The sequence below is a fragment of the Eriocheir sinensis genome, unplaced genomic scaffold (genome assembly GCF_024679095.1).
Source record: "Eriocheir sinensis breed Jianghai 21 unplaced genomic scaffold, ASM2467909v1 Scaffold1118, whole genome shotgun sequence".
Lineage (NCBI taxonomy): Eukaryota > Metazoa > Arthropoda > Malacostraca > Decapoda > Varunidae > Eriocheir > Eriocheir sinensis.
This window is the reverse complement of record NW_026110428.1, coordinates 58,025-119,964: the sequence shown is the minus strand read 5'-3', so window position 1 is coordinate 119,964 and position 61,940 is coordinate 58,025. Positions and strand designations below refer to the sequence as shown.

Here is a 61,940-nt window from a genome sequence, read left to right as displayed (position 1 = left end):
AGCGTCGGAGCGAGAGCGACTGTCGTTGTGTGTCAATCGGACTCTCGTGGAGGAGTCACGAGTTACAGGTTGGAAAATAATTGTTACAATTGGTCACGTACGTCAAGGTGACCTCTGCGCACCATGAAATGCGAAGTATACAAAACTGAGACGGTAAACACTGACGGACGACATTCCTATAAGGTGACGTGATCTATCTGTCGTGGTTTTTTTCCATTGACAATTGTATGCCTAATTCGTGGTGATATTAAATAATAATAATAATACATTGATATCCTACTATAACACTGCTCGGTCACCTACCAGTGATCGCGACTTCGCGATATACAAAAATCTAAATAGCAGTCTAGTTACCATGAACATACATAGTGGGAGTTTGTCAAGCAGACTGCCTATGATACAATTACATTAAAACACTGGCTATGTAAGAACAGATGTGGAGTTATAATATAAATAGTGAGAGGTAAACCACAACGTGTGTGATATGAAACAGAAGAAATCTCTCAAAAGATAAATATAAGGACACGTGTATAAGAAGCTATCAACTGGCATAGTTACAGATAATGAAACGCTCATCTAGCTCCTAAAAAAAAATACAGTAGTGAAACACAGTACAATGTTAAGTATAGGAGCAGCCAGGTTCCTGTCCCCTGACTTGTCTGGGAAAAGGAAAAACTACCTTGCCAGTGGCCTCCCTGAATCCAGTCGCCGTGTCTGCACAACCAAATAATCGTGCAGGACAGAGTTCCTCCTAATAAGGTAGCACATGACGACGAGACTGACGAACATCAGAAACATTGGTACAAAAAATCCAGGGTACAGGTAGGGGAGATGCAAATAATCAGGCAGCGTTTCCTCCAGGGTTTCCGCAAACTCTGTTTTGTTTGCGAAAGACAATGAGTTAAGGGAATTAGTCACATAAGAGATGCTGGAGAAGTGAATGTTATCGAGAGACCGTAGAGGAAACACTCGATGGGAAATATTGGCCGTGAAAACCAGACGGTTCCGGGACGGGTACGTTGTTATGTTATTGGAGCGGATATAACATGCTTCCGCTATGGCATAGTGACCAGTAACCCGCTGATAAGTGGTACCCTCCGGGCAGATGACTGATACATAGAATGACTGAGGGAAATAAAAATAATGCAGACCCTGAAAGTTCTTATGGAAAACAGGTGTTGGTGGTAGCTGCTTGTAAGGGCACAGGGAAGGAGCGTCAGACGCGTTCACGCGGTAGAGGGCGATCTCGCATACCCCTCCCCGAACTGGTAGGAAGGCAAAGAGAGACGCAGAGCAATAGAATTGCCCGAAGACCATCTCCTTGCAATATTGCAAGAGTGAGTAGCTACCCGTTGAATACAGAGCGAAATCCTTCGCGACGTATTTGTCTGGGATGACCAGTTGGTCTATAGGTACCGGTTTGGTTGGCCATGACCTACAAAGGAGCTTGTCCTCTGATAGGAAGAATTGTGAAAAGGGAACTGGCAATTCAGGAAGGTTTGATTCGTCTCCCGACTCGAGGGCATAAATTAACCTCTTCCACATAGGTTGGTCTCGCTGAGCAGTGTGTTGCTCAGGTGAAGTGAAGTTGTGGATGACCTCTGGGGTGGTAATCGCGCCTATCGGAATATTCCGAGATAAAGCATCTGCGACCACATTTGTTTTCCCGGTGATATATTTTATCTCCGGATTGTATGCTTGGATCGTTAAGAACCATCTTGCCAGACGACCGTGTAGGTTTTTACCCTTGAAAATATCAGTTATGGCCGCGTGGTCCGTATACACCACAATTATGTACCCCATCACTATGTCACGAAAATGCTTCAGAGCCCACACAATGGCAAGGGCCTCTAGGTGGGTAACAGAATAGTTATTTTCCGGAGCTGTTAGTACTCGACTGGCGAACGCTATCACATGCTTTTTGCCGGACTTATCTGTTTGCATCAGAGCGGCTCCTAGTCCACTAGCCGAAGCGTCGGTACAAAGCTGAAGGGGGTCCTTGAAATCCGGAAATACAAGGACCGGAGCATGCGTAAGCGCTTTCTTTAAATCCTCAAAGCTCGTTTGTTGAGCTGGGAGCCACTGAAATGGTACGTCTTTCTTTAATAGATGGGTTAGGGGACTCGCGCGTGCTGCGAAGTCCTTTATGAAAGGCCTGTAATAACCTGCGACACCCAAGAAAGACCATACCTTGTCCGCAGACGTTGGCTGAGGGAACTCGGCAATAGCTTTTATTTTGTCGTCCACTGTGTGGATGCCGAATTCGTCCACGACATGCCCCAAGAACTTGATCCGAGGCTTTAAAAATTCACATTTGGTGATTTTGAGCTTTAATCCGACCTCTTGAAGTCTGTGTAGGACTGATTTTAGTGTTTCCATGTGTGCATGCACGTCTTTACTTGCTATGATGATGTCGTCTAAATACACATAGACAGAGTTGCCCAGCAAGTCACCAAAAATACTGTTCATTGTCCTTTGGAAGGTCAAGGGAGCTCCTATGAGCCTGAACGGCATCCTCGTCCACTCATAGTGGCCATGAGGCGTGCTGAAAGCTGTTATTCCACGTGACTCGGGGGCCATGGGCAGTTGCCAGTAGCCACTGACCAGATCAAGACTCGTAAAGACTTTATTTCCTCTACCGAGACACATCAGAAGATCTCCAAGAACGGGAAGCGGAAAATGATCATCCACGGTCGCGGTGTTCACACGCCGGAAATCAATCACAGGACGATAAGAACCGTCTTTCTTAGGAACCAGAAACAAGGGTGAATTCCACGGGGAATTCGATTCTTTGATGACACCTTGTTCTAACATTTCAGGGATAAGTTGTTGCACGACCTCCCTCTGACTGTAGGGGAGCTTGTACGCATTGATATATACAGGATTTGTATTGGGTTTGAACTTAATGTGGTGTTCAGCACACTGCGTAACTCCAAGCGGCTCGCCTGGTAGAGCAAGCGTCCCCCTATAATGTTCCAGTAGCTGGACTAAGGTTGGCTTAATTTCGGAATAGTGTGCAACTTTTAGGAATGCCTCTAAATTAGCTGTGTCTTGTTCGGGAGAAGCCTGACACGCCGAGGTTATGCCTGAGACTTGGGCTGAAGGGTATTCAGCTGGTTCCGGGGCGACATTTCTCCCATACACTAGACACTGGCATAATCTAACACCGTGTTTTAAGGATACAGGGGATCCAGACGTGTTTATTATCAATGCCTCTGCAAAACCTCCCTCCTTGACTGTCGCGAGAGTCACCTCCACCGTCATGCGGTGTATGTGAGGAGCTCCGTCGATACACACATCACTACCCGTTGGAGGGGCGTTAGGCAAACGGATTTTAACAAGTTTTGCAGCACGATCCGGAACTATTTGAGGACCTTCTACGACTGCCGTTACTGTCCGCCACAAGTCTGCAATGTTTTCGTGTGGTTTGACCGTAAGAGGTGACACTTGTGCGGTGGCAGTCCCTGAGTCTGTGGTGGGTTGGTCATTTTCCCCCTCTGAGGGTGGGATTACAGGTGACAGAGGCGATGGATTTACCATCCCCTGTATGCGTCGTCCTTGATACACGATCGCGTTGCTTTCAGGGTTTATGGTTATGTGCAGGTATATCATGGCGTTTAATCCTAAGATCCCATCCACAGGTAAGGCAAACCTGCTAGAGACATAAAAGAAATTTCGAGAGGGACATACTTTTTCATGTAAGCTGACTGTTAGTGGTGCTCGCCCAAGGATTCCCAAACTGGTGCCCGTCACGCCTACCACATTCAGGTCGTTCTCTTGGAGCGGCCAATTTTCCCTACTCGCCTGTCGTGTCAGTGACCTGTAAGCGGAGTCGGAGATGACATTGACTGTCGCACCTGTGTCAACCGCTAAGGTGAGTGAAATTTTGCCCACCTTGCAAGGGAGGGCAATTATGCTTGTCCGTCCCAACTTCCCAAGGCGGCAATGACGGAGTCAAGTTAATCCCAATTAGTATTTTCCTTAAGGGACACTTGGATGTACGCCTCGGGGCTGTCACGAAGTCATGTCTTTTTATTTTGAGAAGAGGAGTGTGGTTTACTGTCCGCCGAGGACTTGTACTTCTGTTCCTCCTTGGCCTTTTGTATTGCAGAACAACTGTCTGAATCATGAAAACAATTCCCATGGACAAGGCAAAAGGCAGCCTTCCGCTGATGGTTTGGCCCAGGGTTCCTGTGTGATGAATGATGCCCGCCCCTGTAACCTGATCTCCTATCAGAGCCCTGTCTTGAATGTGTTGATTCCCTACGTTTCGCGAAGCAAGAATGTTCAGAATGTCCTGATTGTTTGCAAAAACTACAGGTGAGAGATACCTTACTTTGTGCTTGCAATGCTGCGGCTGTTGCGAGGGGTTGATGGTGAGGGTGTCCTTGAACCTTGAGTGGGTTGTAAGTATTCCGACGAACCCGGGGGTGAACGAATTCTGATGCCTGTAATTGATAAATAATGAGTGCCTGAACATAAGATTACCTTAGTAAATTCACCGATTGTGGTATCGTGTTCCGTACCCTCTTCGTCTGTGGTCTGTGTTAAATGCATAAAAGCGTCGCCGAGTTTAGCGAGAGTGTCTTTGTTCATACTATGGTGTAAATCATTTACAAAATAGGAGCATATTTTTATTGCTGTAAATATTATCCAATAAACGGAACGTGTATGAATTAATAATTTGCGCCGAAACCCTAAAAAAGGCAAGAAAGAATGGCTAGCAAGGTGCCGGTTAGACGTAATAGAAGTTAAGGTTATAATGGAATGCCTTAATGTTATGGGTATATGAAAAAAATAACTCTATAAACACTGTGGTATTTTAAGTGAGTATACCATTGAAGCTCACGTTTTCCCTCCAGCGGCGAAGAGAAAACGGAGGCAGGCACACTGAGGGAGATAAACTTGATCAGGGAACTCAATATACTCAATATACCTGTTGTAACCCGTAATCCGGGCACACAGGGTAGACGACACACTGTTTGTATTAGTGACACTTGACTTAAAATTCTGGTACTTTAGGAGTATTTAAAGGAGTTCGTAAATGGGGTGATGAAACGGTGTCGCCTTTCTTATATGTATTTTATTCTACCTTAATACTACTTAATATTACAGAGGGTAAAAATATTGTTTAAACCAGCGACTGGCTTACTAGACTCAATGAGTCTTCAGGTTTTCTTTCACTATTGGTTACTGACGTTAACACTGGTATAATATTGAGTAAAAACTCACACAATAAAGTATCATAGAAATATAATCCTAAGTAAAACTAAGATAATAGAACACAATAGATATGTTAGATACGCTTTCCTCTATGGTACCACATTACTCCATACTCACAGTAGCAAAGATGAATGTTCTACCCATGTTGTCTAGGGAAGGACAACTGAGTGTCCAGCAACGAACAGAGTGCTGGTTGATCTGAGGTCAAGCCTGAATAAATGCTTCTTATATAGGCAGACATACATACAGACATCGCGAGGGTAATACGTCAGGCGTGTGAGTCATACATCAAACTCACACCGAGCTCATACAATAATCTACCTAACCGACATGCTTAATTCACGCGGTGACGCAGCTTTGTTTTCATAACATTTTGTTCCGCGGTTGATCGTGTTTTGGCCGCGGTTGATTGTGTTTTGGCCGCGGTTGATTGTGTTTTGGCTTAGAGAGATAAGCGGGTGCGTTAATGGGCAATTGCAATTGTGTATAGGTTGGTAAATGAACAGTGTGTGTGGGGACAATCATGTCATGGAGTCCGTGTTGTGTTTTAGCGGTCGATACCGCTGTTGTCATCGGAAAATAATGATGATAACACGAGTGGTGTCGCGGCTCGCGGGGCACCACATACCCCCTCCGTTAAAATCACGCCACGTCCTCGTGGCACGAAGCGTTCCGCCCGGCGGACGACCATGGAGGGCCAAGACGGGGATGGCGGGATCGTGGGGGAGGAGTCCAGCGAGAGACGGGACCTGAAGAGACAGAAGAAGGCCACCCCACCGGCGACGAAGACGACGCCGAGGAGGAGCAGCCACCCCCACCAAGGGAGGAAGGGGACGAAGGCGGGGACCGGAGAGACGGATTCCTGGAGCGCGTGAAGTGCTGGAGGGAGGTCCAGCGGGGGGGGCCAGAGACGATCCGGGCGACGGCGGCGGGGAGGGGAAGGGTCCAAGGGGAGTCTTGGCCAGGAGCGATGAGACCACGTCACGTCCGATGTGGAAGGGGGCGCGATGAACCGTCAGCGGGGCGTCACCGTCCATAGTAGCAGAGGCAGGGAGGCTGAAGGCGTCGGAGTGGGCACTACAGCCCATACCGAGGCTGAGGAGACCCGTCCCGTTGATGGTCTGCTTGTATAAGGAGACCGGGCTGTCCGGGCAGACCATGGTGACCACCTGGGGAGTATCGGTAGCGAAGACCCAGCCCGCAGGAGACGGGATGAAGACCGGGGGGAAGACTCTGAGGAGAGACTTAGAACACAGAGAGAGGGCGTCTGGGCGATCGAGAAAGAGAGCGATCTCGCAGCGCTGGACAAAAGTCGAGTAGACAGGGGCGACAGGGGGACATACATAGAGCAGGTGGTGTTTAGTACAGCGGTCCAAGGAGTCCAAGAGCATATAGTGAGTGCGGTCTTCAGAAACCGCAAGGTAAGTGGAAAGCGTGTCGGTGTGCAGAAAATATGGCGTGCCATCAAGATGAAAAGGCAACGCGTCCATTTTAAACACATCGAACACGTCAGAGGGATCCCCTTTCATGGGGATTCGTAAGTAGAAGTGAAGGGTTCCTGAGGAAAGCGTACCTTTAGAAATAACCCTAGAGACATCTCTATACAATGCTAAATATTCATGTGCTGCAGGGAAAAGTAAGCCTGGGTAATGGAGTGACGCATTGCTGAGCACACGAAATAGTACATCATTCGGAAGGAGGAGAGGGGAAACCTGCGTTTGGGACAGCTGCTGAAGATCAAGCTTGAGATTCAGAGTATCATGATTCAGGTCACTAAGTGCCAACTGAATGAGAAGGATAGTCTCCAAAATACGCATTTCCCCTTCAATTTGCAAGGTTTTTAGTGAGAACTGACGGATAATAGCTGAGGCCAAAGCCGAGGCGGACTCTAGACGGGAGATGGCAGAATGAACATGACGGAGGTCCCGAACTGTGGCGTTGAGGACTTCCTGATGGAGGTTAAGTTGACGTCTCTCTTCTGTGGACAGAGTGTAGAGCTGGGAGAGCTTCCCGTGTATCACATCTATTTGGGCCTGAGTGGCCGTACCGAAAAGGAGGTTTGCTACCGAGCCAAGGAAATCCACGGCCCCTCGCTTCTGGCGAGTCCGAAACGGGCTTCCATCTCTACCACTCATAGCCGACAGAAAGCTGTTAAGATCTTTGAATAACTTCTCAAACTCAATGTGAAAAGAGTCTAGAGTGCGCCTGGGTAGACCAACAGTAGGGAACGATTGATTCATATGTTCAATCGACCATGAAACTTCCGCTGTTAGATTTGCCACGTTGATGAGAGGACGTTGGATGTCGTCCGTCTTGATGACGACGGGGACAACATAGTACCGTCCTGTCAACAGCATCTTAAAGACTGGGGAGAAGACGAGGCCGGAAAGAATGGGTTGCTCCCGGGAGGGATCAAGGGAAGACAAGGAGAGGGCAACACCCAGGACCTATAATTATAGGGGGCATCAGTTCGTTGGTCGTTGGCGATACTCAAGAGGGCGGTCCATCACATTGGGGAGAGAAGGGGGTACCGTATTGGAGCGTAATGAGCGACTGACACAGGGCTCTGAAGGAGCTGAGGGAACCAATGAGGGGACCTCTGAAGCATCTGAGGAGACAGGAGCCGGTGAGGAGAGCTCGGAAGGAGCTGGAAGGGACAATGGCAGCGGCTCGGGGGAATAAGTCATGGGAGTGGGTCCACTTCTACTACTTGATCAGGAGAGGGTATGCACGCCTGACATTAGGAGAGTCATGGAAGCCAAGAGAGTCCTCGTGAACGACCTGAACATTATTTGTGTGAACTGTCTTGATCTTACCACCTCTAACATGACGCAGTCGTAAGACTACAGGGCTTATTTTTTCTAGCACCCTAAAAGGTCCATTGAACAAGGGCTGGAGCTTCTTTGGTTCGCCCTTTGTACATACATGCCTTAAGTAGACCCGATCTCCTACTACCACCTGTTTGGGTTTGGATTTCCTAAACATTCTTTCTGACTCCTGCCATCCTATATCTATATTGGTCTGACATAGTTTATAGGTACGCTGCGCGACACTAGAAGTAAATGCTTTATAGCTGTCAACATCATAACAAGGTTGGAGTTTATTCTCAAGCACTTCAAAAGGAACATTTGGGTCCCGAGAGAAAAGCAAGTAAATGGTGAATCTTTCAGAACACGATGGTAGGCAGTGTTGTAGGCGTGTGTTGCAACCGGAAGCATTTGGTCCCAGATACCGCGATTGTCCTCGCACAGTTCTCAAGATATTTATTAAGGTGCCATTAGGCCTTTCTATCACCCCGTTTGCAGACGGGTGATAAGGAGTTGTCCTTAGATGATCAATCTGTAACAACTGAGTCAACTCTCGTAAGAGAGTGTTGACGAACTCCTTTCCTTGATCCGTGACTAGAATCGGCGGGATGCTGTGTACACAGACTACGTTCTTGTAGAACGCAGCTGCCACTTCCTTGGCTGCCTTCGTACGAAGGGGGGTTGCTACCAAGAAGCGTGACAGGACGTCTATCACTGTCAGTACATACCTATAGCCTTCGTCTGAAACAGACAAAGGTCCGACAATATCCATATGGACTCTGTCAAACGGTTGGCCAACCTCTGGATACCTCATAAGTGGAGCTGGCGGGGATCCCTCTTCTTAAACCGACAACAGACAGGACAAGATCTGACATATTGCTCCACGTCCGCCTTCATTCCCGGCCAGTACGCAAACTTGCGACAGCGTGCCAACGTAACCTTAGTGCCTCCATGCCCTGCAGGTAGCATGGAATGCGCCAAAGCTAACGCGTTAGGAATGTAGCTTGGTGGAACGATAACCAGTCTTTTCTGCTTGTTGTATTCATCGCAAACATCGCGGTAGAGAATGCCGTTCTCTACACACTTCACTAAGAGGCAGTTTTTTGAAGTGCCTCTTAGCTGCATTTAACGTTACATTGCTCCTCTCTGCAACCTTTCTCTCATCTCTCTCATGTACGTTACCACTGGTGGTTTGTTCAAAAGCATGCTTCAATTCTCTCAGTTCAGGATCGCGATCCTGGTGCTCCATGAGTCCAGCAAGACTCCAATGGAGAAACTTATCCTGTTTGTCATGTCCCTCCGGAGAGGCAACAGACGTGTCCTGTCCACCCGTAAGGGTGACAGACATAATTCGAGCATCCAATTCGCCTTCTATCACGTCACTCTCCTGATTCCTAATCCTTGACAAAAAATCTGCTACCATGTTGCTGGAGCCTGGGAGATAATCAATACTAAAGTCAAATTCTCCAAGAAGTGTCTGCCAGCGTGCAATCCTGCTGCTAGGTACTGTGCTTTTTAACAGCCAAGTCAGTGGTCTATGGTCCGACAGGATGTGTATCCTATAACCCAAGATAAGGGGTCGATTAGTACTGAGGCCATAGATGACTGCTAAAGCTTCTCTCTCTACCGCTGAGTAGTTACGTTCTGCTCCATTCAGGGTTCTACTAAAATATGCTATGGGACGTAAACTACCATTTTCATCCTTTTGTTGCAACACACCACCTATTGCCTTATCTGACGCATCTGTGGTGAGATTGAAGGGCTTCCGGAAATCCGGAAAGGCTAAAACAATGTCAGTCGTTAGACTGTTCTTTAGTGTGCTAAATGCATGCAATGCCTCTTCATTCCACTCCAGATGTGTCTTATCATTCTTGGTTACTTTCCTCCTTTGAGTAAATTATTAAGTGGGATGCTATCTTGGCAAAGTCTTTAATGAATTTCCTATAAAAGTTAACCAATCCCAGGAAACCTTGAAGTTCTTTGACTGTTTTCGGAGGAGTGAGTTGTTGCACCGCCTGTACCTTTGAGGGTTGAGGCTTCAAGCCAGAAGCACTAACAATGTGACCCAGATAATCTACTTGCTCTTTGAAAAGGAACACTTATCTAGTCTTAAGGACAGGTGAGCCTTCTGCAGTCTGTCCAAGACGGCATGGAGGTTCTTAGGTGATGGTCCATGTCTTTCCTTGTACTATCAAATCATCAAGGTATACATGTACAATTCTTCCTGTCAGACCTATGAGAACTTGATTCATGATCCGTTGATAGGCTGCAGGTGCTGTTTTTAATCCAAAGGGGACTGTAGTGAATTCATAGAGGCCATAAGGTGTCGTGAAGGCTGTCAAGTGTTTAGATTCCTCTGCCAATGGGACTTGGTGGTAGCCCTGGCGCAAATCAAGGGAGGTGAATACTTTACTTTCCCCTAACTGTTGCAAAATGAGGTTAATGTTAGGGAGTGGATGTTTGTCATCAATCAATTCATCGTTCAGAGCGCGGAAGTCGAGACAAAGTCTGACTCCACCATCCTTTGTAGCAACAGGGACTAGAGGTGCGCTGTAGGGTGACGCACTAGGGCGTATAATACCCTGGGCCTCAAGGTCCTTGAGCTGAATCTCTATTTCTTTATGATATTTTACTGGTATTGGGTATGGCTTTTTATATATAGGCTTGTCATTTTTTAGCCTTAAAGTGTGAACATAATAGGGGGTAATAGTGAGTGGCTCGTTTTTTAGAGCAAACACATCAGGATACTTGCGGGTTAAGCCCTTCAGACAGCAATTTTCCCGTTGTGAGGGTCAAAATAGCTCGTCTATCAGCTTATCGTGTTCCATCTGCTTACTTGACTTGGTGAAAGGCGGCTTTGTAGCTGTTTTTGTGTGTGCAGCTACACATTCATTAGTCGATGATTGATAGTATTCTGAGTGACAAGAATAAATGTGTCCCATCACTTCACCTGTTGGCATCTCAATAGTTTCTTCAGTTGGGTTAGCATAGGGAATGATGAATTTGCCTTTGGTTTGTTTGACGTTAGGAGTTAAGGTTACTAACCCGGGAAATAAAAATGAAGAAGGGATATCATTGGACCTTGGGAGAAATAAGGCTTGCTGGGCTCTGCCAATCTCTGCCTCCAGAGTGACATACCCTGCCGTGCCTGGTAGCAAGGACGCCACGTTAATAGCGTATGCTTTCACTGGTACTTCCTCCATCTCGTCTAAAGTAGGTTTAAGGTCGGTTAGTCAATCTTCTGGGTACGGGCTCATATCGTCCGCAGCCAGGGAATGTACTTCCACTGGGTAGGCGCCCACCATTACACTAAACTGCCCAGGTGTGGCCAGCGGTGCAGCTACCACATTTTGTCTCCACATAAATTCTAGGCCCAACAAAACTGCTGTTGGTAACACTATAACTTGTGATATTACTACAAACTTTTCTATAATTTCTCCGTGCCCAAAGTCTACTACTACTTCGGCTATTCCTTTATTAGGGATTGGAGTCCGATCTACCCCTTGTATGGAGAGAGGTTATGTAACTATCATCTTCCCGCCTACCTTCCTAAATAAATCTTCTTCTATTAGGGACGCTCCTGCTCCTGTGTCTAGCATTTCGTAAACCATCTCCTTTTGTGCATTAGCGCCTACGCACAATCTCAACGTGAGGGCGTTGGTAGGGCCGTGGACTGCCGCAGATACTCTGGGGTCGTTTTTTTGTTCTTCTCGTGGTCAGGGTTGACCCAGGAGCTACGGGTGAGGGACCGTGTACTCCGGGCGCCAGGCAGCGCAGGCGAGACAGGCTGACGCCTGTTTCGAGTGGGCTGGTACTGAGGGTACTGAGAGCCCGTTGGTGGTGGTAGGCACCCCTATACTGCCTTCCATATGTGCAATCGCGAGCCATGTGTCCTACATACCCACAAGCATAACATGTGGGTGGCGTGGGCGTTCCCATATGGGCGTGTAGGTGGCGCGGCGTGCCGTCCTCCCTTTGGGTTATCGGGTAACGTGACTGGCCTGGAGGGCGTGGAGGACGGGCTTGTGAGACATGTTTGGGTCCGGATGCCTGGGTGGAACAGACGTTCAGCACTTTTATTTCTTTGGCGATATCGGCATCGGATAGCTTCGACTCTGGATAAGCTTTAATATACTCATACCCTTTCTTTAATACCTTCTGTGGGTCCCCCTTTTCTTCCTCCGTTAGGATGAGTAAGAGGGCCGGAGGGAAAGCCTCTCTGAGCCGTAAAGCGGTTATCTCAGTTAGCAAACTGGCATTGTCAGGCTTGAGAGCGATCAACTCGTCTCTCAATGTCTCCAGGCGGATGAGGAAGGTGCGGATGTTTTCTCCTGTCCGCCGTTTTGCCTCTCCCAATTCTTTCTGGAGGACCGAAAAGGTCCTTACTGTGGGAAACACACGTAGGAAGTCTTCCTTTACTTTTTCCCAATCCTGTCCACATCTAGTGATACAACCGAGGAGATGATCGCGCGCTGCTCCCAGGGCATATTGTTTGGCTAACTCAATCTTTCCGGTAGTGTCCCAATTTGCCTGTGTCCGGCTTTCAATATCCTCTATCCATTTCTTTGCTAGCTTATGGCATGGGAGGTTTGGTGCTTTGCTACTGTTTTCTTCTCCACCACAAAAATATAAGAGTCCCTGCACTCTACTAAAATCATTCAAGGTATGACGGCTAAGTAGCGTGACAAGATCATCATGGGCAAGGGTGATCGATTTTCCATCTCCTTTTTTGGGGGGAGGGTTCTTGCCTTCGTCTGGCATTTTTTAACTCTAAAATCTTATTCCCGTAATTCCAAGAATAACTGTCTTCTCCCTCGCTTTCGGATGTGGACATACACCAGTACAATACCAATATAAACCAATATAAATCGCAAGTTTCACCACAAGTTTTACCACAAGTTTCACCACAAGTTTCACCACAAGTTTCACCACAAGTTTCACCACAAGTTTCACCACCCCACACCTGACACCAATGTTGTAACCCGTAATCCGGGCACACAGGGTAGACGACACACTGTTTGTATTAGTGACACTTGACTTAAAATTCTGGTACTTTAGGAGTATTTAAAGGAGTTCGTAAATGGGGTGATGAAACGGTGTCGCCTTTCTTATATGTATTTTATTCTACCTTAATACTACTTAATATTACAGAGGGTAAAAATATTGTTTAAACCAGCGACTGGCTTACTAGACTCAATGAGTCTTCAGGTTTTCTTTCACTATTGGTTACTGACGTTAACACTGGTATAATATTGAGTAAAAACTCACACAATAAAGTATCATAGAAATATAATCCTAAGTAAAACTAAGATAATAGAACACAATAGATATGTTAGATACGCTTTCCTCTATGGTACCACATTACTCCATACTCACAGTAGCAAAGATGAATGTTCTACCCATGTTGTCTAGGGAAGGACAACTGAGTGTCCAGCAACGAACAGAGTGCTGGTTGATCTGAGGTCAAGCCTGAATAAATGCTTCTTATATAGGCAGACATACATACAGACATCGCGAGGGTAATACGTCAGGCGTGTGAGTCATACATCAAACTCACACCGAGCTCATACAATAATCTACCTAACCGACATGCTTAATTCACGCGGTGACGCAGCTTTGTTTTCATAACATTTTGTTCCGCGGTTGATCGTGTTTTGGCCGCGGTTGATTGTGTTTTGGCCGCGGTTGATTGTGTTTTGGCTTAGAGAGATAAGCGGGTGCGTTAATGGGCAATTGCAATTGTGTATAGGTTGGTAAATGAACAGTGTGTGTGGGGACAATCATGTCTTGGAGTCCGTGTTGTGTTTTAGCGGTCGATACCGCTGTTGTCATCGGAAAATAATGATGATGACACGAGTGGTGTCGCGGCTCGCGGGGCACCACATACCCGCTAGCAAACAATAAGAAGGATCAATATCGTATGCGAATGAACGTTACTCTCACAATTATGACTGATTAACAGTGTTAGGAACACAGAAATAAAAAGGTCGTGCCTCTGCACGGAACAAAACTGAAATAAGCCGAGCCGGCATATTTTGACAAGAAGGGAATATCCACAAAGACCAAGATTAATCAGCTGATGTAGTGGAGAGGGCGAAGGTTTGTGACGCCCTGGGGTACGTGCAGTCGGAGTCGCGACGGGAAACCTCGGCCTCGGCAGCAGCGGCGGTGAGAGATGAGGGAAGGGCGGACATCGGAGGACTCGTAATGGCTGCTAATACATTGATATCCTACTATAACAGGCAAAAGAAGCAGCAAAGATGACAAGTTTCATTTTATCAGTCTCGTCCTCTTAACCCCCTCTCTCTCTCTCTCTCTCTCTCTCTCTCTCTCTCTCTCTCTCTCTCTCTCTCTCTCTCTCTCTCTCTCTCTCTCTCTCTCTCGTGAGAGTGACTACGTCACAGATATGTTACGCTGGCCTCTCATCGCGACCCACTGCATTCCGCTGAATTAACTATTTCGTCACTCTTATAAATACGTTTATTATCTGCATCTCGTTAATGTAACATGTTGAATAAATAAGAGCAAGGCATGGACCATACTGTACCAGATATAACGCGGCCTCTGAAACCCATATTAATGTCTACCAATCATAGTTACTCTCTTCTCAAGTAAGTTTCGTCTATTGTCTTTTGCCTTCAGTAATATGTGTTTTGTTCACATTCATTAGTTTCTTTTGTTACTGCATTTTTATTTTTACGTTTTTTAGCACACTTACATTACATGCAGCAAATGAGATTTAGTAGTGCCCAAAAGTATTCAGTGTCTTTGATCACCCAAAGCGCAATTTATGCCAGCAAGTAAGAACAATATTCTGGGTGGAATCGTCTATAAGGCAGGTCCCTCAAAGTACAGGTCGTGGGCCAGTACTCGGCTGGGTATTGCAGGGTCGTTGTCTCCAACAGACAGATAAATAAATACTGGATGAGATGCCTCACACTACGCATAGCCATCACGAGGCTTGCATCGGGTCGTGAGGGATTGCATAAACCCAACTTGATCCCATCAAAGAAAGTCTGAAGACCTTTGGTCCAAAGCAAGCTCCGTCGCGTCGATGAGAAAGGCAGTTGCATGCGTTTTTCTTTAAACATACACACATGTAAATAATAAATGAGGCACACAGCCGGGGAGTGATGGTCACCTCAGGCACGCCCATAAATCAGAGTAGGAATTGTACAAAACCATACCCGGTGAAAACATCGAGTGCGTCGCTATGTGCTTGTGCTCTCATAATACAGGGAATGAATATCATAACTTACTGTTGCTGCTGCTACTTCTACTACTACTACTACTACTACTACTACTACTAATACTAATACTAATACTAATACTAATACTAATAACAATAATTATAATCCTCTTCGGTCGCGTGCCCCCTCTCTCATTCCTGTTACATCTCCTCATTCCCCTTCCACTATCCATTCCTAACTCCTTATCGCCTTGGCTGTCCCAGCTATTCCAACAACGTACCTATCACCTAATCAACGTTCTCTTCATTTCTCCTTCTCTGCCAGTAACTTCCGTGTTACCCTTCCTTCTGCCGCTCCAGCTGTCCCATTATCCTGTTTATGTTCACCGGCACTGCGTGTCCTGCACTTCTATCCCTCGTATATGTTAGTCAGTGTTCCAAGCCATGAATCGGCAGACCTCAGTTCAAATGTAGTGAGGTCAAGACACAGGCCACCGTGTTGTTCATCTCCCCTTTGGCGGATTAGCGGGATATATTAGCAACGAGGGAGTCATTTCAAAGCTTAATTGTGGTGCGTATAGCTACGATAACACACATCTGGGAAGGGAAGTTTAACGCACTGGCCACCGCGCGTTAATTCACTCTGTTGTGTCCATTAAAAAAAGGTGGGGAGATAGCAGGGGAAGAATTTGAAGCTAAACTGGGGTTTATAGCCATGAATCCGCAGACTGCGGTTCGAGTCCTAGCTTGTATGGAAGCTAGTGCACGTCACCCTGTTTCCAGTCAATTCCGTGGCGGCTTGGGAGGCGAGACGAGCGAAGGAAATTTTGGGAAGCTAAATCATTGTGGGTTATATGTCCTCTTAGTTTGTCCTCAGTGTCCGCGGTGAGGAATTCGTTATCATCACAGACTCGGAGACCGAAATGACAGAATGAAGCACTGACGCATCACAGAGTCGACGGCGCACTTCGCAGAATACATTGTCCCTTCTTTTCCTCCCTTCCTTCCTTGCTTCTTTTCTACCTTTCTTCCTTCCTTTACTCTTTGTGTGTTGACATTCCTGCCCAATCCCGTTCCTTCATCATCCTTACTAAATACCAGAATGACAAAAAAAAAAATAGGCACTGAAGCAACACCGATCTTTGCGTGGACTTCAAAGACTACGCTTGTCCTCTCTTCCCTTCCTGCCCTTCTCTGTTTCAATATTTTGTTCATGTTCTCATCCCTCTCTGTCCACCTCTCAGACCATTCTCTCACAATAATAGTGTTTCCCATCTCCATTCCCCCCACCACCCTCCTCTTCCTCCTCTCCCGTTCTCGTTCTTCCTTCTCCTGAAATGCCAGAATTTTCTCTCTTCTCCACTCCCACACGACCACCGCGTGTAACGCACTACACTACACGGCTCCCCATTCCTATGTAGATTAATTTGTGTGTGTTGATATTTCCCATTTTCTATGAACTTCGGAGAGCATGGGCTATCACTCAACCTGCTACCCACTCGGGGTGACACAACAGAATCACAGAAGAGGATCCCACCTGTACCACAAGTGAAATGCCAGAATTTTCTCTTTTCTCCACTCCCACACGACCACCACGTGTAACGAAACACACGTTAAATTAATCTAAACAAGGAAAGGTTTGCCGGTGCCGGGGAGCGAACCCGCGACCAGCGAGACGGAAGAGCCACTCCTTAACCAGTCGGCCAAAGAGGTACCCCCCTGGTAGAGGGAGTTACGGGAGGCTCACCCATCAGGCTTAGTCGCCGCACTACACTCCTCCTTGTCATCCTGTTCCCATATGATCCTGCAGTTATGGCGCCAAGAATTGAACGCCACAATATATTCTATTCCTCCTCCTCCTCCTCTCCCCACTCCTCTCCCACTTAACCCTGTGTGATAAAGGGTTGCGTGAACGACCCCGGATCTGTAATCTTCATAAACGTGATGAAGCAGTGAATCCCGCATGAGGCTAAACCAAACCGCGCGGACGTAATTCCTAAACAGTACATTAGAGGGCTATTTTTGTTATGGCTTCCCTTGCCAAGATTGGCCTAATTGAATAAAGAAGGGCAATAGTAGAAGAGGGGTAAAAAAGAGCAGGAGGAAGAGGAGGAAGAGAAGGAGGAGAAGAAATAGACTGTGAGGAGTCATACAGCAATGATCTATGGTAAAAAGATGACCTGGTCACGGCTTCCTTTGGTAAAACTTTGTTACATTGGTGCCAATCGGTGGCTTTCTCGCTAGATCTGCAGGTTTCTTTCTTCTCACGGGGAATGAAGTCATCTAGCGACCTGCGTGAAATACCAGCGAATGGTGAGTTTGTCTGTCGGTTTTCTAGCTGTACGGATATTGAATCCGAACATTGTTGCTCGTTAACATTGACACCAATAAGTATAAAACAATTCTAAAATACCCTGATGAAAAATTACTTGGTGTATGAAAGATATATATATATATATATATATATATATATATATATATATATATATATATATATATATATATATATATATATATATATATATATATATATATATATATATATATATATATATATATATATATATATATATATATATATATATATATATATATATATATATATATATATATATATATATATATATATATATATATATCTATATATACGTATATATATATATATATATATATATATATATATATATATATATATATATATATATATATATCTTTTTTTTTTTACAGCTAAGGAACTACTTAGGAAGTAGTTACATAATTCTGATCATTGAAATGGGATGAAAAACGGCCAAAGTGGAAATGTTCCCTTTTGCATATTTTGTCAGAGCCTCATGTCTCAAGTTATGCGACCTTAAATCTCATGCCAGAATTTAAATAACAACAACTGTTGAACCGTTTTCTGTTGCGAGACAGGTTAACCTGTTCTGCCTTTGCTGTCTGTGAGAAAAAATTTAAAAACTGAAAAACTGAGGATTCAGGGTATAAACTTTCACATCTGGTGAAGAGGTTAGTAAAAATATTTCCATCATTTTTGCTTTTATCTCTAGTGGAGTCAGCTACTCTAATATACGTATTATCGCCAGCAGCTTCGGTCTTCTGCGTCCTTCTCCACCAGGCTCAGCTGCCTCGCGTCTCTCTCACTCCATCTCTTCACCTAAGTCTCTTGCCTTCACTTCGCTGATATCCCCTTTACCAGCCTCTACCCTGGTCACATGCCTCCCATCAGTCATCTTAGCCTCCTCATCTCTGTCCTCCCCTGCTGTTTCTCCTCATTCTTCATCTGTGTCCAGGCTTCTGCACCATCACTGCACACCACTGCACCACTACCGTTGTGTAGATTTTTGTTCGGGTATTTATTTTCAATATTTTTAGTCAGTATAAAAGTTAAAATAAATACCAATATAATTCATTATGCATTTACATCTACAGACGGTGGTCATATTTCTTTGCCACTTTTTTGTTCAGTGACGCTTCATGATATACTTTTATCTTGGTGGTGGTTATGGTTGTTTATGATGCTGGTGGTGACGGGGGTGTTAAGTTTAATTAAGAAGGGCATCGGTATTGTTTTTTGTTTTTTTTCGGGTGGGAGCTGATGTTGTTGTTTTACATTTTAGTTGTTGTTTGGGATGCTGGTAATAGTGATGAGAACAGTACGCAGATGACGATGGTGGTGCTGTTTGGTGGTGGTACTGGTTGTTGTTGTTGTTGTTGTTGTTGTTGTTTTTGATTGTGATATTAGGGTTGTTGTTGTTATTGCTGTTGGTGGTGGATGCATACTATATAGTCATAATTACCGGGGCAGGTGTGGGGCCACATGGTCACCTCTGCTGCCACGCTGTAATGAAATTATACATTCATGCCATGATACACTGTCCTCTCCCTCAACCCTTACTCCCACCCCCGGACACCTCCACCTTCACCGCAAGTATATCCACCACCACCACCTCCACCCTTACATCTTTCCCGTGCACCTCCAACACCTCCAGTACCACCCACTAACCCGCCACCCACGCACGCACCACCACTAACCACCATTACCTAACCAACACTTTTCACCATATCCTTAAACACCCTTCCACTAAAACCTTAACTTCCCAACGTAACCTTTCTGTTCCTTCGTCCACCACTAGCACCCTGACAGCGCTCTCATACACCTCAACCCACCACCTTCAGAACCACCAACCCACCACCACTACTACCACCCTACAGCGCCCTGTTAAGTAACTGCAACTTTCTCCTATGTCCTTTAGGACCTCTCCACTAAACCCGTCACTTCACCCCCAGGTCTTTTTGTTCCTTCGCCCTTCCTCTTTCCTAGCCATATTGTCCACCAGCCACCAGCTCGTTCTCCCTCTCTTCATATAACTCCCGACCTCTCCCCATACAAAGCAGGTTTTATTGTGTATCTTCCTTCTCTTTACCATCTCCTTTCAATGTTCCTCCCCTACGTAGTCTCCTCCCCGTCACCCCCGGCTAACACCTTCCCACGTCTTCTCAAAGATTTCCACTTACCCGGTTTTGTGTCGACTTTACTCCGCCGTATGCCAGTCATTTTTTTCCTTAGTGCCAGTGTCCTGTTGCATTACCCTTACTCCCTCTCGTCCCTCGTGATTTCTATACCATTTTCCATCCTTCCGTCTTTTTTCCTTACTCCCGACACCCAGTCTCCATCTTTACCCCCAATAACACTACAACACCCAACTTCTACTCCTTGTCAAGCCTTTATCTGCTGTTATACCAAGTTTCTACTTATGTTTTTTTTTATTTCTTTTACAGTTGTATTTCCTCCTTCTAGGCCTAATGTGTGGATACGATGAAGAGAGAGAGAGAGAGAGAGAGAGAGAGAGAGAGAGAGAGAGAGAGAGAGAGAGAGAGAGAGAGAGAGAGAGAGAGAGAGAGAGAGAGAGAGAGAGAGAGAGAGAATGGAAGGAGTGTGTAGGGTAGTTATGGAGGAGGGAATGGGGGCTAAGAGCTAAGAGGAAATGGATGGAGAGGAGGAGGAGGAAGAGGCATCGTAAGGAGGTGTGGAGAGCTGAAAATAGCTCGGAGACGAGGGACGGAAGGAAGAAGGGAGTAAGGGGAAGAGGAAAAAAAAGGAGGATGGGAAATAGAGAGGCTGAGGGGAATGGAAAGGATGCTCTGTGTCCTTACGGGGGCAACATGGCCGGGTTATGAGGGCAGAGGATGTATTTTAGAGGCCGTGTGTCTGTTTATTTATTTATTTATTTATTTATATATTTTTTGTGTGTGTGTGTGTGTGTGTGTGTGTGTGTGTGTGTGTGTGTGTGTGTGTGTGTGTGTGTGTGTGTGTGTGTGTGTGTGTGTGTGTGAATGTGTGTGTGTGTGTGTGTGTGTGTGTGTGTGTGTGTGTGTGTGTGTGTGTGTGTGTGTGTGTTTGTTAAAAATCACACACACACACACACACACACACACACACACACACACACACACACACACACACACACACACACACACACACACACACACACACACACGCACTCAGTTTACTTCTTATTCATCAAAGCTGTTTCTCCGGAACAACTGTCGAAAAAACGACACACGAAAAAGGTCAATCAAAGCCTAGTTCAGCGCCACAAGTCATCGCTCGCCTCCCGAACTTCATATTATTGGAATTTAAAGGCCAATTACAGGTATTACAGAACGAACAACCGCGTTTCCAGCTGACTTTCTTTTTGGAACAAGGGCGAGTCTCCTTATTGTTATGCCACTAGTAAAATGTTTGATGGATGTTCCTCCTCTCGTGTGTGTGTGTGTGTGTGTGTGTGTGTGTGAGAGAGAGAGAGAGAGAGAGAGAGAGAGAGAGAGAGAGAGAGAGAGAGAGAGATAATGCAATATTTCACCTAACCTCTTTTGAGACGAGAGAGAGAGAGAGAGAGAGAGAGAGAGAGAGAGAGAGAGAGAGAGAGAGAGAGAGAGAGAGAGAGAGAGAGAGAGAGATTTACATAGATAGATTTACATAGAAAATCAGACCACACAGACCCCATGGTCCAGACTAGGTGGTCTGTCCTTAAACCTAAGCGAATCTACACTAATCAGATGGCTCCAAAACATTGCTTTTCTACTCTAGTTAATATTAAGTTGAAGGAAGTGACGGTCGAGCTTGTTTTTGAAGGAGTCAGTCGTGTTACATTGGACCACTGATGGTGGGAGCTTATTCCATTCTCACACTACAACGTTGGTGAAGAAAATTTGGTGCAGTCTGAATTTATTTGTCTACATTTGAGTTTTATGCCATTGTTCCTCGTTCGCAAAGTGTCATCGACGCTGAACATCTTCTAATTTAGCAATGTCCTTTGCATGGTGAGGAGACCAAAACTGTACTGCATATTCCAAGTGGGGTCTGACTCAACTATTGTAGATCGGATGTATTACATCTTTATTCTTGAATAAAAAGGTTCTTTTAATGAATCCCATCATTCTGTTCGCTTTATTTGCTGCAACGATGCATTGATGTGAGAATTTGAGGTTTGACGCGATTTTGACCCCAGTCCTTGACGCATTGAGCGCTTGTGAGTTTAACGCCGCGCATTTCGTAACTGAACTTCTTATTCCTCGTTTCAACTTGAAGGACCTGGCACTTGTCTACGTTAAAGGGCATGTCCCATCAATCCGACCAAGCTGAAATTTTGTGGAAATCCTCTTGGAGGCTTTGCCTGTCTTCGTCAGTGAGAACCGAGTTACCAATCTTTGTGTCGTCTGCAAATTTACTAATGCGGTTATTGAGTCCAACATCTACGTCGTTGATGTAAATAATGAAGAGCACTGGGCCAAGAACCGATCCCTGAGGACGCCACTAGTGACCGGCGCCCACTCTGAGTTAAATCCGTCAATCACTAATCTAAGTTTTCTGTTGCTCAACCAATTCGCGATCCATTGGTTTACTTGACCGTCAATACCTATTTGCTTTAATTTAAAAAGTAATTTATGATGTGGGACTCTATCAAACGCTTTCTGGAAATCAAGATAGATTACGTCCAATGATTTGGTTACGTCATAAACAGTGAAGAGGTCGTTATAAAAGGTTAATAGATATGATAGGCAGGATCTTTCGTTACGGAAGCCATGTTGTGAATCCCCAATTAATGAGTGGCTTTCGAGGTAACTCATAATTTTGTCTCTAATTATGCCCTCAAGTAGGTTACCTACAACCGAAGTTAGACTAATGGGCCTGTAATTACCTGGTACTTTTTGTCTCCTTTCTTAAAATCGGCATCACGTTAGCCTTTTTCCAATCTGAGGGGACGATGCCTTGTCGCAAGGACATATTGAATACGGTTGTGAGGGAGGAGAGTATTTCGCTCTTTGTTTCTTTCAGCAGAGTTGGATATACTTTGTCAGGTCCAGGACTTTTATTTATTTTAAGTGATTTGAGGGCTTTAAGGACTTCATCGGGTTTTATTTCAAAGTTAGGCAATGCATGCTGGGGATTTACATTAGTACTGGTGTTGGTGGTAGTGGTGGGAGGACTGTTATTATTAAACACCGAGGAAAAGTAATTGTTTAATAGGTTTGCAACGTGTTGGCTGTCAGTCACTAGTGCACCGTCGCTGTTTGTTAAGGGTCCGATTCCACTTCTAATCGCCTTTCTGTTGTTTATGTAACTGAAGAAAGATTTCGGATTATTTATACAGTTGGCTGCAATATTTTCTTCATATCTACGCTTTGCCTGACGCACTAATCTGTTTACTCGTCGCCTAGCATCATTGTAGAGTCTAATGTTTTCGGGCGTGCTTTGATCTTTCTTTAACCTGTAAAACAATTTTCTCTCCTTGACTGAGTGTTTAATTTCGCTATTAATCCAAGGTGGACTTTTATTAGTGTTAATTCGCTACTCGCACAAGGGGACAAATGTGTCCTGCTGAGTGAGTAAGTGATTTTTAAAGCTTAACCAGGTGTCCTCTACATTGCCGTCATCTGATAGTTGCATATCTATTAGTTTTCGTCGGATTTCTACGAAGTTGGGTCTTTTGAAATTGGGCACCTTTACTTTATTTTCAGTCACCGATGTTTGAGCTCTAATGTCAACGCGCACTAGTTTATGATCGCAGGAACCGAGGTGTTCTCCTACCGTGACATTACTGACTAGGTCATCTTGGGTCGCTATAACAAGGTCAAGTATGTTATTCTGTCGAGTTGATTCAGAAACCATTTGGCTTAGATAATTTTCCTCTTAAAATTTGATCATTCTATGGGACTCACCTTCTGTACCCGACAGTGTCGCCCAGTCGATATGGGGGAGGTTAAAGTCTCCTAGTATCAGTGAGTCGCTGTTATTAAGTGACTGCCTGAGAGAGAGAGAGAGAGAGAGAGAGAGAGAGAATGGATTAACGAGGATAAAATGGTAATTAAATAATGTGAAATAAAAGATGAAGCAGAAATAAAAATAATAAAAGATATTATCAATAAAATGACAATAACAATACAGATATGTAATAATAAAAAATAATAATAATAATAATTATTATTATAATAAATATCATATATTGTCTAGTATATTCTTAGTAGTAAACATTATATAGTAGTTTTGTGTAAATATCTCACATTTTCCTTTTCTATATTCCATATTTTCTTCTTTACCATATATCTGTATTTATACATGACCTAACATATAAGATATAAGAACATAAGAACGTAGGAGTCTGCAAGAGGCCGGTAGGCTGTTATAGTAGGATATCAATGTATTATTATTATTATTTAATATCACCACGAATTAGGCATACAATTGTCAATGGAAAAACCCACGACAGATAGATCACGCCACCTTATAGGAATGTCGTCCGTCAGTGTTTACCGTCTCAGTTTTGTATACTTCGCACTCCGATGGTGCGTGGAGGTCACCTTGACATACGTGACCAATTGTAACAATTATTTTCCAACCTGTAACTCGCCACTCCTTCACGAGAGTCCGACTGACACACAACGACAGTCGCTCTCGCTCCGTCGCTTCTTGTACATAAAGGCTACGAATATAATTCGCCTTAAGGAAGCTGAAGTCTTAATCAACACCCTTTAAACGCCCCCCGACAAGCCCGTTACAAGGCTTGTACAAGGCAGCTCCTTTGAACCTAAGCTCCCGTGTATTTAACCCCACCTAATATTGCTGTCCATGAATTTATCTAATTAATTTTTAATGTGGCTATTGTATTGGCACTCACCACATGACTGCTAAGCCTTTTCCACTCATCCACCACCTTGTTAGTAAACCAATTTTTGCCTGTCCCTGTTGAATCTGAATTTATCCAGTTTAAACCCATTACTTCGTGTCCTACCCGGTTCTCTTACCAATAAAACCTTATGAATACCCCCCTTATTAATGCCCTTCATCCATTGATAAACTTCGATCATGTCTCCACGCACCCTTCGCCTTTCTAGAGAATGGAAATTTAACTGTTGAGTCTTTCCTCATATGGCAAGTTTCTCAACCCCTGAATCATCTGCAAACTTGCTGACATCACTACTTATTCCTGTATCTAAGTCATTGATATAAATATTAAACAAAAGTGGACCTAATACCGAACCTTGTGGGACCCCACTCGTAACACATCCCCAGTCAGATCTTTTACCATTGATTTGCACTCTTTGCTTCCTATTGCTAAGCCACGCCTTGACCCAGTCCAAAACTTTACCCTCTACTCCGTGAGCCTGTAATTTAAGCAACAGTCGTTAGTGAGGAACTTTGTCAAACGCTTTACTAAAATCAAGATAGATTACATCATAATTTTCATCTCTGTCTACCGCCTCAAATACTTTATTATAGAAGGACAAGAGATTGGTGAGGCATGACCTACCTTTCGTGAACCCATGCTGCGAGTCGTGAATTAAGCTGTGTTTCTCTTGATGCTCCCGAATGTTCCTGGCTATTATGGACTCCAGCATCTTGCCTATAACCGATGTTAAGCTAATTGAGCGATAGTTTGAAGCAGTTGACCTGTCCCCCTTTTTGAAAATCGGCGTCACATTAGCTACTTTCCATAGGCTGGACATGTAACCTCCCAATGCTGTACTTTTGATTTTTTCATGAGAGGGGGGCTGGAGAGAGAGAGAGAGAGAGAGAGAGAGAGAGGTGAAGATGGAGAAATAAAAGAAATAGAAAGAACAGATGAAACAAAACAGTGTGAGATAAAGACAGGAAAAGAATAACTAGCAAGAAGAATCAAGAATAAACAGAGACACAAAAACAATATAGAATCGCCATCTCTCTCTCTCTCTCTCTCTCTCTCTCTCTCTCTCTCTCTCTCTCTCTCTCTCTCTCTCTCTCTCTCTCTCTCTCTCTCTATATATATATATATATATATATATATATATATATATATTTATATATATATATATAAAAAATATATATATCTATATATATATATATATATATATATATATATATATATATATATATATATATATATATATATATATATATATATATATATATATATATATATATATATATATATATATATATATATATATACATATATATATATATACCTATCTATTCATCTTTAACATATGAACGAAGTATTAATGATACGAAAATAGTCATAGATAACAATTATAATGATGAAGAATACTAATGCTATAGTATTTTTAACGAGAGTGAGAGGTAGGTCATGGTGAGTCTCGTCAAATCTGGCTGTAGAAGTGAGGGTGCCGCTATACCCTACCTGGATGGTCCTTTGCGTACCGTCAAATCCTTTGCCCCCCAATCTCGTGTCGGAGGCAGCCCTTACAGGAAAGAGCCAGAAAGGTCAGTTCGTCTTTAAATTCTTCCTTCCCCTCGACCTTGGCCATGGCTCCCTAGCTCCGGCCACCCTTGCCCTACCAAAGTCTGGCCCGGGGTGTAATCTCTGCTCTGAGGGAGGGGTGCTGGGTCTCACTGGGCTCCTGCCGCCCGGGGCGTTGTGTCCTTGAAGACAGTTGGGGGGCACCGTTGCGTAATGTCCTCCTACTTCAATATTCACTCCTTGCAAACAGCGATGTCGTGGTTGCCCGAACAAAAGACCGATCTCTCCGTGTCATCACGTTGCCGCGCCCTGTGTCCCCACCTCTGGCATCTTCCGCAGAACGTTGCCTTCCCAATCAACTCATCTAACCTGCACGCACGCATACCTCGTAATAGGCGCACCTAACAATACCATAGCCGATCCAGGATTCAGGACGTTTCTTAAGTTAAAGAAGGTAATGTTATACTTGTATTTCGTACTCTTTTTCTTGAACACAACATTCAGTAAACAACAGAACAATAACATGAAAATACGTATAGCCACCGTTGCCAGATTGTCGTACTCAGAGCATAGTATTTAACGGTTTTCGACGCCTAACTATTGCCAAGAAACATCAGGATCTTACTCTTTTAACGATAACTATAAATTAGTTTCGTTTTTGGAGCCCAGAATACAGTTTTGTGGCAGGAAGTCGGGAAATATAAGCGGCTGAGTACGACAATCTGGCAATAATCTGTGGCCGAGGCAGCAGCAGCCTGCCATATTGCGGGTGTCAGATACCTAAAATAGCATACTTTTACTGCGCAAAGCAGGTGATGTCACTTATTGTGACTTCGTGAGCTTTCATATTTATCTATTTGTGTGTATTTCATGGTGGAAAAACTTAAATTACTAGTTTCATTTTTACTAGTGACACGAATTTGTGACTGTTTATCACAATAGAATTTCACTCTAATAAGTGAATCAGACTCCACAGAAATGTTACCAGTGTGTGTATGAATGAACACAAAGATAAGCACATACTTTGCTTTACCTCCAGGATGTCTCGTGGATCATTAATAAATAAAAACAAAATATCCGGCTAAGCTACTCTTTAGCCATTACCTTTAATGGCGCCCAAAAAACAGTCCCTCCGCCAAGTTTGTACCCCACATGTTAGGTGCGCCTATTGAGGCGCGTCTGACGGGCTCTGCATCCACATAACAATGATCAGGTGTTGGTAACAAGGGTTGGCGATCTTTTGTATGGACGACGGTGTGTGTGTGTGTGTGTGTGTGTGTGTGTGTGTGTAATAATAATAGTAATAAATGGTTTATTCATTTGTAGGCAGCCATAAGGCTGAAAATACACAAAATACCATACAATTAGTTTTATGTGGTGAGTGATGGGGGAAGTGGCCCCCCTTCCGACCGTCGGGTTCTTGTTGTTGGTGATAGTCAGGTTCGTTATGTTGACAGGTATTTTTGCTCCAAGGATAAGAACAGTACGAGGGTGTGTTTCCCAGGGGCAGGGGTGGGCCATATATCAGACAGGATTGAGGCGTGTATGGCAAGCGAGGGATCGAACCCCATTGTCTTTCTCAGCTGTGGCGGAAACGACGTTTCTCGTGTGCCAAGCGAGGACCTTTTCAGGCGTTTTAGAGAATTGTTAGGCAGGATACGTGACGCTGGTGGGTCACCAGTAGTGTGTGGAGTCCTGCCAAGGAGGGGCGTTGGCGATGGATGGCTGTCCAGGGCGATAGCAGTGAACAGCAGACTTGCTGAGCACTGCGAGCGCAATGGGTGGCTGTTCGTCGACAATTGGGACCTCTTCTTTGGCAACGACGCCCTCTACGCCCGTGACGGGATACACTTGACGTTCAAGGGTGTTGAGGCTCTCTCAGACTCCCTTGAGCGAGCACTTGGTACCCTGGGGGATTTTTTAGTATAGGCGAGGGGGGGAGGAGTAATGGGAGCAATGGGAGGAGTAATGGGAGGGGACATCTAGCTCATAATATAACCAGGCAGCTTAGAAGTAATTCTAGAGGAGTAACAGAGGACGGGCTAAGAATCTTCTATACTAACAGCAGGAGCCTCAGAAACAAGATAGACTTACTAAGGGGTGAAGCTTGTTCAGAAAATTTTGACATAATAGCGATCACTGAGACATGGATAGACTTTGCTAATAGAAATTTTAGGTCAGAATTTGAAATAACGGGTTATCAGATGTTTCACAAAGACAGAAGGGGCAGAAAGGGAGGTGGAGTTGCGCTATATGTTAAAGACTCACTTAAATGTTTAGTTAACAACTCAGTCAAAACTAACATGGATTCAGAATCAGTTTGGGTGGACGTTTACAAAGGAAAAGAAAACTAACTCTAGGAGTTATATACAGGCCACCCAACCTTAACAGGCAGGACACGAGTATATTACTACAGGAGATTGGCAGGGCGAGTATGAGTAGAAATGTCTGCGTAATGGGGGACTTTAATTATAGGAATATAGACTGGGAAGATCTAGTGGGTGACCTGGAAGCCGAGGACTTTCTTGAAGTTATACAAGATAATTTCCTTAAGCAGGTAGTTACTGAGCCTACCAGAGGAGATAACATATTAGACTTAGTCCTAACCAATAATGGGAACTTGCTACGTGAGTTGGAGGTGGGCGGAGAGTTAGGAAATAGTGACCACAGAACGGTTCGTTTTAGCTTAGACTGGGCGGTAACCCGATCCAAACCCAGTGTTAGTGCCATATTTTAGAAGAGCAAACTACGAGGGGCTTCGAAGACATCTTGAAGGGGTAAACTGGGATAATTTAGGGATTCATGAGGGCCAGAACTGCGGATTGGAGAGCCAGGAGAACCAGGTAGAAATGTCTTACAATAGTTAGAGTAATAGTAGAGGGGCAAGGTCAGCATATACCACAGTGAACACTTAGAAAAGAAAACAATGATCCTAAGTGGATGACTCGTGGACTAAAACACGAGATTGGGTTAAAGAAGGGAATTTATCAGAAAATAAAGAATGGTGAAATACATCTCAGGGCCGGTACGTCGAACTATCAAGATTAGTTAAGAAAAACACCAGGATAGCAAAAATAAACTATGAGATCAAAGTAGCAAATGAGGCGAAAAGTAATCCTAAGGGCTTCATTCAGATGTATAGAACAAAAACACGGGAGAAAATTGGACCGCTGAAAACAAACACAGGGGAGCTAGTAGAAAATTACGAAAATATGAGCACATTGTTGAACGACTACTTCCTTTCAGTATTCACACTGGAGGATCGAACGACTATACCGGAAAGAGTTCAGGTGTACGAGGCGGGGATGGCGATAAATTGAGGGATATAATCATTACCAGGCAAGTAGTTCAGGATGAGATAGATAAGCTTAAGAAGAACAAGTCGCCAGGTCCTGACGGGATATTTCCGAGGGTATTAAAGGAGCTAGGTGATATAATCAGAGACCCACTAACCGACATCTTTAAGATGTCGGTAAATACTAACTATGTGCCGAGCCTATGGAAAGTAGCTAATGTGACGCCGATTTTAAAAGGGGACAGGTCAGTTGCTTCAAACTATCGCCCAATTAGCTTAACATCGGTTATAGGGAAGATGCTGGAGTCCATAATAGCCAGGAACATTCAGGAGCATTTAGAGAAACATAGCTTAATTCACGACTCGCAGCATGGGTTCACAAAAGGTAGGTCATGCCTCACCAATCTCTTGTCCTTCTACAATAAAGTATTTGAGGCGGTTGACAGAGATGAAAATTATGATGTAATCTATCTTGATTTTAGTAAAGCGTTTGACAAAGTTCCTCACCAACGACTGTTGCTTAAATTACAGGCTCACGGAGTAGAGGGTAAAGTTTTGAACTGGGTCAAGGCGTGGCTTAGCAATAGGAAGCAAAGAGTGCAAATCAATGGTAAAAGATCTGACTGGGGATGTGTTACGAGTGGGGTCCCACAAGGTTCGGTATTAGGTCCACTTTTGTTTATTATTTATATCAATGACTTAGACACAGGAATTAGTAGTGATGTTAGTAAATTTGCAGATGATACCAAGATCGGTAGAGTAATTGAGTCGGATCAGGACGCTAGTATTCTCCAAGGTGAACTCAACAGATTATATGACTGGGCGGATAAATGGCAGATGGAGTTCAATGTAGGGAAGTGCAGTATTCTGAGTGTAGGAACAACCCTCACATAACTATTGCTTAAATGACACTCTCATAAGTAGGTCTGGGTGCGAAAGGGATTTAGGGTCTTAGTGAGCTCTGATCTCCGTCCAAGGGCACAATGCATTCAAGCTAGAAATCGAGCTAATAGGGTACTGGGATTTATTTCAAGGAGCGTAAGCAACAGAAGCCCGAAGTCTTCCTCAAACTATATTTAGCATTAGTTAGACCTCATCTTGACTATGCAGTTCAGTTCTGGTCACCCTACTATAGAATGGATATCAAAATGTTAGAATCGGTGCAGAGGAGGATGACTAAGATGATTCAGGGGTTGAGAAACTTGCCATACGAGGAAAGACTCAAACAGTTAAACTTGCATTCTCTAGAAAGGCGAAGGGTGCGTGGAGACATGATCGAGGTTTATAAATGGATGAAGGGCTTTAATAATGGAGACATTCATAAGGTTTTGTTGGTAAGAGAACCGGGTAGGACACGAAGTAACGGGTTTAAACTGGATAAATTCAGATTCAACAGGGACATAGGCAAAAATTGGTTTACTAATAGGGTGGTGGATGAGTGGAATAGGCTTAGCAGTCATGTGGTGAGTGCCAATACAATTGTCACATTCAAAAATAGACTAGATAAATTCATGGACAGCGATATTAGGTGGGGTTAGATACACGGGAGCTTAGGGTCAAAGGAGCTGCCTCGTACAGGCCTACCGGCCTCTTGCAGACTCCTGCGTTCTTATGTTCTTATGTTCTTATGTGTGTGTGTGTGTGTGTGTGTGTGTGTGTGTGTGTGTGTGTGTGTGTGTGTGTTGAGGTGGAGGGGTCATGTGATCATGGAGGTGTTAATGACCCTCACAAGCGTCGGTATCGCACTAAGCCGATATCTGTCCGTGCGAGTTTTGACCGGGACGAGAATATTGTGGTGTCTTGTGGGTCTAGTGGGGGGAGGGAGGGCGGGTGGGAGTAGATCTCTATGACGGGGGCTGAGGAGGAGGGACTTGCCGAATTTGGTTAGGTTTGTCTGGTATCGGTCCTGTAGGGTGGGCATATTCAGCTGGGTGAGTGCATTTTCGTAGTTAGTGTAAGCACTGCCCAGAATCTGTCTGCAAGCACGCCTTTGCACTCTCTCTAATTGGCGTTGCTGAGTCTTGTTGATGGAGGAAGCCCAAGCAGGAGAGGCGTAGAGGAGTCTGGGAAGGATGAAGGTGGTGTACAGGTCCTTGAGCGACCTTTGGGGGGCTCCCAGTGCCTTCATGCGCCTCAACATGAAAAGTTTGTAGGAAGCCTCCCTGATGATGGTGGTGACGTGCTTGCCCCAGCTCAGCTTGCTGTCTTGGGTGACTCCAAGTAGTTTGGTGGATTCAACCACCTGCAGCTGGTGAGGGCCAACCTCCAGGGCTGGCGGTGGGATGGCAGTGGTGGAGGTGTGAAAAAGCATCACCACCGTCTTGTTGGTGTTGATGGTGACGTGGTTGTCTTGCGTCCAGCTCTGCAGGCGGTCCAGAATGTGCTGTAGAGGCGTGTAGTCAGGGGCTGTGTTGTTGATGGAGATGCCCACTGTAGAATCATCCCCGTACTTCCAGCGATGAGGGGCGTCTAACAGTGCATTGTTGATCAGAATAAGGAAACAAAGAGGCCCCATGCGCGTCCCTTGTGGCACCCCAGCAGAGAGGGGCTGGAGGGTGGAGGTGCAGCCCTGATGACGCACAGCTTGGTGCCGGTGCGTCAGGAAGTCCGCCAGCCAGGATGTCAGGTGGGAGGGCAGACCGATGTTTATGGCCTTGGTGATGACAGTGGTGTGGTCAACCAGGTCGAAGGCTTTCCGAAAGTCAATAAAGGCGAGGGCAGAGGAAGTTTTTTTTCTGGTTTCCAGGTTTCTTTAGAATGAAATCAAGGAAACTAATGAGGCAATGTGTTGTGGAGGAGGCTCTGACGTTGCCGAACTGCCTCTGATCAATTTTGTAATGAATAGTATCATATGCCCAGCTGAATACAAAGTCTTCACAAAGCAGGCTCGGGATTGGAGTGATAGCAATGGGTCTTAGTTCATTAAGTGAGGTGGGGTTGGTGACCTTGGGGATGAGAGTGACGTGTGTGTGTGTGTGTGTGTGTGTGTTAATTAATTGTTTTTGTTGTTGTCTCTTTATTTTATTTCATGTTCGTCCACTTCCGCTTCCATGTTTATCGTCTTACTCTTTCTCTTTTTTTTTTTTTCCCTTTTTCGTGTTTCCTCGAATGATGTTTTTGTCCTTCCACGCGCTTGAACTATAGTAGTAGTAGTAGTAGTAGTAGTAGTTGTAGTTGCACTGGTGGTGGTAGTAGTAGTGGTGATGGTGGTAGTAATAGTAGTAGTAGTAGTAGTAGTAGCCTTCTTAACTGACTCATGGTCATCCTCTCTTAGCCGTTTCGGTGAAACTTATGCTATTGCGCTGGACATATCAAAAGCTTTTGATAGGGTCTGGCACTAATCTTTGCTTTCTAAACTACCCTCCTACGGTTTCTATCCTTCTCTCTGTACCTTTATCTCCAGTTTCCTTTCTGACCGTTCTATTTCTGCCGTGGTAGACGGTCACTGTTCTTCCCCTAAGTCTATTAACAGTGGTGTCCCACAGGGTTCTGTCCTATCTCCCACTCTTTTTCTGTTGTTCATTGATGATCTTCTTTCCAAAACGAACTGTCCTATCCATTCCTACGCCGATGATTCCACTCTGCATTACTCAACTTCTTTTAATAGAAGACCCACCCTTCAGGAACTTAACGACTCAAGGCTGGAGGCTGCAGAACGCTTAGCCCCAGACCTTACTATTATTTCCGATTGGGGCAAGAAGAACCTGGTGTCCTTCAACGCCTCAAAAACACAGTTTCTCCACCTATCCACTCGACACAATCTTCCAAACAACTATCCCCTATTCTTTGACAACACCCAGCTATCACCTTCCTCAACACTAAACATCCTCGGTCTATCCTTAACTCAAAATCTCAACTGGAAACTTCATATCTCATCTCTTACTAAATCAGCTTCCTCGAGGCTGGGCGTTCTGTACCGTCTCCGCCAGTTCTTCTCCCAGCACAGTTGCTGTCCATATACAGGGGCCTTGTCCGCCCTCGTATGGAGTATGCATCTCATGTGTGGGGAGGCTCCACTCACACAGCTCTTCTGGACAGAGTGGAGGCTAAGGCTCTTCGTCTCATCAGCTCTCCTCCTCATACTGATAGTCTTCTACCTCTTAAATTCCGCCGCAATGTTGCCTCTCTTTCTATCTTCTATCGATATTTCCACGCTGACTGCTCTTCTGAACTTGCTAACTGCATGCCTCCCCCCCTCCCGCGGCCCCGCTGCACTCGACTTTCTACTCATGCTCATCCCTATACTGTCCAAACCCCTTATGCAAGAGTTAACCAGCATCTTCACTCTTTCATCCCTCACGCTGGTAAACTCTGGAACAATCTTCCTTCATCTGTATTTCCTCCTGCCTACGACTTGAACTCTTTCAAGAGGAGGGTATCAGGACACCTCTCCTCCTGTATTTGATCTTCCTTTCGGCCACCTCTTTTGTTTTACTTTAGGAGCAGCGAGTAGCGGGCTTTTTTTTTATTATTGTTTTCTTTTTTTGTGTGCCCTTGAGCTGCCTCCTTTGTTGTAAAAAAAAAAAAAAAAGTAGTAGTAGTAGTACTAGTAGTCGTAGTATTAATAGTAGTAGTAGTAGTAGTAGTAATAGTAATAGTAATAGTAGTAGTAGTTGTTGTTGTTGTTGTTGTTGTTGTAGTAGTAGAAGTGGTTGTAGTAGTAGTAGAAGTGGTTGCAGTAGTAGTAGTAGTAGTAGTAGTAGTAGTAATAGTAGTAGTAGTTGTAGTAGTAGTAGAAGTGGTTGTAGTAGTAATAGTAGTAGTAGTAGTAGTAGTAGTAGACTCATGATAACCTTGAGGTGTGCATAGCAAGCAAGCAAAAGACAAACACAACCTTCCATTTCTTTATTAATAACATTCCGGGTATGAAAAAACATTCAAAACAATTTCACACGTGTAGCGCCAGGCTGCAATAAATAACACTAATTTATCGTCGATTCAGAACGCTCTCAGCACCAAAACCTCAGTGGTGGTGGTGGTGGTAGTGTCCGTGTCCGCCGTAGCCGCCGTAGCCGCCATGTCCGTAGCTACCATGCCCGAAGCCGTGTCCTCCATGTCCGAAACCGCCGAAACCACCACCAAATCCACCAAACCCATGTCCACCATGTCCTCCATATCCGCCATAGTACCCCCTGCGGCTTGGGTCAGCCTCTGCGTCAGCCTCTGCGTCAGGGATTGCGACAGCCACGGGGATGGGCAGGGCTTCGGGGTCGGGGTATGGTAGTGCCGCCGCGAGGGTCACCAGCAGGCACAGTCCCACGATCAGAGTCTGCGGGAGTGGAGAGGGAGGTTAGGTTAGGTTAGGTTGGGTTGGGTTGGGTTGGGTTGGGTTGGGTTGGGTTGGGTTGGTGGTGTGCTGTGTGTTACTCTTCATCTTTTTCTTCTTGTTCACTTCCTACTGTTCTCTTCTCCTTTCCCTCTGTCTTTTACTCCTCCTGTTATTGTTTTCTTCTTCTTGGCCGCTTCCTACTGTTCCTTTTCCTAAACTTTTCCCTTTTCTTCTTTCTTCTACTCCTACTGTTATTGTAGCTATTTTTTCCCTCCTCCTAGTTCCTTTATACCACCTCCCTACTGGTTCACCTTCTCCTATTATCTGTCTTCGTTTTATCCTCTTCCTCCTTATTCTACTGATCTTCGTTCCTCTCCTCCTACGACCAAATCCCAATAACCAAAGCAAGGTTTTTTTTCTAATACTGACATCTTTTCTCTTCTTTTACATAACTCTTGTAGGTGAAAACTAACACGGAAAACATTGAACTTAACCTTCCTCCTTCCAAAGCAAACACTAAGGCAATATAACAAACAAACTAGAGAGTGAGAGAAAATGTTAAGGATACTAACCTTCTGCATGGCGGCGGTGAGGGAAGTGAAACAGACGAGGACCAAATGATTCTCCTTGAGCTACAGCGCTTCCTAGGTCTGTCTGTCTCTGGAGGTGTCCCAAAGGTTTCTGGCCTCTGCACAGACTCAGCGTCTTATATACAGCTGGGCAGGGCAGGGAGAAAGCCTGGGGCGTGCACAGCTAGGCGGAGCGTGGAAAAGAGGGAGGAGGGGCAGAAGTTGGAAAAACCCGCGTTCATGATTTTTTTTGTCCGCGTTGGGTGAGAGTCGGGGGCGGACGGGAAAACAACAGCGAGGGAAATAAAAGTTGTAGCTGTTTAGTCTTCTTGTTGAGGTGGAGGGGTCATGTGATCATGGAGGTGTTAATGACCCTCACAAGCGTCGGTATCGCACTAAGCCGATATCTGTCCGTGCGAGTTTTGACCGGGACGAGAATATTGTGGTGTCTTGTGGGTCTAGTGGGGGGAGGGAGGGCGGGTGGGAGTAGATCTCTATGGCGGGGGTTGTGGAGGAGGGACTTGCCGAATTTGGTTAGGTTTGCCTGGTATCGGTCCTGTAGGGTGGGCAGATTCAGTGGGGTGAGTGCGTTCTCGTAGTTAGTGTAAGCACTGCCCAGAATCTGTCTGCAAGCACGCCTTTGCACTCTCTCTAATTGGCGTTGCTGGGTCTTGTTGATGGAGGAAGCCCAAGCAGGAGAGGCATAGAGGAGTCTGGGGAGGATGAAGGTGGTGTACGAACTAGTTCTTTAGGCGTCCTTTGGGGGGCTCCCAGTGCTTTCATGCGCCTCAGCATGAAAAGTTTATAGGAAGCCGCCCTCATGATGGTGGTGACGTGCTTGCCCCAGCTCAGCTTGCTGTCTAGGGTGACTCCAAGTAGTATGGTGGATTCAATCACCTGCAGCTGGTGAGTGCCAACCTCCATGGCTGGCGGTGGGATGGCAGTGGTGGATGTGTGAAAATGCATCATCACCGTCTTGTTGGTGTTGATGGTGAAGTGGTTACCTTGCGGCCAGCTCTGCAGTCGGTCCAGAATGTGTTGTAGGGGCGTGTAGTCAGGGGCTGTGTTGTTGATGGAGATGCCCACTGTAGAATCATCCACGTACTTCCAGCGATGAGGGGCGTCTAACAGTGCATTGTTAATCAGAATAAGGAAACAAAGAGGCCCCATGCGCGTCCCTTGTGGCACCCCAGCAGAGAGGGGCTGGAGGGTGGAGGTGCAGCCCTGATGACGCACAGCTTGGTGCCGGTGCGTCAGGAAGTCCGCCAGCCAGGATGTCAGGTGGGAGGGCAGGCCGATGTTTATGGCCTTGGTGATGACAGTGGTGTGGTCAACCAGGTCGAAGGCTTTCCGAAAGTCAATAAAGGCGAGGGCAGAGGAAGTTTTTTTCTGGTTTCCAGGTTTTTTTTTAGAATGAAATCAAGGAAACTAATGAGGCAATGTGTTGTGGAGGAGGCTCTGACGTTGCCGAACTGCCTCTGATCAATTTTGTAATGAATAGCATCATATGCCCAGCTGAATACAAAGTCTTCACAAAGCAGGCTCGGGATTGGAGTGATAGCAATGGGTCTTAGTTCATTAAGAGATGTGGGGCTGGTGACTTTGGGGATGGGAGTGACGTGTGTGTGTGTGTGTGTGTGTGTGTGTGTGTGTGTGTGTGTGTGTGTGTGTGTGTGTGTGTGTGTGTGTGTGTGTGTGTGTGTGTTAATTAAAACACGGGAGAAAATTGGACCGCTGAAATCAAACACAGGGGAGCTAGTAGAAAATTACGAAAATATGAGCACATTGTTGAACGACTACTTCCTTTCAGTATTCACACAGGAGGATCGAACGACTATACCGGAAAGAGTTCAGGTGTACGAGGGCGGGGATGGCGATAAATTGAGGGATATAATCATTACCAGGCAAGTAGTTCAGGATGAGATAGATAAGCTTAAGAAGAACAAGTCGCCAGGTCCTGACGGGATATTTCCGAGGGTATTAAAGGAGCTAGGTGATATAATCAGAGACCCACTAACCGACATCTTTAAGATGTCGGTAAATACTAACTATGTGCCGAGCCTATGGAAAGTAGCTAATGTGACGCCGATTTTTAAAAGAGGACAGGTCAGTTGCTTCAAACTATCGCCCAATTAGCTTAACATCGGTTATAGGGAAGATGCTGGAGTCCATAATAGCCAGGAACATTCAGGAGCATTTAGAAAACATAGCTTAATTCACGACTCGCAGCATGGGTTCACAAAAGGTAGGTCATGCCTCACCAATCTCTTGTCCTTCTACAATAAAGTATTTGAGGCGGTTGACAGAGATGAAAATTATGATGTAATCTATCTTGATTTTAGTAAAGCGTTTGACAAAGTTCCTCACCAACGACTGTTGCTTAAATTACAGGCTCACGGAGTAGAGGGTAAAGTTTTGAACTGGGTCAAGGCGTGGCTTAGCAATAGGAAGCAAAGAGTGCAAATCAATGGTAAAAGATCTGACTGGGGATGTGTTACGAGTGGGGTCCCACAAGGTTCGGTATTAGGTCCACTTTTGTTTATTATTTATATCAATGACTTAGACACAGGAATTAGTAGTGATGTTAGTAAATTTGCAGATGATACCAAGATCGGTAGAGTAATTGAGTCGGATCAGGACGCTAGTATTCTCCAAAGTGAACTCAACAGATTATATGACTGGGCGGATAAATGGCAGATGGAGTTCAATGTAGGGAAGTGCAGTATTCTGAGTGTAGGTAGGAACAACCCCTCACATAACTATTGCGAGCGGGATTTAGGGGTCTTAATGAGGTCTGATTTCCGTCCAAGGGTACAATGCATTCAAGCTAGAAATCGAGCAAACAGGGTACTGGGATTTATTTCAAGGAGCGTAAGCAACAGAAGCCCCGAAGTCTTCCTCAAACTATATTTAGCATTAGTTAGACCTCATCTTGACTATGCGGTTCAGTTCTGGTCACCCTACTATAGAATGGATATCAAAATGTTAGAATCGGTGCAGAGGAGGATGACTAAGATGATTCAGGGGTTGAGAAACTTGCCATACGAGGAAAGACTCAAACAGTTAAACTTGCATTCTCTAGAAAGGCGAAGGGTGCGTGGAGACATGATCGAGGTTTATAAATGGATGAAGGGCTTTAATAAGGGAGACATTCATAAGGTTTTGTTGGTAAGAGAACCGGGTAGGACACGAAGTAACGGGTTTAAACTGGATAAATTCAGATTCAACAGGGACATAGGCAAAAATTGGTTTACTAACAGGGTGGTGGATGAGTGGAATAGGCTTAGCAGTCATGTGGTGAGTGCCAATACAATTGTCACATTCAAAAATAGACTAGATAAATTCATGGACAGCGATATTAGGTGGGGTTAGATACACGCTTAGAGATCAAGGAGCTGACTTGCCTGTACAGGCCTAAGCTTAGGGTCAAAGGAGCTGCCTCGTACAGGCCTACCGGCCTCTTGTAGACTCCAACGTTCTTATGTTCTTATGTTCTTATGTAGTAGTAGTAGTCGTGGTAGTAATAGTAGTAGTAGTAGTAGTAATAGTAGTAGTAGTAATAGTAGTAGTAGTAGTAGTAGTAGTAGTAGTAGTAGTAGTAGTCGTAGTAGTAATAGTAGTAGTAGTAGTAGTAGTAATAATAGTAATAGTAGTAGTAGTAGTAGTAGTTGTTGTTGTTGTTGTAGTAGTAGTAGAAGTGGTTGTAGTAGTAATAGAAGTGGTTGTAGTAGTAGCAGAAGTGGTTGTAGTAGTAGTAATAGTAGTAATAGTAGTAGTAGTAGTAGTAGTAGTAGTAGTAGTAGTAGTAGTAGTAGTAGTAATAGTAGTAGTAGTAGTAGTAGTAGTAGTAGTAGTAGTAGTAGTAGTAGTAGTAGTAGTAGTAGTAGTTGTAGTTGTAGTAGTAGTAGTAGAAGTGGTTGTAGTAGTAATAGTAGTAGTAGTAGAAGACTCATGATAACCTTGAGGTGTGCATAGCAAGCAAACAAAAGACAAACACAACCTTCCATTTCTTTATTAATAACATTCCGGGTATAAAAAAAAACATTCAAAACAATTTCACACGTGTAGCGCCAGGCTGCAATAAATAACACTAATTTATCGTCGATTCAGAACGCTCTCAGCACCAAAACCTCAGTGGTGGTGGTGGTGGTAGTGTCCGTGTCCGCCGTAGCCGCCGTAGCCGCCATGTCCGTAGCTACCATGCCCGAAGCCGTGTCCTCCATGTCCGAAACCATGAAACCACCACCAAATCCACCAAACCCATGTCCACCATGTCCTCCATATCCGCCATAGTACCCCCTGCGGCTTGGGTCAGCCTCTGCGTCAGCCTCTGCGTCAGGGATTGCGACAGCCACGGGGATGGGCAGGGTCAGTCGGGGTATGGGGTGCGTCAGCCGGGGTCACCAGCAGGCACAGTCCCACGATCAGAGTCTGCGGGAGTGGAGAGGGAGGTTAGGTTAGGTTAGGTTGGGTTGGGTTGGGTTGGGTTGGGTTGGGTTGGGTTGGGTTGGTGGTGTGCTGTGTGTTACTCTTCATCTTTTTCTTCTTGTTCACTTCCTACTGTTCTCTTCTCCTTTCCCTCTGTCTTTTACTCCTCCTGTTATTGTTTTCTTCTTCTTGGCCGCTTCCTACTGTTCCTTTTCCTAAATTTTTCCCTTTTCTTCTTTCTTCTACTCCTACTGTTATTGTAGCTATTTTTTCCCTCCTCCTAGTTCCTTTATACCACCTCCCTACTGGTTCACCTTCTCCTATTATCTGTCTTCGTTTTATCCTCTTCCTCCTTATTCTACTGATCTTCGTTCCTCTCCTCCTACGACCAAATCCCCATAACCAAAGCAAGGTTTTTTTTCTAATACTGACATCTTTTCTCTTCTTTTACACAACTCTTGTAGGTGAAAACTAACACGGAAAACATTGAACTTAACCTTCCTCCTTCCAAAGCAAACACTAAGGCAATATAACAAACAAACTAGAGAGAGAGAGAAAATGTTAAGGATACTAACCTTCTGCATGGCGGCGGTGAAGGAAGTGAAACAGACGAGGACCAAATGATTCTCCTTGAGCTACAGCGCTTCCTAGGTCTGTCTGTCTCTGGAGGTGTCCCAAAGGTTTCTGGCCTCTGCACAGGCTCAACGTCTTATATACAGCTGGGCAGGGCAGGGAGAAAGCCTTGGGGCGGTGCGCACAGCTAGGAGGAGCGTGGAAAAGAGGGAGGAGGGGCAGAAGTTGGAAAAACCCGCGTTCATGATTTTTTTTGTCCGCGGTGGGTGAGAGTCGGGGGCGGACGGGAAAACAACAGCGAGGGAAATAAAAGTTGTAGCTGTTTAGTCTTCTTGTTCCTATGCCGTCTGCTCTTCTCCTCTTCCGCCTCCTCCTCTTGCACATTCTCCTCCTCCTCCTCCTCCTCCTCCTCCTCCTCCTCCTCCTCCTGGAACTCTTCTGGCGGTCTTTCGATTTCTTTCTACTTGTATTTTCCTCCTTTTTCTGTTCTTACATATTCTAAACGGGTAATTCTTCTTCTTTCTTTCTCTTCTTTTTCGTCTTATTCTTCTGCTTTTTTTTTCCGCAGAGGAAACAGTTCAAGGGCAAAAAAAAAGGAAACAAAAAAAAAGCCCGCTACTCACTTCCTACAAAAGAGTCCAGAGGAGTGGCCGAAAGAGAGGTCATTTTCGGGAGGAGAGGTGTCCTGATACCCTCCTCTTGAAAGAGTTCAAGTCGTAGGCAGAAGGAAATACAGTTGAAGGAAGATTGTTCCAGAGTTGACCAGCGTGAGGGATGAAAGAGTGAAAATGCTGGTTAACTCGTGCGTAAGGGATTTGGACAGTAAAAGGATGAGCTTGAGTAGAAAGTTGTGTGTGGTGAGGCCGCGGGAGGGGGGAGGCATGCAGTTAGCAAGTTCAGAAGAGCAGTCAGCGTGAAAATATCGATAGAAGATAGAAAGAGAGGCAACATGGCGGCGGAATTTAAGAGGTAGAAGACTATCAGTAAGAGGAGGAAAGTTGATGAGAAGAAGAGCCTTAAGGGGCTCTCACACATTCCCGGTCGCGCCGACAATCCCCGATCTTACAGCCGGTCGACCGGCGACCGGCTTATCGGGAGTCATCGGGGACGGTCGCGACCGGGACCGGGAATAGTAAGAGCCCCTTCCACCACCAATGATTATATACTAAGGGCTCTCACATTCCGGTCCTGGTCGCGACCGTCCCCGATGACTCCCGATAAGCCGGTCGCCGGTCGACCGGCTGTAAGATCGGGATTGTCGGCGGCAGACCGCCAGTCTACCGCCAGTCGACCCTGAGGACCGTCGACGCAGCCGACCACCGCCGGTCAACTTTAAAATTTTCAAAGATATCGGCGATGCGCCCAGTCGACCGGCAGTGTGGAAAAATGTCGCCGGTCGACCGGAGGTCAACCGCCGACAACCACGGCAGACCGGCGGCAGACCGGCGGTCGACCGCGGTGAACACCTGTGTCTGACCTGGGGATTAGCGAGGAGGAAGGAGGAAAACGAAGAGGAACAGGTAGGAGCGAGGATGAAGAGAGAGAGAGATGCGATAAAGGAGGAAGAGGAATGGGTGAAAGAGAGAGAAAAAAAAAAAAATATATATATATATATATATATATATATATATATATATATATATATATATATATATATATATATATATAGATATAGATAGATAGAGATATAGAGAGATATATATATAGATATATAGATATAGATATATATATAGATATAGATAGATAGAGATATATATAGAGAGATAGATAGATAGATATAGATAGAGAGAGAGAGAGAGAGAGAGAGACAGACAGACAGACAGACAGACAGACAGAGAAAGGAATGGAAGGAGGAACAGGTGGGAGGAGTGAGGAAGAGAGAGGGAGGATGGAGGAGAGTGAGGAAGGAAGGAAGAGGGTGGAAAGAGATGAAAAAAGGAGGAAGAGGAATGGGTGAAAGGAGAGAGAGAGAGAGGTTTTATTACACAGGAATGAATGTCGGTATGAAGCTGTTTATGAGGTAAGTATAAATATATGAACATGCAAAGAAAGTGTTTGCTCGTCGATGTGCAGCAGGTCTTCCGCCGGTAGGCCGGCGGTCTACCGCCGACTGACCTGCTGCAGTCGCCGGTCGAAGAAATCGAAAATCGTATATGGTCGCCGGTATACCGCCGGTAAACCGCCGGTCCGGGGACTATTGCCTATTTTGTCGGCGGTCAAGCCCCGATCGGCTTATCGGGAGTCATCGGGGACGATCGGGACCGGGATCGGGAATGTGTGAGAGTCCCTTAAAAGGATAGCTTACTGAAACGTCATCGGTGGCGTCATGACTGCGGTACGTCATCTGGTTCACTCTCACCCTGTCCTCACGGTATAAAATGTACTAGAAAACCCTTCTTTATTCTTATTTATGGTCAGATTTTGCACTTTTTTGATTGCTAAGGATAAGTAATTAAATTAGGCAGCTGTTGTGTTGGCTAATAGTATACAATAATATAAATAATGTGAGAAACATGGTAAACAAACTGCAGAAATATTTCTGGCTACCATCGATGTTTACGTTTTCTGAACTTTTATTAACATTAGTTTTCCACAACTTAATTTGCAGGGGTAGCTAATCATGTCATATATAATAAATAAATAAAAAATTTATACATACATATATATTGTATAATATTTACGCAAATTTTCAACTAATGAATTTACCTTTACCAAACTTTCACTGTAGAGCTTTATTGGTTTTTCTTTAATGTTATCACTTTCTTGGAAAATGTTTGGACCTCACCCACGCAAACTTCACCTTCACTTTATCTTTTCGTTTGCAGCCCAAAATCCAATTCTTCAAGGTGTGTTTGTCTCTAGGAAACCTAATGAACTTCACACCTTGACGACTTTCCGCAGTTGAACCACTGTAACACCCATATACACCACAAATCACCATTTTCACCGAGCACGCTACGGTGAGAACACAGTGAAGTGAACCAGTTTGCCGCCGAGCACCATTTGAACATAAGAAGAACATAAGAACGTAAGGAGCCTGCAAGAAGCCGGTTGGCCTATACAAGGCAGCTCCTGTACACTCAACCCCACCTTACCTCACCATCCATGGCTTCATCTAACCTCTTCTTGAATGTATCTATGGTATTGACACCCACAACATGGCTCCCAAGCCTGTTCCATTCGTCCACCACTCTATTGGTGAACCAATACTTGCCTATATCTTTGTTGAATCTGAATTTGTCTAACTTAAAACCATTGCTACGCGTCCTACCTGGCTCTTTAACTCAAAATCTTATTGACATCCCCTTTATTAAAGCCCTTCATCCATTTATAGACTTCGATCGTCTCCTCGCAACCTTCGCCTTTCTAGAGAGTGTAGATTAAAATGCTTCAGCCTGTCTTCATAAGGCAAGTTTCTCACCCCCTGAATCATCTTTGTCATCCTCCTCTGTACAGATTCTAACATCTTGATATCCATTCTATAGTAGGGGGACCAGAACTGAACTGCATAATCGAGATGAGGTCTAACTAGTGTAAATAAAGTTTGAGGATGAATTCAGCGCTCCTATTGCTTACGCTCCTTGAGATGAAACCCAGTACTCTGTTTGCCCGATTTTTAGCCTGAATGCATTAATAATAATAATAAATGGTTTATTCATTTGTAGGCAGCCATATGTCCTAGGACAGAGGTCAGCGCTCACTAGGACTCCTAACTCTCTCTCACGCCCAGACCTGCTTAGAGGAGTGTCATTTAATGAGTAATTGTGTGAGAGGTTATTGCTGCCTGCACTCAGAATGCTACACTTCCCGACATTGAATTCCATCTGCCACTTCCCCGCCCAATCATATAATCTGTCAAGCTCATCCTGGAGAACGCTAGTGTCCCTGTCTGATTGGATTACTCTACCGATCTTGGTATCATCTGCGAACTTTCTGACATCACTACTAATTCCTCTGTCCAAGTCATTGATGTAAATAATAAAAAGCAGAGGACCCAGCACCGACCCATGTGGGACTCCACTCGTAACACTGCCCCATTCAGATTTTTTACCATTGATTTGCACTCTCTGCTTCTTCCCACTAAGCCACACCCTGATCCAATTCAAAACTTTCCCATCTACGCCGTGAGCCTGTAATTTTAGTAATAGCCTGTGATGGGGAAGTTTGTCGAACGCTTTACTGAAATCTAGATACAATATGTCATAGTTTTCATCTCGGTCAACCGCCTCGATTACTTTAGTGTAGAAGGACAACAGGTTAGTAAGGCAAGACCTACCCTTTGTGAACCCGTGCTATGAATCATGAATTAAATTATGCTTTTCTAGATGGTCCCGAATGCTCCCGGCTATAACTGACTCCAACATCTTTCCTACAACTGATGTTAAGCTAATTGGGCGATAATTTGAGGTGGCTGACTTGTCTCCCTTTTTGAAAATCGGCGTCACATTAGCTACTTTCCATTGATTAGGCACATACCCATAATTTACCGACATCTTAAAGATATCGGTAAGTGGGCCACTGACGATCTCCTTGCACTCTTTCAGAACCCTCGGGAATACTTCGTCTGGGCCTGGCGAATTGTTTTTCTTCAGCCTACTAATCTCATCCTGGACTACTTGCCTAGTAATGATAACTTCCCTCAACTTGTCGTGTCTCTTCGCCCTCATATACCTGAACTCTCTCCGGAATGGTTGTTAGATTTTCCTGCGTGAAAACTGAGAGGAAATAGTCATTCATCATTTGACTCATATCTTCTCCATTCTCTACGAGCTCACCTGTGTTCGTTTTCAACGGTCCAATTATGTCCCTTGTTTTCGTTCTGTACAATTTGAAGAAGCCCTTGGGATCGCTCTTGGCCTCGTTGGCTACCCTAATCTCATAATTTCTTTTTGCTAGGCGGGCGTTCTTCTTCACCGACCTGGCTAGCTCAACATACCTACCCCTGAGGTGGGTTTCTCCGTTCTTTATTTTCCTATAAATTCCTCTCTTCAAGCTAATCTCATGCTTGAGTCTGCGGGTCATCCATTTGGGGTCGTTATTTTCCTTCCTACGTGCTTGGTAGGGATATGCTGTCTTTGACCCTCTGCAATTACTCTAACTATATTATTGTAGGTCATTGCTACATGGCTCCCCTGTCTTTCCGGTTCCAGCCCTGAGATCTGGCCCTCATCCAGCCCTAAGGTTCCCCAATTTGCCTCCTCAAAGTGTCTTCTGAGCCCCACATAATCAGCTCTTCTAAAGTCAGGCACCAACACAGGATTGAGTTCACGGGTCACCGCCCTGTCTAATTTAAACCTAATTTCCTTGTGATCGCTGCCACCTAATTCTCCCCCAACATCTAGCTCGCTGATCATATTCTCGGTGTTAGTTAAGACCAAGTCTAGAATGTTTGTTGTTGTTCATCTTCCTCTTCATCATCTTTTTTTTTTCTTATTATTTTTCTTCTTCTTCTTCTTATTATTATTATTATTATTATTATTATTATTATTATTATTATTATTATTATTATTATTGCTACGCAAATTCCTTCTCGTTCTGTCTTTCCTCTGTCGCTCTCCTCCTCCTCCTCCTCCTCCTCCTCCTCCTCCTTTTCCACCTCTTCCTCCACCTCCTGCATTATCAGGTGACCTGTGTACGCGCTTTGCATCCTTACCCCCCTCTCCCATCGGTTCTAGGAGAGAGATTCGAACGGACCACTCAAGGAGGACACTAAAGAGACTAAAATACCTCGCGGTCAGTTTCCTCCTTGTGTCTGTTGCGCTCATAGGAAGGGGAGTAGTAAGCGAGGTGATTCCTACTCAGCCTAGGGACTATCAGGGCTGGGCTAATGAGATGCTCAGATCACTAGGGAGCTGTTTTCTCTCGACACACACACACACACACACACACACACACACACACACACACACACACACAAACACACACTATCTATCTATCTATCTATCTATCTATCTATCTATCTATCTATATCTATCTATCTATCTATCTATCTATCTATCTATCTATCTATCTATATTTATACATATCTATATCTATATCTATATATATATATATATATATATATATATATATATATATATATATATATATATATATATATATATATATATATATATATATATATATATATATATATATATATATATATATATATATATATATATATATATATATATATCTATATATATATATATATATATAGATATATATATATGATATATATATAAAAGCCACTATAAACACTTGCGCCATGACAGGTTAGGGCTGAATACCATCCAGGGCGTAAAAAAATACCTATCTATTCATCTTTAACATATGAACGAAATGTTAATGATACGAAAATAGTCATAGATAACAATTATAATGATGAAAAATACTAATGTTAGGCTATAGTATTTTTAACGAGAGTGAGAGAGGTGAGTCATGGTGAGTCTTGTCAAATCTGGGTGTAGCTGGTACTGAGCACCTGCGGCTTTAAGTAAGGGTGGCGCTATAGCCTACCAGGACGGTCCCTTGCGCATCGTCAAATCTTTTACCCCCCAATCTCGTGTCGGAGGCAGCCCTTACAGGAAAGAGCCAGGAAGGTCAGTTCGTCTTTCTTCCTTCCCCTCGACCTTGGCCATGCCTCCCTAGCTCCGGCCACCCTTGCCTTACCAAAGTTTGGCCCGGGGTGTAATCTCTGCTCTGAGGGAGGGGTGCCGGGTCTCACTGGGCTCTTGCTGTCCGGGGCGTTGTGTCCTTGAAGACAGTTGGGGGGCACCGTTGCGTAATGCCTCCAACATCAATAATCGCTCCTTGCAAACAGCGATGTCGTGGTTGCCCGAACAAAAAACCGATCTCTCCGTGTCATCACGTTGCCGCGCCCTGTGTCCCCACCTCTGGCATCTTCCGCAGAACGTTGCCTTCCCAATCAACTTATCTAACCTGCACGCACGCATACCTCGTAATTGAGGCGCGTCTGACGGGTTCTGCATCCACACAGCAATGATCAGGTGTTGGTAACAAGGGTTGGCGACCTTTTGTATGGACGACGGTGTGTGTGTGTGTGTGTGTGTGTGTGTGTGTGTGTGTGTGTGTGTGTGTGTGTGTGTTGGTTAATATGTGTTTTTGTTGTTGTCTCTTCTTTTATTTCATGTTCGTCCACTTCCTCTTCCATGTTTTTCGTCTTGCTCTTTCTCTTCTTTTTTTCTCTCATTTTCGTGTTTTCTTGAATGATGTTTTTGTCCTTCCACGCGCATGAACTATAGTAGTAGTAGTAGTAGTAGTAGTAGTAGTAGTAGTAGTAGTGGTTGTAGTAGTAGTAGTAGTAGTAGTAGTAGTGGTGGTGGTGGTAGTAGTGGTGATGGTAGTAGTAGTAGTTGTAGTAGTATTAGTAGAAGTGGTTGTTGTGGTAGTATTAGTAGTAGTAGTTGTTGTAGTAGTAGTAGTAGTAGTAGTAGTAGTAGTAGTAGCAATAGTAGTAATAGTAGTAGTGGTTGTAGTAGTAGTAGTAGTAGTAGTAGTAGTGGTGGTTGTAGTTGTAGTAGTAGTAGTAGTAGTAGTAGTACTGGTAGTAGTAGTGGTTGTAGTAGTAGTAGTAGTAGTAGACTCATAATAACCTTGAGGTGTGTATAGCAAGCAAACAAAAGACAAACACAACTTTCCATTTCTTTATTAATAACATTCCGGGTATAACAAAAAACATTCAAAACAATTTCACACGTGTAGCGCCAGGCTGCAATAAATAACACTAATTTATCGTCGATTCAGAACGCTCTCAGCACCAAAACCTCAGTGGTGGTGGTGGTGGTAGTGTCCGTGTCCGCCGTAGCCGCCGTAGCCGCCATGTCCGTAGCTACCATGCCCGAAGCCGTGTCCTCCATGTCCGAAACCGCCGAAACCACCACCAAATCCACCAAACCCATGTCCACCAAACCCATGTCCACCATGTCCTCCATATCCGCCATAGTACCCCCTGCGGCTTGGGTCAGCCTCTGCGTCAGCCTCTGCGTCAGGGATTGCGACAGCCACGGGGATGGGCAGGGCTTCGGGGTCGGGGTATGGTAGTGCCGCCGCGAGGGTCACCAGCAGGCACAGTCCCACGATCAGAGTCTGCGGGAGAGGAGAGGGAGGTTAGGTTAGGTTAGATTGGGTTGGGTTGGGTTGGGTTGGATTGGGTTGGTGGTGTGCTGTGTGTTACCCTTCATCTTTTTCTTCTTGTTCACTTCCTACTTTTCTCTTCTCCTTTCCCTCTTTCTTCTACTCCTCCTGTTATTGTTTTCTTCTTTTTGGCCGCTTCCTACTGTTCCTTTTCCTAAATTTTTCCGTATTCTTCTTTTTTCTATTCCTACTGTTATTGTATTTTTTTCCCTCCTCCTAGTTCCTTTATACCACCTCCCTACTGACTCACCTTCTCCTATTATCTGTCTTCGTTTTCTCCTCTTCCTCCTTATTCTACTGGGGGCTTCGTGGTGCAGTGGTTAGCACACTCGGCTCACAACAGAGAGAGCCCGGGTTCTATTCCCGGGCGGAGTGGCCCCTGTCACCCCACCAGTGAATGGGTACCAGGTATTAATCGGGCTTTGTGTCCCGTCTCCTGGGATCTGTTCCCTCCTCCTATAATTCCTTCCCCTTCTGTCTCTCCGGCATATGACCACAGATGTTGCACCGACTAAACGAAACTTTCTACATATTTCCCTATTCTACTGATCTTCGTTCCTCTCCTCCTTCGACCAAATCCCCATAACCAAAGCAAGTTTCTTTTTCTAATATTAACATCTTTTCTCTTCTTTAACACAATTCTTGTAGGTGAAAAACTAACACGGAAAACATTGAACTTAACCTTCCTCCTTCCGTAGCAAACACTAAGGCAATATAACAAACAAACTAGAGAGTGAGAGAAAATGTTAAGGATACTAACCTTCTGCATGGCGGCGGTGAGGGAAGTAAAACAGACGAGGACCAAATGATTCTCCTTGAGCTACAGCGCTTCCTAGGTCTGTCTGTCTCTGGAGGTGTCCCAAAGGTTTCTGGCCTCTGCACAGGCTCAGCGTCTTATATACAGCTGGGCAGGGCAGGGAGAAAGCCTTGGGGCGGTGCGCACAGCTAGGAGGAGCGTAGAAAATAGGGAGGAGGAGCAGAAGTTGGAAAAACCCGTTCATTAATTTTCAGACCGCGGTGGGTGAGAGTCGGGGGCGAACGGAAAAGATGGAACAACAGCGAGGAAAATAAAAGTTGTATCTGTTTAGTTTTCTTGTTCCTATGCCGTCTTTTCGTCCTCTTCCGCCTCCTCCACTTGCACCTTCTCCTCCTCCTCCTCCTCCTCCTCCTCCTCCTCCTCCTTCTGGAACTCTTTTTGTCTTTCGATTTCTTTCTACTTGTATCTTTCTCCTTTTTCTGTTCTTACATATTCTAAACGGATAATTCTTCTTCTTCGTCTTATTCTTCTGCTACTGTGGCCTCTGCTTCTTTTTCTTCTCCGTCTTCTGCATCTCATTCTTCTTTCTCTTTTTCTTCTGCTTTTTCTTCTTCATGCTGTTGTCGTTGTTGTTGTTATTGGTGGTGGTGGTGGTGGTCTCGTTCATCTTCCTCTTTATCATAATTTTTTTTTCTTTTTTTTCTTTTTTCTTCTTCTATTATTATTATTCTTCTTCTTACTATTACTATTACTATGCAAATTCCTTCTTGTTCTGTCTCTCCTCTGTCGCTCTCCTCCTCTTCCTCCACCCAGACCGTCGCCTCCTCCTCCGCATCTACCCACTCTTCCACCCGCGCGTCCATCAGACGTCAAAAGTCGCTTCTCCCGTCACGGTTTGTAGAGATCAAAGTCAGTTCTGCGGCACCGCGGACGAGCCAAGCATCGATGTGCGGCTCATTGGTGACAGCGTTGTACGTGGACAGTTGTCCGAGTTCTGCGGACGCAGCACAAAGACAAGGAAGCGATTTTGCATGCCAGGTGCTAGGTTGGAGGATATAGCATCCGCCGTAGACGTCGTCACGGAACGCGCGAAACCTGACACTCTGTATTTGATTCACGCGGGTACAAATAACATTCAGACAGCGCGACCTGAAGACATTGTGTTTAAATATCGACGAGTCATTCGCGTATACAAAGAAAAGTCACGTAACAATATTATGTCCGGGATTCTCCCTAAAGTAAACGCGCTTCCCAGTTTTTATAACAAGGCATTCAGCGTCAACACTAGTTTAGAAAAGCTTTGCGTCGACGAAGACGTAGCTTTCGTTAATGCTTGGGATCACTTCATTTAGCGCCCGTACCTATTCCGTGAGGACGGCCTCCACTTGAGTGAGGTGGGATCAGCGCGACTTGGAAGACTGTTGAACGAGGCAACCTCCGGCTACTTGGAAAAAACGGTATCCGAGGGAGCGGCACCGGCAGCCCTTGACCATTCAAACCGAAGCGACGACGGGACACATAAGAACAAATGCACCAGAAACATGTCCAGTAGGCGAAGCACAGTTGCTCGAGGCGAAAAAAACAGGAGTCATATCTCTGTCCTGTACACGAACGCGCGTAGATTGATACCCAAGAGGCACGAATTTAGTGCGTATATTGCAGTAGAAAAACCTGACGGTGTGGCCATTACGGAGATTTGGGCCAACTCTATACATCTAATATCCGAACTCTCACTCCCGGGATATGAATTTTTTCCCGAAGGCACAAAAAGGGAGGAGGTGTAATTTGCTACGTAAAAAGTACTCTCTCTCTCTCTCTCTCTCTCTCTCTCTCTCTCTCTCTCTCTCTCTCTCTCTCTCTCTCTCTCTCTCTCTCTCTCTCTCTCTCTCTCTCTCTCTCTCTCTCTCTCTCTCTCTCTCTCTCTCTCTCTCTCTCTCTCTCTCTCTCTCTCTCTCTCTCTCTCTCTCTCTCTCTCTCTCTCTCTCTCTCTCTCTCTCTCTCTCTCTCTCTCTCTCTCTCTCTCTCTCTCTCTCTCTCTCTCTCTCTCTCTCTCTCTCTCTCTCTCTCTCTCTCTCTCTCTCTCTCTCTCTCTCTCTCTCTCTCTCTCTCTCTCTCTCTCTCTCTCTCTCTCTCTCTCTCTCTCTCTCTCTCTCTCTCTCTCTCTCTCTCTCTCTCTCTCTCTCTCTCTCTCTCTCTCTATCTCTCTCTCTCTCTCTCTCTCTCTCTCTCTCTCTCTCTCTCGCTCTCTCTCTCTCTCTCTCTCTCTCTCTCTCTCTCTCTCTCTCTCTCTCTCTCTCTCTCTCTCTCTCTCTCTCTCTCTCTCTCTCTCTCTCTCTCTCTCTCTCTCTCTCTTAAACATACACATATATTTACAGACCCAAAGGTGCACTGCCGTGTGCTGCCTATTCAAAGGGCATAGTCTATATAAAAGAAAAAATATCTAAAAATAAAAACATACATTATTAACATTCACATATATCCACACTGCACTGTCATATATACACACTGCACTGTTATTAAAGTGTCATTGGGGTAGGAAGTGTGCTTCTCCAGTGGTGGGCCGCCAGCTTAACTTCTTGTGTCTTCATCCCACGGACGTGAGGGACGGTGGCCGTGAACACATTCCACATCCGGGAGACTCTACTCACAAAGGTGCGTTGGTGCTGGCTGGTGCGGGAACGTGGCACCTCCACTGCGTCATCACGGGATAGCACCGTTCTCGTGTCCCGCGTGGTGACTCTCGGAGGTTGACGTAGTCCCGCCAGATGTGGCACTTCCTGCACCTGTGCTTTGTGGAGAACAACAAGCGCTGCGACGTCTCTGCGGTGTTCCAGCGAATCGACGGAGCTGGGAGTCTCCGTCTGGGCTGGGGGGTCTGCAGCATCCACCAGTCGCAGCGCCCGTCGCTGGATGCTGTCGAGTCTCCCGCTGTGCGAGGCAGCACACGACATCCAAGAGAGGGCAGCGTACTCTTGGTAATGGCCGTATCTGGGCCTTGTAGAGCAGGAGCGTCCCCTTTCTGTCGAGGAAGCTGGCCACCCTTCTCAGGCAGGAGACTCTGTGGGAGGCCTTTTGGGCAATGTGTTTGATGTGGCTGTCAAACCGCGGCCCTCGATCCACCTCCACTCCCAGAATCTTGACGGATTCCTGGAGTGGGAGGGTATGCCACCAAAGCAGCTTCCCTCCACTGCTGGCCCGGCAGTGGGGATCGAAGACCACCGTGCCTGGGTCTTCTCCGGGGCAAGGTCACCTGCCAGCAGGCACCCCACTCCTGTAGCACTTCCAGCTGCTGATTGGCCTCATCAGCAGCTCGCCCACTAATCTTGCCAGGGGGTAGGTGCAGGAGAGAGTGCAATCATCAGCGTAAGCTGAGATTGCCGGCAGCTGCTGGAGAAGGTCGTCCATGTAAATATTCCACAGGACTGGCCCCAGCACTGAACCCTGTGGCACTGATGCCTCCACTGGCAAGGACTCGGACGCCTGCCCGTTAACGACGACTTGGAGCGTCCTTCTTTGCAAGTAGTCTCCCAGGAGCTGTAGGAGATCGCCTTGGATGCCCTTAGCGCGGAGCTTCTCGAGGAGGCCACCGTGCCAAACTCTGTCGAAAGCACCCGCTATGTCCAGGGCCACCACGACAGTGTCCAGGCCGTCGTCAAGGGCGTCCTGCCAGCTCTTGGTAAGAAGCATGAGCAGATCAGAGGCGAACCGGCCAGGTCTGAACTCAAACTGTTGGTCCGAGAGGAGGTAATTGTCCTTGAGATGGCGACAGACAACGTCTGCCACAACCCTCTCGAACACTTTCCCCACCACAGAGAGCAGGGAAATGGGCCGGTAATTTTTGGGGTCAGACCTGGAGCTCCTCTTGTGGACGGGAACCACTCGAGCCTCTTTCCACGTTGATGGCCAGATGTTTTCCCGGAGGCAGGCAGATAAGACTGTGGTGAGAGGGCAGCCAGCTCGTGGGCACACTGCTTCAGCAGGTGTGGGCTGAGGTCATCGGGGCCAAACGCCTTCTGGGTATCCCCCCCCCGCCCCCCTCCCCCCTCTCTCTCTCTCTCTCTCTCTCTCTCTCTCTCTCTCTCTCTCTCTCTCTCTCTCTCTCTCTCTCTCTCTCTCTCTCTCTCTCTCTCTCTCTCTCTCTCTCTCTCTCTCTCTCGGGTGGGGGGGGGGGGGTGAGGATGCAAAGCGCATACACAGGTCATTTGATAATGCAAGAGGAGGAGGAGGAGGAGAAGGAGGTGGAGGAGGAGGAACAAAGAAACACAAACGAAGAACAAACAACAGCAGACCTTATGGTCCTTACGAGTCTGTTTGTGACAAGCTACACTAACTATCTAATCAAAGGTGGAAGATGAAGGACAACAAAGGCGAAGGCTCCTCCCCACCCCCCCATCCCTCCAGCCAAAGCTGGCAGGAAAGGAAGAAAAAAACATGCAGCATGGAAAAACTGCGTGGAAATTATGTAGGAAAGAGGAAAGAACTACCATTACTGCTACCACTAACCGGGCGATAACAGCGGACAAGGACACCAGTATTCGAAAGAACTTAACGTTATTACGACAATGAGTAATATCTTAGTTGCTGGTTGGATTCATAATACTTGTCTAATCTATTCTTGAAGGCCGTAACTCTTGTACTATCAACGACATCACAGGGTAGAGAATTCCAAACATTAACGACTCGATTGAAGAAGTGTTTGGCTTCGTGCGACGAGAATCTTTTACCACTTATCTTCAAATTGTGATTTCTTCTTGTTCTATTTGATCGATCAATTGTAATATTAATATTACTGTATCCTTTAAACATTTTAAATACTTCTATTAGATCGCCTCGCATTCTTCGTTTTGATAGGTTGAATAACTTTACTTCTTTTAGCCTTTGTTCATAAGATAAATTTCTCAACCTAGGAATAATTTTTGTTGCTCTCCGTTGAACCCGTTCTAACTTTTCTGTCTTTTCTGTAATAAGGAGACCAAAACTGTACACAGTACTCTAGATGGGGTCGAACCAGGGAATTATACAGTTTTAATATTACTTTTTCCGATTTATTACTAAAGACTCGTCCGATGAAGCCAACCAGTTTGTTTGCGGTTTTAACTACCTCTGAACAATGCTGACTGGGCTTTAAATCGCTTGATATAGTGATTCCAAGATCCTTTTCTTTACTTACTGCAGAAAGTTGTTGGCCATTCATTACGTACCGAACGCGATTGTTATTGTTTCCGATGTGTAACACTTTACATTTGTCAACGTTAAATTTCATTTGCCATTGATTGGCCCAACGTGCAAGTCGATCTAGATCTGATTGTAAAGCTTCTTCGTCGAGAGTCGTAGTTACCTTACTAGCGATTTTTGTGTCATCAGCAAATTTTGATACTTTGCAAGTGAGGCCATCATTGATATCATTAACATAAATTAAGAAGAGCATGGGACCAAGCACTGATCCTTGAGGTACCCCGCTTCTGACATCGAGCCAGTTAGATGAAACTCCATTCAGAACTACTCTCTGTTTCCGCTCAGAGAGCCAGTCCACAAGCCAATTGTGAATGTTACCCGAGATACCGTGCGCCAATAGTTTGCTGAGCAACCGTTTGTGGGGGACCTTATCAAATGCCTTTTGAAAATCTAGATATATTATATCTACTGCTCTGTTTTCATCGAACACCTCAAAAATATAATGAAAAAAATCAAGTAAGTTAGTTAAACACGAACGTTGACTACGGAAGCCATGTTGCGAATTATTTATTATATTATTTTCTTCAAAAAATTTCACCATATTGTCGCGAATGATAGTCTCCATTAACTCACAAACAATCGATGTCAGGCTAATTGGCCGATAGTTTCCTGGATGAGACTTGTCCCCCTTTTTGAAAATTGGTGTGACATTTGCTAGTTTCCAATCCGACGGAACTTTTCCAGCTGTTAAAGATTTATTGAATATGGTAAAGAGCGGTTTACAAATTTGATGTTTGGTTTCTTTTTAAAATTCTAGGGGTAATTCTGTCTGGACCAGGAGCTTTGCTTACTTTAATCTTTTCAATTGTGCGTAAAATGTCACTTTCTACGATGAGCACGCCATTTAAAATCTTTTCGGTCCTTTTAACCTCCGGCGGTTGAGGTGATAAACAATCTTCGTCTGTAAATACGGATGCGAAAAAGTTATTTAGGATTGTAGCCATTTCATTTTCATCGTTTGTGTGGTTACCATTATCATTAGCAAGCGGTCCGATACTACAAGTGAGTGACTTTTTATTATTTACATAGCTAAAAAATTCTTTAGGATTAGATTTACTCGTTTCCGTTATATATTCTTCAAGATTTTTCTTGCTTCGTTTTATTAATTTCTTGGTTGTGCAGCGAATTCTGTCCAGCTCTAGTTTGTCAGTCTCATTCTGAGTTGATATGTATCTACTGTATACGCGTTTTTTAAGAGATAGGCTATTCTGAATTTCGTTCGTTATTCCACCATTTGGGTTTCTTCTTAAAAGTTGAACATCAGTTACGGTAGGGTACGCATTTGCTTATGGCATTGTTCAATATTGTGGTGAAGGCCCCCCAAGATTTATCAATATCTGTTCCCGTCGAAATTACAGTCCAGCCAGAATTACTTAGGATTGATCGGAGTATTACGAAATTCGCTCTCTGATAATCAGGTACCTTTTCTTTACTAGGAATCAGGGTTGGAAAAAAATAAGATTTTTTAATAAAAGTCAGATTTTTATTAAATCAGATTTTTTTGTAATCGATTTTTTATTATAATTGATATTTTGCGTTTTTCAATAATTCACATTTAATTTGTTGTTTGGTAATGAATTTTTTCGTGTTTATGTGTAAAACATGCTTTTTCTCTCTTTTTGCTGTGGGAATAATTTGGCCCGAATATGTATGAAAAGGTTATTATACACTTGATACCTGCATTATTTATTGAAGATGACCATAAGGAAAGAAATGACTACTGTAAACTTTTTATCCATTCTAATATTGTAGGATATTTACTAAAAAAAAATATTGAGCTTTGAAAATCATAAACGCTTGAAAAAAGATGCAACAATATATATGAGCTTACATTAGGCTACAATTTTATAAAATTTTAAAACATTGCATTTTATTTATTGTCTGTGTAAAAAAGAACACTTTGTTTCATTATAAATACATTATACATGTGATATTTATGCAAAATATAAAAGATATAACAGGCAGGGTTACACTTTCTTTCATCATTTCTATCAGATACATGGAAGGCACCAAGATAAGTTTGGGGCATCAGAGGAAATGATTCTGTTTTTGTTAAAGTGGCTGAACACAGAAACAAGATTTGATGCTTTTTCATTACCTAGACGGTTTCTAATTTTTTATTGCACAAGTCCAAAGGTTGAAAAGACTCTTTCAATTCCTGCTGAGGAAGCAACAGCTGTATGTAACTGGGTAGGCACCACCACACAGTCTTTAATATCTCATGAAAATGTATGCCCCAAGCAAGTGGTGAAAGCGTAGTGACATCAGGTTTAAAAAGCATATCCTAGAAAAGCATGAACTCTCCTCGATAGCTCATTAATGTTGAAAGAAACTGGGGGAAAATTTTCTTCCACATAATGTTCTGCTCTATCAATCTCCTCAGCAGTGAGACACTTACCCTGATACCAAGGGTCAACCAAATTTGCTAAGTAATGAGCAGGTGTTAGTGCTGATTTTTTCCTCTTTAGTAACTTATCCAAATCTTTCTGCTCTGTTAAACATTCCTGCAAATCACATTCAAGTTTGAACCAAACTTCTACTGCATCGCTAATGATCTTCACGTTGAAGTCTGTCACTGCAATTGGTTTGAGTCTCTCAAAATAATCTTCAGCAGATCCCTTCAATGCCTTGTCATTGACCTTCCTAATTATCTGTTGCTCAGTGTCATCACTGTGTTCCCTACATATTTTAACTAAGATATCCCAGTTTTGTACTTTTAAATGTAATGTTTTGTAATTTTAAATATAATGAGCAAACAGTGCTCATTATATTTGAAATTAAAGGATTTTTATTTTAATCGGTGATTTTTTCTGTGATTATAATCGATTATAATCACATGATTAAAATCATTTGATTTTAATCATGCCAACCCTGCTAGAAGTTACTTTCCTTTCTTTCATCTTGATGCTGAACGTGAGTGTTCGGTAATCGCTAGAACTAAAAATTGGACCAACATTTACTTCGTTAACTAGATCAGCTGTCGTTGAAAAAATAAGGTCAAATATATTATTTTTCCGAGTCGGTTCTTGAACGTGGTAATGTAAATCACTTTCTAGTAAATTTGTATACAGGTCGAACCCTGTATGACAGTTCAACGGTTTGCCCCATCAGGAGGAGGAGGAGGAGGAGGAGGAGGAGGAAAGCGACAGAGGAGAGACAGAGCGAGATGGTATTTGCATAGTAATAGTAAGAAGAAGAAGAAGAAGAAGAAGAAGAAGAAGTAGGAAGGAGAAGAAGAATAGAAGAAGAAAAAAAGGAAAAAAAAAGAAGAAAGATGAAGAGGAAGAGGAAGATGAACGACAACAACAACAACAACAACAGCATGAAGAAGAAGAAGTAGAAGAAACAGAAAAAGAAAAAGAAGAAAAAGAAAAAGAAGAAGGAGATGCAGAAGAAGACGGAGAAGAAAAAAAGCAGAGGCCACAGTAGCAGAACAATAAGACGAAGAAGAAGAGAAAGAAAGAAGAATTATCCGTTTAGAATATGTAAGAACAGAAAAAGGAGAAAGATACAAGTAGAAAGAAATCGAAAGACCGCCAGAAGAGTTCCAGGAGGAGGAGGAGGAGGAGGAGGAGGAGGAGGAGGAGGTGCAAGAGGAGGAGGCGAAAGAGGAGAAGAGCAGACGGCATAGGAACAAGAAGACTAAACAGCTACAACTTTTATTTCCCTCGCTGTTGCTTTCCCGTCCGCCCCCGACTCTCACCCAGCTTTCCCCCTGCCCTTCCCAGCTGTATATAAAATTTTGAACAAGTGCAGAGGCCAGACACCTTTTTGACACCTCCAGAGACAGACAGACCTAGGAAGCGCTGTAGCTCAAGGAGAATCATTTGGTCCTCGTCTGTTTCACTTCCCTCACCGCCGCCATGCAGAAGGTTAGTATCCTTAACATTTTCTCTCTCTCTATAGTTTGTTTGTTATGTTGCCTTAGTGTTTGCTTTAGAAGAAGAAAGGTTAAGTTCAATGTTTTCCGTGTTAGTTTTCACCTACAAGAGTTGTGTAAGGAATAGCAAAGATGTTAACATTAAAACAAAAAAAATTTGCTTTGGTTATGGGGATTTGGTCGTAGGAGGAGAGGAACGAAGATCAGTAGAATAAGGAGGAAGAGGAGAAAACGAAGACAGATAATAGGAGAAGGTGAACCAGTAGGGAGGTGGTATAAAGGAACTAGGAGGAGGGAAAAAATAGCTACAATAACAGTAGGAGTAGAAGAAAGAAGAAAAGGGAAAAATTTAGGAAAAGGAACAGTAGGAAGCGGCCAAGAAGAAGAAAACAATAACAGGAGGAGTAGAAGACAGAGGAAGAGAAGAGAACAGTAGGAAGTGAACAAGAAGAAAAAGATGAAGAGTAACACACAGCACACCACCAACCCAACCCAACCCAACCTAACCTAACCTAACCTAACCTAACCTAACCTAACCTAACCTCCCTCTCCTCTCCCGCAGACTCTGATCGTGGGACTGTGCCTGCTGGTGACCCTCGCGGCGGCACTACCATACCCCGACCCCGAAGCCCTGCCCATCCCCGTGGCTGTCGCAATCCCTGACGCAGAGGCTGACGCAGAGGCTGACCCAAGCCGTAGGGGGTACTATGGCGGTTATGGAGGACATGGTGGACATGGGTTTGGTGGATTTGGTGGTGGTTTCGGCGGTTTCGGACATGGAGGACACGGCTTCGGGCATGGAGGCTACGGACATGGCGGCTACGGCGGCTACGGCGGACACGGACACTACCACCACCACCACCACTGAGGTTTTGGTGCTGAGAGCGTTCTGAATCGACGATAAATTAGTGTTATTTATTGCAGCCTGGCGCTACACGTGTGAAATTGTTTTGAATGTTTTTTATACTCGGAATGTTATTAATAAAGAAATGGAAAGTTGTGTTTGTCTTTTGCTTGCTTGCTATGCACACCCCAAGGTTATTATGAGTCTGCTACTACTACTACCACTACTTTTCTTCTTTTTTTTTCTTTTTTTGAACGGGCCTCCATCCATTGGAGTTGCGTTGTGAGCGGTATCTTTTCTCATATCTTTTCACAAAGCAATTCATTGGCCCCACCCCGCCAATGACTGGCCGACAACCATCTTTATTTAATATTACAAACCTTACCAAACATATTACTCTTAAGCTAATAGAGCTTGTGGTTGATACGACTATCAACCACCGTCGCCTCAAAGTCCAGGTCGGCAATGCGGGTGGTTTTGGGTGCAGGTGACCTGGTTCCTCTCAGGCAGACCAAGGCTGACCTCAGGAGGGAGAAGGACAGCCTGCATCTCATCCAGGCGACCACACTGCTTCTTGGCTGCTGTTTCTTATCCGCCAGTGTTTCGGCGAGTCTTGCGTAGAAGCTCTGCGCCCTTGGTCCCATCCCTCCTGCCGTCGTGAATACTACCGGGGTGAAGGAGCCCTGGTCCACATTCTGTATTCTTTCTTCATATGCTCTGTTCTTCTCTTGTTCGTTTCTTCTGTGGGCTGCATCAAGGGTCAGGTCTCTGTGGCAATGGGCCATGGGATCAAAGGTCCTTATGTCAAAATATGCCCTTTGTCCACGAGTCCAAAACCCTCTGGCGCTAACATCCACTCGTGCTTCGTTCGAAACATTAGCGGTGCGTCTGGCGAGGTGTTCGCCTTGCAGAGGGAGCAGCATGGGTTCCACAGTCACGTCGTCTCAGACTTCTTTCAGCATCTGAGCTGTTACGTCTCTTACTTCATCGTGTCTCATGCAGACGAAACCTCCTCTCTTGTATGTCATGGCATGGTTTTGGTTGAAGGGTGAGCCACAGTTACACATGTTTGGGAGCCCATCCACTGGCCAGCCATACCTGAGGGCAAGGGCATCAGTGAATTCTTTTTTGTTTAAGTTGAAGCCTTTTGCCCTGATAGGTAGTGTGGTTAGCCAGTTTGAAGCGCCCACTTCCTGTGCAATATCTGTCCTCCTCCTAAACATCATTCGAGAAAACACGAAAAAGAGAGAAAAAAAAAGAAAAGAAAGAGCAAGGCGATAAACATGGAAGAGGAAGTGGACGAACATGAAATAAAAGAAGAGATGAGGGGAAGGAAGAAAGACGAACTGACCTTCCTGGCTCTTTCCTGTAAGGGCTGCCGCCGACACGAGATTGGGGGGTAAAGGATTTGACGATACTCAAAGGATGGATGGATGGATGAAGGGCTTTAATAAGGGGGATATTCATAAGGTTTTGTAGGTAAGAGAACCGGGTAGGACACGTAGCAATGGGTTTAAACTGGATAAATTCAGATTCAACAGGGACATAGGCAAAAATTGGTTTACTAACAGAGTGGTGGATGAGTGGAATAGGCTGAGCAGCCATGTGGTGAGTGCCAATGCAACTGTCACATTAAAAAATAGATTAGATAAATTCATGGACAGCGATATTAGGTGGAGTTAGATTCACGGGAGCTTAGGTTCAAAGGAGCTGCCTCGTACAGGACTACCGACCTCTTGCAGACTCCTACGTTCTTATGTTCTTATGTTCCTATGACCATCCAGGTAAGCTATAGCGACACCCTCACTTAAAGCCGCAGGTGCTCAGTACCAGCTACAGCCAGATTTGACAAGACTCACCATGACTCACCTCTCTCACTCTCGTTAAAAATATTATAGCCTAACATTAGTATTTTTCATAATTATAATTGTTATCTATGACTATTCTCATATCATTAATATTTCGTAATTATGTTAAAGATGAATAGATAGGTAGAGAGAGAGAGAGAGAGAGAGAGATTAACCAGAGAGAAAGTGGACGTACACGTAAGAGAAGGAAGAAGAGAAATTAAGAGAAAGTATGAAGGAATGGAAAGGAAAGGTCGAGAGTGAAAACAAAAAAATGCACATAATTGATGAGCGAGAAAAAAAAATGACTGAGATGACCACAAAAAAAAAACATGAACAGGGAATAATTATGACGAAGGGAATAAAAGGCGTGTGAAGATGAGGAGAGGAGAGGAAAGGAGAATAGAGGAAAGATGAGGAAAGGAGAGGAGAGGAGAGGAGAGGAAAGGAGAATAGAGGAAAGATGAGGAAAGGAGAGGAGAAGAGAGGAGAGGAGAGGAGAGGAGAGGAGAATAGAGGAAAGATGAGGAGAGGAGAATAGAGGAAAGATGAGGAGAGGAAAGGAAAGGAGAGGAGAGGAGAGGAAAGGAGAATAGAGGAAAGATGAGGAGAGGAAAGGAAAGGAGAGGAGAGGAGAGGAGAGGAAAGATGAGAGAAAAGGAAAGGAGAGGAGAGGAGAGGAAAGGAAAATAGAGGAAAGATGAGGAGAGATAGAACCTCCTCGACACTGGGCCCGTATTCTGAGACACTTTCGGCTCGCACAACAAATATTTCCAAGGTCCACAAAGGAGATTCGTCGGGTTGCCATGAGTGTTCTTCACGGTCATGGTGCAGAGGCCTATTGAGACTATCTCAGGTCTGTAAAACTAGCCATGAAAATACACACAACTTCCACGGAAACCTTATTAAGTGTAAGTGTGGGAGCCCTGAAATGCTTGAGAATATGAGCGCAGGTCTTAGGGTACGGGCGTGGCTTCATGCTGCAGGCGCCCCCGTCCCCCCTCCCTCCGGGGGGCACTAACCTGTCCCGGCGGAGGGAAAACAATAACACCTTCGGCCTCAGCAGGGCATGAACCTCGGACCGCCGGATGACAGTTAGGGGTTTAATATAGCAATGTAATATTTACATGATTTAATATTTAT

General features: G+C 44.7%; 2 protein-coding genes across 8 annotated transcripts; one reads left to right on the top strand and one right to left on the bottom strand.

The window, feature by feature from the left end:
• Nucleotides 1–34,086: 34,086 nt before the first annotated feature.
• LOC126989268 (uncharacterized) lies at nt 34,087–49,160 on the bottom strand. 7 transcript variants are annotated; one of them, XM_050847913.1, is made up of 3 exons: nt 48,995–49,160; nt 47,865–48,186; nt 39,091–39,224 (listed from the first exon to the last, which is right to left on the bottom strand). In XM_050847913.1, the coding sequence occupies exons 1-2, from the start codon at nt 49,001–49,003 to the stop codon at nt 47,866–47,868; spliced, it is 330 nt and encodes a 109-aa protein (XP_050703870.1). In that variant the 5' UTR covers nt 49,004–49,160; the 3' UTR covers nt 39,091–39,224; nt 47,865. The 7 variants fall into 7 exon arrangements, with proteins under 7 accessions (XP_050703874.1, XP_050703873.1, XP_050703872.1 ...); XM_050847911.1 differs by having other exon boundaries at nt 39,091–39,279; nt 47,911–48,186; XM_050847914.1 differs by having other exon boundaries at nt 39,091–39,410; nt 48,079–48,186.
• An 8,802-nt stretch (nt 49,161–57,962) lies between these two features.
• On the top strand, nt 57,963–59,106 carry LOC126989266 (uncharacterized). Its single transcript, XM_050847908.1, has 2 exons — nt 57,963–58,098; nt 58,669–59,106. The coding sequence occupies exons 1-2, from the start codon at nt 58,090–58,092 to the stop codon at nt 58,972–58,974; spliced, it is 315 nt and encodes a 104-aa protein (XP_050703865.1). The 5' UTR covers nt 57,963–58,089; the 3' UTR covers nt 58,975–59,106.
• The last annotated feature ends 2,834 nt before the right edge of the window (nt 59,107–61,940 follow it).

What these genes read in the sequence shown, in the direction of transcription:
- LOC126989268 (XM_050847911.1), bottom strand. An exon ending in GCTACGGACATGGCGGCTAC is followed by an intron (nt 39,280 to 47,910) that starts GGCGGCTACGGC and finishes AGCTACGGACAT; the next exon opens with GGCGGCTACGGCGGCTACGG.